Raw genomic sequence first — 71325 nt, 5'->3', positions numbered from 1 at the left:
ACCCCTAGCTAGCTGCCTTAGGCTACGAAGGAACAAGACCGGTGTCCCATCTAGATTACTTCGGTAACAGGTAATGATGGTTCCCCACGTGCGCCCATGACGTTGGTTGCTCTCAACCCCCTACGGAAGCAAGGAAACGTCAGCAGGATCCATGCCGCACCGCCAGCTATGCTTCTACAGGGCTCAAGCACTTCTCCAACGGCCATGTTAGCACACGTACAGTGCTCAAAGCACTTCTCCGCCAGCCATGTTAGCACATAGCTACACCCCCATTGTACAGCTAGGCCATCTCCTTGTATCTATAAAAGGGGATGTCTAGGGCCATCCTAAGGGGGATGCGAAAGACGGACAGGGCGAAGGCAGGCGAGCAGAGGCAGGCAGAGTAGGAGAGACGCGGTGGAGGCGAACTCAGACAGCTCACCTCAAGGCCAAACCCTCTCTCTCTCGCTCGCTCTCGCTCTCTCGCAACGCTTGTAACCCCTACTACGAGCACCCCGGTGCAAGATAATATAAGCCTCATCCTCCCGCTTGTGTTCCATCTTGCATCAACCCATCTGGGCAGGGACACGCAGCGACAAATTCACTGGTCGGTTGACGGTCCTCGCGGGTCCGAAACGCCGACAGTTGGCACGCCTGGTAGGGGCCTGCTGCGTGTTAACAAATACTTTCCCGTTGAGTTCCAGATGGGTAGCCTTCAGCAGCCTCTTTAGCCGGGGACGGTGCTCCGCTTCGGGAGTCTTGAGTTCATGTCCCGTGACGGCAGCTACGACATGGTACTCCTCCCCTCGCAGCACAACAACAACAGCGGTCGTCGGCTCGCCCGGCGGCGGCGAACTCGAAGACGGCATCTCCCCGCGGCAGAAGAGGAACACCCGGGTTTGCCCCGCCACCCTCCTCGCCGGAGGAGGGGGAGACGGGGCAACCGTGGCCAGGCATGAGGCGGCACCCCGCCGGCTGTCGGACCAGAGCGAGTCGACGACGCCGGCACCCCTGCGGGGGACATGTCGGGTGTTGTCCTCGCACCTGAGACAACGATGGGTGTCGCTTCCCAGCAATGTGCCAACCCCAAGCGGACTAATGATGCCAGCACCCTCGCGAAGGACTTGTTGGGCGTCAGCCTTGTACCTGAGATAACGGTGCATTCCGTCCCCGATGCGACTTCACCACCATCCATCAACCAAGAGGTACCATCCGTTTTCCACCCTGTTCCCTTTAGATTCAGCTTCGATCCACCAAGCGACCCCGCTTCGGTGAGCGCTTTCACGAGGGCATATCCTGACCTTCCAGGGTACCATATGTGGTCAACTTGGGACCGACTGACGGCCGTCTCAACCTCCGGACCCACGGGTTCCGAGGAAGAAGACGACACCGACTTTGGTTGGGATTTCTTTGGACTTCGTGATCCCAGTGCCATGCGAGACTTCATGTCCGCATGTGACTACTGCCTCTCCGGCTGCTCCGACGATGACCACAGCCTTGACGACGAGGGTTGTGGCCCAAGTCGCGAGTGTTTCCACATCGATCAGGGGGATCACGACGAAGACAACCACCTTGGCATGCCGGAGGATGACGACGCCCCTGTGCCTGCGTCTCGCGTTGAGATCCCGTGGGAGCTAGCTATGGTCCAAGTCCCTGTGGGGGGGTCAGGACACACAGCTCGAGCAACTCCGCGAGATGCAGGCCAAGCTCGACGAAGAAGCGGGGCGGCTTGTGCAGCTCCGACAAAACATCGAGCAGGAATGGGCAGGCCGGGCACTCGCCGGAGGAGCGCGTCATCGGGCCCGGGACGTCCAGCGCCGTATCGTTGACGATGCCAGGGCAGGGCTGCTCCTGGCCTTCAGCAGGGCCGGCCAGAACCTAGCTGCAGCGGCGATGCTACTTCGAACAATGCCGAAGCCATCCACCACCGAGGGGCGGCGTATCCAGGGCGAACTCAAGGATCTCCTGGAAGATGCCGCAGCCCGACGAACCGAGAGCTCTGCCGCCCGAAGGCGAGGGTGCCCCTCGGAGCATCGCGCAACGTCCTCCCGACGCATGCGGGAGGCCTCGGTCTGCACCGAGCGCACATGGGACGGGACGCCCGCAGCCCCAGATCGCCTCGGCGACGAGCAACCCCGCCGCGACCGTCGAGCCCGCCTCGAGGAGAGGGTGCGCCGAGGCTACCACCCCAGGCACGAAGGGCGCTACGACAGTGAGGAGGATCGGAGCCCCTCGCCTGAACCACCAGGTCCGCGAGTCTTCAGCCGGGCCATACGATGGGCGCCGTTCCCGACCCGGTTCTGAGCTCCGACTACTATCACCAAGTACTCAGGGAGACAGGGCCGGAGTTGTGGCTTGCGGATTACCAGCTGGCATGCCAGCTGGGAGGGACGGACGACGACAACCTCATCATCCGCAACCTCCCCCTTTTCCTCTCCGACGCTGCCCGGGCCTAGCTGGAGCATCTGCCTCCCGCACAGATCTTTGGCTGGGACGACCTAGTCAAGGCCTTCGCTGGAAACTTCCAAGGTACGTATGTGCGCCCTGGAAACTCATGGGATCTCTGAAGCTGCCGCCAGCAGCCAGGGGAATCCCTGCGAGAGTACATCCAGCGGTTTTCAAAGCAACGCACCGAGTTGCCCAACATCACCGACTCGGGCGTCATCTGGGCATTCCTCGCCGGCACCACTTGCCGAGACCTGGTGAGCAAACTGGGACGCAAGACTCCCACTAGGGTGAGCGAATTGATGGACATTACCACCAAGTTCGCCTCTGGTCAGGAGGCGGTTGAAGCCATCTTCCAGAAGGACAAGCAGCCTCAGGGAAGACAGAAGGAAGACGCCCCCGAGGCGTCCGTCCAGTGTGGCACGAAGAAAAAGGCCAAGAAGAAGGCGCAAGCAAAACGCGATGTCGTTGATGCGGATCTCATCGCTGCTGCCGAGCACAGGAACCCTCGGAAACCTCTCGGAGGGGCCAGCATGTTCGACAAGATGCTCAAGGAGTCGTGCCCCTATCACAGGGGTCTCGTCAAGCACACCCTTGAGGAGTGCGACATGCTCCGACGTTACTTCAATAAGGCTGGACCCTCGGCAGAAGGTGGCAAAGACCAAGGCAACAACAAGAAGGGGGGCGACAAGGAAGAAGAGTTCTTGGAGGTCCACAACTGCTTCATGGTCTACGGCGGACAGGTGGCGAATGCCTCGGCTCGGCACAACAAGCAGGAGCGCCGGGAGGTCTGCTCGGTGAAGGTAGCGGCGCCGGTCTACCTAGACTGGTCCGACAAGCCCATCACCTTCGACCAAGGCGACCACCCCGACTGCGTACCGAGCCCAGGAAGGTACCCGCTCGTCGTCGACCCTGTCATCGGCAACGCTAGGCTCACCAAGGTCCTCATGGGTGGAGGCAACAGCCTCAACATCATCTACGCCGAGACCCTAGGGCTCTTGGGGACCGATCTGTCCATGATCCGGGTCGGTGCAGCACCTTTTCACGGGATCGTCCCCGGTAAGCGCGTCCTGCCCCTTGGGCAAATTGATTTGTCCGTCTTCTTCGGAACTCCCTCCAACTTCCGAAAGGAAACCCTCACTTTTGAGGTGGTTGGGTTCCGAGGAACCTACCACGCGGTGCTGGGAAGACCGTGCTACGCCAAGTTCATGGCCGTCCCCAACTACACGTACCTCAAGCTCAAGATGCCAAGCCCCAAGGGAATCATCACCGTCGGATCCACGTACCGCCACGCTTACGAGTGTGACATGGAATGCGTGGAGTACGCTGAGGCCATCGTCGAGTCCGAAGCCCTCATCGTCGACCTGAATTACCTCTCCAAGGAGGCGCCTGATGCGAAGCGCCACGCCGGCAACTTTGAATCGGCCGAGGCGGTTAAGTCTGTCCCTCTTGACCCTAGCAACGACGCCGGCAAGAAAGTCAGGATCGGATCCGAGCTCGACCCCAAATAGGAAGCAGTGCTCGTCGACTATCTCCGCGCAAACGCCGAAATTTTTGCGTGGAGTCCCTCGGACATGCCCGGCATACCGAGGGATGTCGCCGAGCACTCACTGGACATCCGAGCCGGTGCCCGACCCGTGAAGCAGCCCATGCGCCGCTTTGATGAAGAAAAGCGCAGGGCCATAGGCGAGGAGGTCCACAATCTGATGGCTGCAGGGTTCATCAAAGAGGTATTCCATCCAGAATGGTTAGCTAACCCTGTGCTTGTAAAGAAAAAAGGCGGGAAATGGAGGATGTGCGTAGACTACACTAGTTTAAACAAAGCATGTCCAAAGGTTCCCTACCCTCTGCCTCGCATCGATCAAATTGTGGACTCCACTGCTGGGTGCAAAACCCTGTCTTTCCTCGATGCCTATTCAGGCTTTCACCAAATCAAGATGAAAGAATCTGACCAGCTCGCGACTTCTTTTATCACACCTTTTGGCATGTATTGTTATACTACTATGCCATTTGGCTTGAGGAATGCAGGTACAACCTACCAAAGGTGCATGAACCATGTGTTCGAAGAGCACATCGGCAGAACGGTCGAGGCTTACATCGATGACATCGTTGTCAAGACAAGGAAAGCCTCTGACCTCCTCTCTGACCTTGAGATAACATTCAGGTGTCTAAGAGCGAAGCGCGTAAAACTCAATCCCGAGAAGTGTGTCTTCGGAGTCCCCCGAGGCATGCTCCTAGGGTTCATCGTCTCCGAACGAGGCATCGAGGCCAACCCGGAGAAAATCTCAGCCATCACCAACATGGGACCCATCAAAGATTTAAAAGGAGTACAAAGGGTCATGGGATGCCTAGCGGCTCTGAGCCGCTTCATCTCACGCCTTGGCGAGAAAGGATTGCCCTTGTACCGCCTCTTAAGGAAGGCCGAGCGCTTCACTTGGATCCCCGAGGCCGAAGAAGCCCTCGGAAACTTAAAGGCACTCCTTACTAAGGCGCCCATCTTGGTGCCCCCCGCTGCGGGAGAAGTCCTCTTGATTTACGTAGTCGCAACCACTCAGGTGGTCAGCACCGCGATCGTAGTCGAGAGACGAGAAGAAGGGCATGCACTGCTCATCCAGAGGCTGGTCTACTTCATCAGTGAGGTGCTATCCGAGACCAAGATCCGCTACCCACAAATTTAGAAGCTACTGTACGCAGTAATTCTAACACGACGAAAGTTGCGACACTACTTCGAGTCTCATTCGGTGACTGTGGTGTCATCCTTCCCCCTGGGAGAGATCATCCAGTGCCGAGAGGCCTCGGGTAGGATAGCGAAATGGGCAGTGAAACTCATGGGCGAAACAATTTCATTTGCCCCTCGGAAGGCCATAAAATCCCAAGTCTTGACAGACTTCCTGGCTGAATGGGTCGACACCCAATTGCTGACAGCTCCAATCCAGCCCAAACTTTGGACCATGTACTTCGATGGGTCGCTTATGAAAACAGGAGCAGGTGCTGGCTTGCTCTTCATCTCACCCCTCGGGAAACATGTGCGCTACGTACTACGCCTCCATTTTCTGGCGTCAAACAACGTGGCCGAGTACGAGGCCTTGGTTAATGGACTGCGCATCGCCGTCGAGCTAGGGGTTCGGCGCCTCGATGCTCGTGGCAACTCGCAGCTTGTCATTGACCAGGTCATGAAGAACTCCCACTGCCGCGATCGAAAAATGGAGGTCTATTGCGACGAAGTTTGGTGCTTGGAAGATAAGTTCTACGGGCTGGAACTCAACCATGTTGCTCGACGGTACAACGAGACCGCGGATGAACTGTCTAAAATAGCCTCGGGACGAACGACGGTTCCCCCAGACGTCTTCTCCAGAGACATATATCAACCGTCCGTCAAAATCGACGACGCACCCGAACCCGAGGAGGCCTCGGCCCAGCCCGAGGTACCCTCGGCCGCCGAGGGTGAGGCCCTGCGTGTTGAGGGAGAGCAGAATGGGGTTACGCCAAACCTGAACTGGCAGACCTCGTACCTGGAATATCTCCTCCGAGGAGAGTTGCCCCTTGACAAGGCCGAAGCTCGGCGACTGGCTCGGCGCGCCAAGTCGTTCATTTTACTGGGTGACGAAAAGGAGTTATACCACCGCAGCCCCTCAGGCATTCTCCAACGATGTATATCCGTCGCCCAAGGACAAGAGCTGTTATAAGAAATACACTCAGGGGATTGCGGAAACCATGCAGCACCTCGGACCCTCGTGGGAAACGCTTTCCGACAAGGTTTCTACTGGCCGACCGCGGTGGCCGACGCCACTAGAATTGTACGCTCCTGCCGAGGGTGTCAATTCTACGCGAGACAGACGCACCTACCCGCTCAGACCCTGCAGGCAATACCCATCACTTGGTCGTTTGCCATATGGGGTCTGGACCTTGTCGGTCCCTTGCAGAAGGCACCCGGGGGCTTCACACACCTGCTAGTCGCCATCGACAAATTCTCCAAGTGGATCGAGGTCTGACCCTTAACCAGCATCGGGTCCGAGCAGGTGGTGGCGTTCTTCACAAATATCATCCATCGCTTTGGGGTCCCAAACTCCATCATCACCGACAATGGCATGCAGTTCACTGGAAAAAAGTTCCTGGACTTCTGCGAAGACCACCACATCCGTGTGGATTGGGCCGCCGTAGCTCACCCAATGACAAATGGGCAGGTGGAGCGCGCCAATGGTATGATTTTGCAGGGACTAAACCGAGGATCTACAACGACCTCAACAAGTTTGGCAAGCGGTGGATAAAAGAACTACCCTCGATGGTTTGGAGTCTGAGGACGACGCCGAGCTGGGCCACGGGTTTCTCGCCGTTCTTTCTAGTCTATGGGGCTGAGGCCGTCCTACCCACGGACTTAGAATACGGTTCCCCGAGGACAAAGGCTTACGACAACCAAAGCAACCAGACCAGCCGAGAGGATTCATTGGACCAGCTGGAAGAGGCTCGGGACGTGGCCTTACTACACTCGACGCGGTATCAGCAGTCTCTGCGACGCTACCACGCCCGAAGGGTTCGGCCCCGAGGCTTCCAAGTGGGAGACTTGGTACTTTGGCTGCGACAAGACGCCCGAGGGCGCCACAAGCTTACTCCTCCCTGGGAAGAGCCATTCATCATCGCCAAGATTTTGAAGCCCGGGACATACAAGCTGGCCAACGATCAAGGCGAGGTCTATAGCAACGCTTGGAACATTGAACAGCTATGTCGCTTTTATCCTTAAAATGTTTCAAGTCGTTCACGTATCTTGTTTTCTTTACATGCATAAATAAAGTCTAACCATCAAGGAAGGATCAGCCTTGCCTCGGCAAAGCCTAACCCTCCCTCGGGGCTAGAAGGGGGGAACCCCCTCTGCGTCAAAATTTTCCTCGGAAAAGTTTTCTACCAAAACGACTTTCGTGCTTTTCGACTATATCAATAACGGAATCCTAAAAACAATGAGAGAAACATGTAAACGGCAAGGCCGACCGACCCGAGGGACTCCTACGCCTCCGGGATACGGATACCTCACTCATCACCTTCCGCGAAAAGTAACTCGCGCTCGAATAAGCGATTCTGCTACCGATGAACAAGTCCTAATGCACAAAACAAGAGGAAAGAAAACACAGCTTTATAATCCGACAATAAAAATGTTTAGGACTCAGCGGCCGCAAAAAACATACACATACTTAAAACAAACTGTTCCTGCAGGCTCAGACATCGGCAGGGGGAGGAGCAGCACCCTCGGCGTCGTTTCCACCCTCGGCAGGATCTGGCCCGGCCTCAGTCGGCGACACGGGCGGAAGGATCTCCACCTCGAAGGAGGAAGCCAGCACCGCGCTTGGGCCCTTGATGGTCGCGTCAAGCCTCTGGACCTCGGCTAAGGCAGCCTCCTCTTCGTCGGGTAAGCAGTACCCCTCGCTGACCCGCTCCAGATACATGTCGTAGTGGGAAGCGAGCACTGCGAAGGCCTGCCTAACGCCGTGGTGCAGCGCCCCGCGGAGTCTGCTGCGCACATGGCCGCCCAAGGCCCGCAGATGACTCTGGGGGGAGCTACCCGGGGGGACGTCATCGAGGCCAAAGGCCCGGCAGAAAGCCGAGATGGCCTCATACATGGCCACGCGGTCGGCCTCCTTCTGCTCAGCCGCCTGGGCAAGCGCCTTGCAGTTCTTGACGGACTCGTTAAGAGCCATCTCGAACCCTGTAGGCAGCCGAACAAAATTCTTCAGACGCAAGGAGAAGAATGGAGACAAAAACAAAGTCACAAAGCGGGCCCACATGTCATATAACCGGCGCGTCGGTTACTACGTGCAAGGAAACCGCACCGCCACTTGCGCCAATGTCGTGTCTTCTCAACTGCAGAACCAGTGCAGCGACTCAAGGCAGCCCTGCGCGTGACCCAACAGTGCCAATTAAGTGCGACGATCACGGGTCACTCAGCTGCGGGGATAGGCACGAGTTGATATGACCAGAGGCGGGCCGGCGGTAATTGCAGCAGCAGAGGTGCGGAAGCAGCGGTCCAATCACCTACAGGCTCGCATCCTCTCCTGAAACGGCAGGGGAGCCCTCTCCCACAGCATAAAAGACGACGCACCCGTGTTCCGTTCCTCGAACGACTTGCGCACGCGCAACAGACGCCCCGCGAATCGCCCGTCCCGTCACATTAACTCCCTGGCAGAGCAAGCGACACCTCTGGCAGGCAAAACGGGCGATGTTTCACCTCCGTCATGATGACCACGTCAAAAAAGGTGCGCCACATTATTTAATTTAGTATCTGTTGGGGACTTGTTCTCAAATGCTATGAATTAAGAACAAGGCAACACAAAGTGTTAAATGTTGATGCCCTTCGTCCAACAAAGCATTATTCCCTTAAGGATTAATGAACTTTGGACGAAGGTTAAGGGCAATAAAATTACGAAGGTTAAATCTTCGTAATAGATTGAATGAAGTAATATAGAATATGAAGCGTCAAAGGTAAATAAATTACAAATGAATAACATTACTTTCATATTAAATTGATTTAATATATTTAAACATTGAATACAATTATACCTTTGCCTTGACAAAGATTGATTCTCGGATGATGCGATTGCAATTACAGGAATGCGTGAACAGTAAAGGAATATTGTTCACTATTTATAGGCATGGGACACAGCCTGTGAGGAATTACAATTATGTCCCTCATAAGGAATTACAACAGCAACTCAAACATTTATGGACTAAAAGGTCATTCTTCTCTTAAGTCGGTTTGTAATTCCGAAGCTTCATACAGAGGAACCTTCGGTCATCACATGCGGACAGCTTCAACCGAAGCTGTTTCTCCCTACAAGACCTTCGGCGACGAAGCATAGTTCCAACAGTATCTTTTTTCTTTTCCTCTCTCTCTCTTGCCACAGGGACCGGGAAAGGGGATATTTCGAAAAGGATCCTTCTCAGCGAAGGAAACGGGCCCCGAGCCCTCCTACTGATCAGGGGTTCGAAGGTTGCGCCCTGCGGGGTTCGGCAACCGCCCCAGAGCACTCGGGCTCCGAGCCCTTTACTGATCAGGGGTTCGAAGGCTGGCCCCTCGGAAGGGTTCGACAGCCGCCCAGAGCACGCAGAGTCAGGGATGACCTTAGGTACGTCCGTTACATGGCCGAGGCTCGGGCTATGCTCCCAAGGTACCCTAGGACATTTCCGAGACCAGCAGGAACGATTTGTAATGGAATCCCACCGGAGGGAGGCACCGAGCCCTCGGACCCTATCAAATGGGTCCGGGTCCAGCAAATCACCTGCAGGTACTTTTGGAGCGCGCCTCTGGGCCACTAGCTGACCCTTATCGAACGGGGCTCGGGCGTCCACTCGGATCACTCGCTAGCAACTCACTAGAAACACCATGTTCAGTGCCCTCCGAGAGTAACATGGCGCTTTCCCCCCTTCCTCCTTGCGGAGAGGTGATGAAGGGGCGTACAATAAAAGTCGAGACAGTCCTTGATCGTCCTCTCGCTCCGTGTAGAGGCTCGAGGGCTGCTTTCGCACCGGGCTCCGGCCAAATTGTTGACCACGTCAACAAACCAGCTTAAAAACTTGGAGCCTGATCGTGCACCCGGACTACGACCAGGCCGCATGAGGAAACAACAAGGCTGACCGAGGCATCACAAAAAGAATTAAGACCTCAGAGGAGTCAAACCACTCCTTCGAGGCCTCGGGGGCTACACCCGACGGGTGCGCTCGCGCGCACCCATCAAGACAAAATATAACCAAGAAAGGCTGGTCCCCTTGCAAGAAATCCGGTAGAACCTCCAAGCCAGTACCTACACTCCCTTCGAGGCTCGGGGGCTACTGTCGGGTACCGTAATTAGGGGTACCCCCAATGCTCCTTAACCTAGATGGAAAACATCTTCAGAACAAACCGCGAAGACTGATAAGCACGGTTCAAGTCAAGGACTCGTCTACCAAGGGACGCGACCTCGCCTCACCCGAGCCCGGCCTCGGGCGGGAACAGTAGTCCTGGACGAATTCACGCCTCGCCCGAGGGCCTCCTCAGGCAATGGGCGCACCCTCGGCTCGCCCGAAGCCCAGCTTGGGCAAACTTTGTCGTGCAGCGACCTCGGCCAAATTGCCTTACCAACCGACTGTATTGCATGCGCATTTAATGCGGGGATCGCCTGACACCTTATCCTGACATGTGCGCCTCAGTCGGCAAGGTCGAAGTGACCGCAGTCACTTTGCCCCTTTACTGACCGTTCTGACAGGAAAACAGCGCTATTCACCCCGTTCTGACTATTGTGCCAACCACCAGGGTAAAACTAACAACAGTAGGTCACGACCTCCCCCGAGTTCAGCCTCGGGCGCAACAGGGAGCTCCGCCTCGCCCGACCCTGGGCCTCGGCCTCAGCCTCGGCCTCTGGAGGAGTCACAACCTCGCTCGGCCTCAGCCTCGGCCTCGGGAGAAGTCTCCGCCTCGCCCGACCTCGGGCTTGGACTGACCGCGCCGCAGGGGATACATCATTATCCTACCCCTAGCTAGTCGCCTCATGCTACGAAGGAACAAGACCGGTGTCCCATCTGGATTACTCCGGTAACAGGTAATGATGGTTCCCCGCGTGCGCCCATGACGTCGGTTGCTCTCAACCCCCTACGGAAGCAAGGAAACGTCAGCAGGATCCATGCCGCACCGCCAACTATGCTTCTACAGGGCTCAAGCACTTCTCCGACGGCCACGTTAGCACACGTACAGGGCTCAAAGCACTTCTCCGCCAGCCACGTTAGCACATAGCTACACCCCCATTGTACAGTTGGGCCATCTCCTTGTATCTATAAAAGGGGATGTCCAGGGCCATCTCAAGGGGGACGCGAAAGACGGACAGGGCGAAGACAGGCGAGCAGAGGCAGGCAGAGTAGGAGAGACGCGGTGGAGGCGAACTCAGACAGCTCACCTCAAGGCCAAACCCTCTCTCTCTCTCGCTCTCTCGCAACGCTTGTAACCCTTATTACGAGCACCCCGGTGCAAGATAATATAAGTCTCATCCTCCCGCTTGTGTTTCATCTTGCATCAACCCATCTGGGCAGGGACACGCAGCGACAAATTCACTGGTCGGTTGACGGTCCTCGCGGGTCCGAAACGCCGACAACAACAAATTGAAATTGTCAGTTGTTTCTTAGAAGTTACACATCTAATGACAAAAAAATTGTCAGCTAGTGCTCGGACATAACACATTTATCTCTCACAAAGTTGTCATATTCACATGCATGGGTCCTCAGTAGTGTGAAATGTGGAGTCCACTACACATAAGTAACTTCCTATTTTGCAATTTCTAAAGTAGTAATTGTTGTGCATGCTAGATGAGGACGAGATCTAGTTAGATCATCTCCACCTCGCAAAACATCCATCTCTATCATCATAGGTGCTCCCTTTGACACCTTAGAAGGAGGTTAGTCAATGTGCTAGGCGTAGTAGAAGATGGTGCTGCATCATGTCGTGGCTACAAAACAAGACAGAAGGAAGGCTTATTGATCTTATTTTTCCAAGAATAATCTATGTTAGACTTTTGGTGATGCAAAAATGGAGCTAAAAATATTGTATTCTGAAATTTCATTTTGTAAATTTTGAGTTGAAACTCTTAGTTCTATTTTTTGTGAACCAGCTATAGTTCTAAGGAGAGGATGTTTAGATGGAACCACGAACATTGCCATGCGAAGAAGAAAGTGGAAAAGATGTCCAACTCTTGTTTGCACCTGGGTGTTGATTAGCCACCTCTCCAAATTTTGTGCCTTCATACTAAATAACGATAAGATTGTGGTGATCAAAAGAATTTTCTCTCAGTCCATAAAAGGTGATTCTAACAACTAATTTTATTGTGGCATTTAAATCTTACCCAAACATAGAAGAGCAAGAACATACTGAACCCAATACTATGGTTCATCTATTCTATCTAACATCTTTGGTTGATCATTGTAATTTACAAATAACACCTTTCACCACCACACCATGTCAGAGGGTGTTCTTAACAAAATATACCAAGCAACTAGATACATTAGATCTAAGATGAGTGGTGATGATTTAATATGTGAACTAAACTTTCATGTACCGCATCATTTGGCCAAGTGTTTGGTCCCTACCCTTCACTCCTTTGATTGTGCACACTTAATACTCTAGAGCAGTAAAAACATCCCATTTCATAGCATCGTCAATACAGTTTGCTTCACAGAGCTATGTTGGCATGTTTATCAGATATTTATTTGTGATATTTCATTGACTTGCATCCATAGGATTTAAATACGTAAATAATATCCTGGCACATATTTTTAGTCTACAGATACCTCACAAGATGGAGAGGGAATGTATCAACTTTTGAAAAAAAAAATTAAAATTTTGTTGGCCTACATCTTCATTTGGAAAGAAATCTTGAGGTAACTTAAACTCCATGCGCAAGAACCAATGCTAGACATAGAAAATAGAGTATGTATGTCGATTTTAGTGTTGGCTACTCTTAGCGTACTCCGAGTGAACTCATAAGAGCAACTCTTGTAGACATCTACTTGAACCTTCAAAATTAAAATTTAAGGCTTAAGATAAAAAAAAAACAAAATCTGTCAAAGTCTATACTAGAGCCCTTGAATTTTAGGAGACCACAAAACTTCCTCCGGCACTCATTCCTGATGGCTCCAAAGAGAAAGAAGGAAGAAAAAAAAAACTAGCTGGTCTCGGCTGATTGTTCCTATAGAAAGAAGGAAGAAAAAACTAGCGCGCTGATGCACCCTAAAATCTAACTGAAGGCATCTCCTGCTGATGGATCCTTACATAACTCCAACACTCCAGCAGCCCACTGTCCAACAGACCCAAAGCGGGGGTTCAGACCATCGCCTTTCCATCCATTCTCCCCTGTTTTCGTGAAAAAAGGCTGGCCCCTCTAGCCTCCAGCAACCATTCCTTAAACCCACGGAGGGTCCAGGTCCAGCCGTCCAGGCTCCAGAAAGAGGAGAGGAGAGAGAGAGAGAGAGAGGAGGACGAGGAGTTTGTTTGGACGCTGCTCCAAACTCCGAGAAAGGCAGGCACAGCCAGTGATAACTGTCAACAGTCAGTCTATTTACCGCGTCTGCTGCCTGCTGGCTGCTGCCTCGCCCCGCGTGAATCAATAATCATTGAATCCATTCTACCGCTGCTCCTCCTCCTTGCTCTGCCGAGAAGCCGGCGATGAGGGGCCGCAAGAGGCAGCAGGTGAGCGCCAGCTCGGCCGCCGCGCTGGTGAAGGGGAGGGAGAGCACCAAGCAGAAGGAGAAAGAAGCTAGGAAGGAGAAGGAGGCGAGGGAGGCCGGCAGGGAGCCGGCGGCGAAGGAGAGGCAGATGAGGCGCAAGGCCGGGAAGGAGAAGGAGACGGAGACGGGCGGAGAGGGGAAGGAGCCAGCCAAGGAGAAGGAGGTCAGGGAAGAGGGCAAGGAGAACGACAAGCACAAGGAGAAGGCGAAGACGAAGGCCAACGTCTGCCCGCAGTTCTTCAAGGTCTTCTTCCCCGAGCAGTCCACGGAGCGGCTGGTGCGCATCTTCACGCCCACCCATCCCCCCTGTTTTGGTTTAATTAATCCGCGAATCAATGCGTGGACTACTGTGATATCGCTTCCGGTAGCAGTTTATTTTCCCCCACAAACAAATAGTGTGTCTGGTTGTTAGAAATCTGGATCCTGTTTCTTGCGATTGTGATGCTCAGCAAAGAAAATGTGAATTTCAATCCCCCCCCCCCCCCCCCCCCCCTTTTCCTCCCCTGCCGAGTTACCTTTTGTTTTCCTACTAATGATCTATCCGCCGACTGCTTGTCATGTGCCGGTGTCTGATTTGGCAAGCACGCACCAAATGCCACATGGAATTGGACACTTGCGTGTAGCATTTTTTCACTATCGTTTCATCTCATGGCTTACTGGCTAAGATTTGCATACATTCCATACATCACTGCCTTTTTTTTATGAAATCTCATCACGCATGTAGCGCTCGCCTCATTGTCTGTCAGTTCATCTGTGCATTCTGGAGGCAAAGTAAACTATCAGCTTCAGAAATACGTTTGTTGATCCCTGCGCAGAGAATCCCACCCATGTTCAACCAGCACCTCAAGGAGCAGCAGCCAACCGGAGCAGTTTCCCTGAGAGGCCCGAGCGGCAACAGATGGCAGGCAGCGCTCGCTTCAGAGTCCGAGTCGGAGGCCGCGTGGTGCTTCGACCAGGGCTGGAAGGAGTTCGTCACGGACCACTCCCTCAGGCTAGGCCACTTCCTGGTCTTCACGCGCGACGGGCCCGCCCAGTTCTCCGTGGCGGTGTTCTCGTCGTCAGGCGTCATCGACCCGGCAGCCCTGGACGCGAGGCCTACTGCGAACGGCGGCGCGGCCGTCAAGCTCGAAGATGGCGAAGGCGTCGGCGTCCGAGGGGACGTGGACGCAGGCGGCGACACCAGCTCCGAGGTGTCGCTTCTGCCCGCGGAAGAGGGCGATGGAGGAGCGACAGGGAGGAGAACAGGAGCGACGAGTGGTGGCGCTGGCGGCGCCTCTGAGATGTCACTTGTTCTTAGAGAAGAGGGCCGTGGAGTGACAGGGAAGAGAGCGAGAGCGACGACGAGTGATCTCCCGGCAGATGCCAGTGCGCCAAAGAAGCACTCTGCCCTCGCGAAGAAAGCTGGTAAAAGGAGGCCTCAAGCTGCCACTTCAAAGGATGTGTCGATGATTGTTCACAGTAAGAATGATACAAGACAAGAGCCTTGATTTATTGAAAGAATGAAAAATAATCTGTTTTTTTTTTGTTTCTCGCTGTTTTGTTGGTTCACTGTTGAGTGTTGACATCTTTGCAAATGACTGATAGTTAATAGTGGAGTTATTCTATAGCGTGTTTCATTGACAAAATCTTAGCTCTTTGTCGGCTAAGATTTTGCCGACTCCTGTCATTTTTTTGGCATAAATAAAAATAACTGCTCTATTATGTTAGGAACACGATTGCAGTCCCAGCTGAGCACTCTTGAGAAACCAGCACTACTTTTTCTAGCTATGATTCATTCAGAAACCGTAACCATTACCGTCCATGTACTTTCTCATCAAGTCAACCTTTTGCATTCATGCCACAGATCCCACCTTCAGTTTGTTAGACGAATCCAAGACTTTCAACAAGACTCAGATCAGAGACAAGAACGTGCCTAGGAGCGGTAAATGTAAGTTTTTTTTTTTGCTTCGTCTTCACTGAACAATTCTATTGCAGTGAAACTGTCATCATTATCGTTAATCTCGACTCAGTTCCTTTGGATTGTATTGTATGACAACTGTGAATAAATTGGTGCTATTTCCAGTCCTTCTGAGGACCACCAAAGCACCAGTTGTAATATCCCAAAGGCGCCGAGTAACCGAAGAAGAGAAGTGCCTTGCTCTCAGAAAGGCAATGGAGTTCAAGTCGAAGCACCCTTTCACCATGCAGATAATGATCGAGTCTTATGTCTACGTGGGATTTTTCATGGTATAACAACGTCAACTATTTCCCACACTTCCATTCCATTGGCCTGCTCAACAAACACATCTCCTCCATTGCTTCTCTGGCCGCTACTGTGTTTCAGAACATCGCCTGCGAGTTCGTCAGGGAGTCGCTCCCCCGCACGAGCAAGAAGATGACGCTCTGGGACCCGATGGGGAAGCCGTGGGACGTCAGCTACGTCTACTACGGCGACCGCGCCGCCGGCTCCTTCGGTGGCGGCTGGGGTAGGTTCGCTCTGGGGAACAACCTGGAGAAGTCCGACGTCTGCGTCTTCGAGCTCTTCGAGGAGGACAACATGCGGGTGCACATATACAGGGTCGTCCCGGAAATTACCCCGCTCCTGCGCGCCAGCAACAAGGACTAGGCTTGCGGCTTTCCTGTCGATCTGCGGCTACTAGAGAATAACAAGAAGACCGGTTGGTCATTCACAATGCTGGAATGGAATTCGGTGCTCGTTCAAGAGAGAGAGATGCTAATAATTTCCCGGAATAAATAACTGACTATGAACAGAGGAGTCTATTAGTCTATGTTCGCTTAGATTTAATTCGTACCGGTTTCTACTGTTTATACAATGTTTATAAATTACAGTTGCAGCAGTCCAATTAGCTGGCTTTAATCGTGCCCATATTTTGGTTGGAAGTTGGAACCCTGGTGACTGGTGTGTTTGCTTAACTGATATCGCTGTGAACTTGCAGCCGTCGGCGTGATGATTCGCTACATGAACATTATTGTTGTCCCCATTGATTTTTTTTCTTCTTCTTCTTGCGGTTTATGGCAGAAACTTTACTTAGGGGTACAAAAACAGGAGAGCTGTCGCGATTTATCTGATCAGTTTCGCTTTTGCCTTGGCTGGTGGAGCGGTAGTTGCGAACATCTGGGTCTTGGGGTGAAACAGAAGCCTCGACCAAAAAGAAAACCTGGTTGCTTTATGAATGAAATTGTCTAGCCATCGCTTGGTTGCTTTCTGGCAACTGTTGCTAAACTGTTTCTATCGTGAGGCCATGCTTTTCTCAATCGCTGGTGTTTTCTTGTATCATCTGTGAGATAGCAGCCCAGGCATCCTAGAATCCTAAATAGCACAGCAGCAATAACACTGTTTCTATTAGAAATATGTCCCTATATTACTAGGATTTCTATATATTACATGAATAGATTTTATTTTAATAGGTGGGTGCCAGTGGAGCCAACAGCCAGAGTTCCAACCTCCACTCATGCGTAATGTTACTTTATTTCGTATAAAATGGGAAGAACAGAGGCGGGCCCATGGGGTTTTATAGGTATTCATTAAATACTCAAGTTTTAGGTAGTCTATAGTAATTTGTCAATAATGTATTACATAAAATAGTGTTAGAGCACTAATTTCTTTAATCTTTTGAATTTTTAATACCCAATATCAAATGGCTGGAACCGCTTATGAAGGACAAGGATGACGTTCGCCGACCGTGGAACCGTGATTTATATAATAGAGATTTGATTTCAGCGCAATATTTTTTTCATGTGAAATAAGATTTTTTTTGTTGGTTACAACAGCGAAGCTGACAGGCACAAAACATGCACAACCAGTTGCTGCTGTCGAGACCAACCTGCTCTCCATGTCGGTTGCTGCATCCATGTCAAATGCATGCTCTTGTCTTGGCCCTCCACTCCACCTCCGTGTTGCTTCACTCGTGTTGCTTCACTCTGTTTTCTGTTGGTCGATGGCTCGCTGCAGATGGGCACAAGAACAAGACCACGCGCTGAGGTCTCTCAGTCAGGCTCGGCAGCTCAGCTCCGCTGATGAGGCCTCCCTTTAATTCCTTTCTACTCAATTCATCACCCCCCCCCCCCCCCCCCCCCCCCTTTTGCAGTACGTACTGGCGATAAGTACGAGTGTGAGACACGAGCAACAGCTAAGCTGATCGTGTGGCATCTGATGAAGCTGGTTAGCTGGGATCTAATCCAATCATTGCCCAATGATTCAGTCTGCCGGTTAACAACATGAGAATGGCCTTTTGATGTTACCGTTAATAGAGTCATCTTATGGTTGTTCTTGGCGACCAAGCGTTTTTACGGTACGTAAAGAAATCAGCAAAGGTACTAGCACCAATTTTGCCAGAGTTGGTCAGGGTGTCTCCTCGTAGAAATGTAGAATCATTTACAAGCCAGTGCGGCGGATTCTAGCAGTACTTCCCAAGGACGAGGAAGAAGCTCCCTGTCAGTGTCACTGTCACCCGGAGAACCGACTTCAACAAAATTAAGGGGCAGAGAGGTGTACACTGTACTGCTCCTACAGCTGTTCATCGATCATGTGGGGGCGATTAGGCAAGCCGGATTAAGATTAATGATGGATGAGGCAGGGCATTTAGACCACTAATGGCCGGAGATATGGTACTCTCTACTCTGATCGCGGCTTCCTGTTGGTTGCGATGTGTCAGTGACACTGTTCGTTGATCATGGTGTGGTTAGGCGAGCCGGATTAAGATTAGTGATAGATGAGGTAGATCACTAATAATAATAATGCTGAGAGAGAGAGAGAGATGGTACTCTGATCGCGGCCTCTTGTCGGCTGCAATTTTTTTCAGCGTGCTGTTCTGTTCATGAGGCTGGGGGACTTGGATTGGCATCCCATTTTGCGCCACGGAGATGGTGTTGGTGCAACCACCAGAAAAGCTTTGGCCTCATTCTGCAGTTAATGGCCCCTTCATTTCGGTAGGTTCTTGATGGCAAAGGCACATATCTCGTTGCCAGCTGATTGGCATTGCACTCAAGGAATCGTACGGACAGAGCCATTTCGCCACGGCTGAGTTGAGCTCAGGATGGTATCCAGTGTATGTGGCATCCAATTCCTGGCAGTAACTGGAGTTGACCAGTATACATATCAAGTTCCAACAGTTCAAACTGACAAACGTTTCAGACTTCTTCCATGCAGAATTTGGTTCTGCATGCTCTTGTTGATGAACAATGCTGCTGCACTTGGATCATCAAAAGAACAACAAACAATGTATCGGTTTCAGACACAGGTAGTTAGGATAGTGTTATCGATAGCAAGAAAAACGCAACTTTGAAGAGGGACATCAAGTAAACTCTGACAGAGAAACATCAAGTGAACTTAAAACTTGTATAGAGCATTGTACGATCACACACACACACACACTACTATGTTTTGTGTCACTCATCTCATCCGCCACTGATTTCTTGGAACGATCAGATCAGATGAGATCAGATGGGCGCAGTCCTCGGGTTCCTGGACTTGTTGACGAGGAACAGCTTCTTGAGGAGCCTGAGCATCAGCATGAGGCTCCACTTCCGGCGCCGGACCACCCTGCCGTCCTGTGGGTGGTGGGGATGTTTGCCCTTGCAGTGCTTCTCCAGATCGACGACGACCATCTTGTCGTCGTCGTCGAGGTCGAGCCAGCTCATCGCCAACCGTTCCTTGTTGATCACAGGGCTCAGCGGGCACAGCGGCGGCACGCTGGCGAGCTCCTCGTTGAAGTCCTCCCACAGCATGTCCATCTTCTCCTCCTCCTCCTCCTCCTCTTCTTCCTCCTCCCCAGCAACGGTGGCGAGGAACCACCGCGAGGGGGAGCCGCCGAGGCCGAGCTGGTGCGGGGGGAACGCTGATGGAACGAGCTGGCCTCCTGCGTGAAGAGTGGGGAAAGTGAAGTCATCATCCATGCCTGATGCGAGCCTGCAAATGTTTCAGGTGTAGGAGCATGTGTGTGTGTGTGTGTGTGGTGTTGATGTATGTCTCTACTACCGCTACTCCTTTAGCCCCTTAGTATCTCTCTATATATGTGTGTAATTCTACATATGTGGAACACTTGGTCTGTACTGCTGCCATGGATGGTGCAACATCCTCATCTACCTACCTGGAATTGGCTTGTCCGTTGAATTGAAGACGTAGCTTCAGTCATGGAGTTCCAACTTTGAAGACATGGATGACAGAGCAATCACTGTTCTTGGATTAATGCACACTGTTGATCAGCGAAATGACAGGCACTCATGCTGCAAATGATTCACTTGTTCTGCAGGATTTATATGTGCACCCACAAGTTCAGGGGCATGCAGGAGGCTCTTGGGTCTGGCCAACCTAACAGAAGCTGTGAATAAAGGATGCTGCTGGTTGGACCAAACTGCCAGTACATTTTGAGGAAAAGGGTGACTGCTGTCCAATATGGATGGGGATGGGGTGATTGGAAAGCAAAGGGTGGCTGCCTGGAATCCATGAACATGTAGATCAGCAGTGTTTGAGTGGTTCTGGTCTTTTGGAGGGAGAGCAACAGCCCACATGGAATTGCATTCTGATGGCTTTCTGCTGAAGATGCGGTGTTGCTTGGGAGTTGGGAACAAGGGATCTGATCTGCCTGCTGCTCCCTGTCTGGTGTCTGTGTTCCCAAATAGAATGTGTGTTTGGACTATATTTTTTTACTAGATTTATAGAAAATATTGTGAATATTTATATGTCTGATTTCTGAATAAGTTTATCATAAAAATACATTTCATAATTCATCTCAAGATAGTTATTAAGCATTTAATACTTTATTTTATATATTTAATCAAATGTTGAGATCCATTTACTCTTTGAAAAACTAGAATCTTCGTTGCGCATAGAGAGTCATTGTATACTCACTCAGTCCTAATTTATATAATTTGTTTGACTTTCTGAACCAAATTTACTCGGCTCATCTTATTTATTTCTGTTGGAATACGAACCCATGCCCCTAACCAGGGATGGGGAGTAGTATTAATAGACTTAGTAACTGGGCCAGACCCATTACAGTGAGGGGTGAGACGGTAATTACACGGGAAATTCTAGAATCCTAGACGGGTAGTCTAACACCCCCCGCAGTCACAACTCTATCCTGTACAGATGTTGAGACTGGATCGAAAGTCTAAGAATACACTCGATGGTAGTCCCTTGGTGAAGATGTCGGCGAACTGCAGCGTGATGGGGACGCTGAGAACCCGAACGTCACCGGCAGCGACACGCTCGCGGACGAAGTGTAGGTCGATCTCTACGTGCTTCGTGCGCTGATGCTGCACGGGGTTGGTGGAGAGGTAGACCGCACTGACGTTGTCGCAGTAGACGAGAGTGGCGCGCTGAAGAGGACTGTGGAGCTCGTGGAGGAGCTGGCGCAGCCAGGAGGCCTCTGCCACACCGTTGGCCACGGCACGGTACTCGGCCTCAGCGCTGGAGCGAGAGACGACGGGCTGCCTCTTGACGGCCCAAGAGACGAGGTTGGCGCCCAGGAACACGGCGTAGCCGGAGGTGGACCGGCGCGTGTCGGGACAGTCAGCCCAGTCAGCGTCGGTGTAGACCACGAGCTCCGACGTCGGGGATGGGCGGAGTAGGAGGCCGTAGTCGAGGGAGCCGCGGAGGTAGCGCAGAATCCGCTTGAGCGCAGTGAGATGGGGCTCCCGCGGAGTGTGCATATGCAGGCACACCTGCTGGACGGCGTAAGCGATGTCGGGCCTGGAGAACGTGAGGTACTGGAGCGCGCCGGTGAGGCTCTGGTATGACGTCGCGTCGGCGACCGGAGGTCCGTCGTCCTCAGAGAGCTTCGCCTGAGTGTCGACAGGCGTGGAGCAGGGCTTGCAGTCAGACATGCCAGCCCGCTCCAGGATGTCGATGGCGTACTGGCGCTGGTGGAGGAAGAGACCCTGAGGCCGACATTCGGCGGTGATGCCGAGGAAGTGGTGTAGGGGCCCCAGGTCCTTCATCGCGAACTCCCACTGAAGGGCGACGATCGTGCGGTGTAGAAGGTCGTCGGTGGATGCCGTGAGCACAATGTCGTCGACGTAGAGCAGGAGGTAGACGGTGTCGTCGCCGCGCCGATAGATGAACAGGGACGTGTCCGACTTGGCCTCGACGAAGCCGATGGAGGCCAGGTTGGAGGCGAAGCGACTGTACCAAGCCCGTGGCGCCTGCTTGAGGCCGTACAGGGACCTATTCAGCCGGCAAACCAGATCCGGACGGTCAGCGTCGACGAAGCCGGTGGGCTGGCTGCAGTAGACAGTCTCCGTCAGAGTGTCATGGAGGAAGGCATTCTTGACATCGAGCTGATGGATCGCCCAGTCGCGGGAGAGGGCGAGGGAGAGGACGGTGCGAACAGTGGCGAACTTGACGACAGGGCTGAAGGTCTCGTCGTTGTCCACTCTAGGACGCTGGGTGAAGCCCCGAAGGACCCAACGGGCCTTGTAGCGGTCGAGGGAGCCGTCCGAGGTCAGCTTGTGGCGAAATAGCCACTTGCCGGTGACCACGTTGGTGCCTGGTGGACGCGGCACCAGGTCCCAGGTGTGGTTGGCCAAGAGGGCCGCGTACTCCTCCTCCATAGCACGACGCCAATGTGGGTCGGCGAGGGCAGTGCGAACGGAGGAGGGCACCGGGGAAGCGTCGGGTGGAGTGCTAGACGTAGCAGCTGCCAGGATTAGCCGGTCGATGGGGCGGAGAACGCCAGCAGCGCGCCGAGTCACCATCGGGTGGACGTGCCCGGGGTCGCGGTGGATGGCGACCGGGTGGTAAACGGACGACTCGGAGCGAACCGCCGGAACGTCGAGAGCGGCTGGTGGGGCCGGCTCGCGGCAGTGATAGACGACGGCGGGGTCGGCGAACCGGGTCGCGCTCGTCGACGGGACCGAGTAGGGGGGCGCCGAGGTAGTGGTGTGGCCGCGGCGATGGTAGACGAGTGCGGGGTTGGCGAAGCGAGCCGGAGTCGACGGGTCCGCGCGTGGCGCAGGCGGGGTCGACGGGGCCGCGCGTGGCGCGGAAGAGGTCGTAGTGGCCGCACGAGGAGCAGGTAACGGCGCAAGACGGGGAGCCGGAGGTGGGGGAGGAATCAGATCGGACTCGAGGAGGGAGTCAAGATCGGTGGGTGGGGTGGAGCCAGCAAGGGGAAACACATCTTCGTCGAAGATGATGTGACGAGAGATGATGATGCGGTGGGAGGTGAGGTCCAGACACCGGTACCCCTTGTGGTCAGGGGAGTAGCCAAGGAATAGACAACGGGTGGAGCGAGGAGAAAGCTTATGTGGAGCGGTAGCGGAAGTGTTAGGGTAGCAGGCACAACCGAACACGCGAAGGTGGTCATAGGAAGGGGTTGTGTCGTATAGGGCGAAGTGAGGGGTAGGGTGGCGCACCGCCTTCGAGGGAAGACGGTTGAGGAGGTGGGTGGCAGTGTGCAGGGCCTCTGCCCAGTAGCTGGCAGGGAGATACGCCTGGAAGAGGAGGCAACAGAGCATATTAGTGGTGGTGCGGATCATGCGTTCGGCTCGGCCGTTCTGTGCAGAGGTGTAGGGGCACGAGAGACGCAACTGGACGCCATGAGTGAGGAAGAAAGAGTGAGAGGCGTTGTTATCGAACTCGCGGCCATTATCACACTGCAGAGCACGGACCGGGCGACGAAACTGAGTGGATACCCAGGTGAAGAAGTGTGTGAGGGTGGTGAATGTGTCCGACTTCAACCGAAGCGGGAAGGTCCAGAGAAAATGGGAAAAATCATCCAAAATCACCAAATAGTATTTATAACCAGAAAGACTGAGTACAGGGGAGGTCCAAAGATCACAGTGAACCAGGTCAAAAGCCTGCTCAGCCCGAGAAGAAGAAGTAGTAAATGGGAGACGAGTATGTCGGCCTAACTGACAAGCATGACAGAGACCCTCAAAATGTCCCCTACTACATGAAGGATCTAGACTACTGGTAATCTTGGTCACGACGTCGGGTCCAGGATGGCCGAGACGACGATGTCATGTGGTGGAGGAGGTAGTGGAGACCAGGACAAGGGGGTGGAGACACGCGGGCGGTGGAGGGCTGGAGCGTGTAGAGCGGCCCCGAGCTGTCACAGCGGGGGAGAAGGGTCCTGGTGGCCAGATCCTTCACAGAAAAACCAGAGGGGTCAAACTCAATGGAACAGGAGTTGTCAGTGGTGAATCGATGAACAGAAAGAAGATTGTGAGTGATGTGGGGAGCTACGAGAACATCGTTGAGGTAAAACGGCCCAGGGAGAACCGAGGCACCTACTGAGGTGACTGGCAGAGTGGAACCGTTTCCAACGACGATCGAGGATGGGTGAGAGGGGAGGGGGGATGAGAGGGAGAGAGCGTGCCTGTCGTGGGAGTGGTGTGGTACGAGGCACCGGAGTCGATCACCCAGTCGGAGGGGGTGGGGTCATCGCCATGGTGCTGAAGGCAGCAGCGAGGGAGGCGTTGTCCCAACCACCGGCCGGCGGAGACCAAGGCGTCGAGGTGTGGGTCCCCGGGGGCAGGAGCGCGGGCGGAGCTTGGGGCACGACGGGTACACCGTAAGGAGGCGTGCCGTAGTGAGGTGCAGTCAGGAGGGCCAGCGCCGGAGGACGGGAGGCACTCGGTGCCTGGCCCGGCCACATGGCGATGGTCTCGGTCCAGGGGTTGTAGAATGACGGCCACGCGTGGCCGCCACCCCGGCCGGAGGGACCACCACGAGAGGAGCCGCCACCCCCACGGCCGCCCTTGCGGGAGCGACGACCCCCGTCGGTCGTGGAAGTCGGACGAGGGGCCGCCGGGACGGCGGGTGGAGGGCGGGTAGGAGCCCCGGTCGACGGAGGACGGGTGGCCTGGCCCCCTAAAGTCGGCAGACCACTAGTAGGAGCGCTGTAAAGAGCCGAGGCAGGAGTAGGTGCCTCATTCGCCATGGTGAGCTCCTCAAGGAGAAGCTCGTTCCGCACGGCGTGGAAGGTGGGGAAGGGCACGCTCCGCTTGATGAGAGCCTTCAGGTGGCTGTAGCGAGGGCTGAGGCCACGCAGGAGGTTCAGCACCAGGGTACGATCGACAACTGGCTCGCCGAGATCGCGGAGAGAGTCAGCCAGACCCTTCATCTGGCGGCAGTATTCTCCCACGGAGAGGTCCCCCTGAGAGAATAGGTGGAACTGCGCGTTGAGGTGGAGCGCCCGCGCATCCCGATTCCCGAGGAACTGGTCCTCGAGAGCGAGCCACGCCTGGCGCGCAGTGTCCGCCTGGTCGCGGATGATGTCCTGGAGGTCAACGGTGATGGTGCCGTGGAGCCACGAGAGGACAACGCTGTCCATGAGGCACCAGGAGCGAGGCGGCGAAGCGTCGTGGTCGATGAGGACGTGGTCGTCGAGGACGAACCTCCGCAGCGTGAGAAGGACCTGTCCTCGCCAACGGGGGTAGTGGGGAGACGTCGGATCCAACACCACGGACACGAGAGCCCGGATGTTGTGCAGACCTGCGGCTTGAGCATGGAGAGCAGCGATGAGGTCGACGTCGAGGTAAGAGGCGAGGGGGTCCTCCGGGGGTTCCACAGAGGCGACCGGCGGGCGGCCGAGGAGGCGCTGCGTGGTGGCCATCTGGGTGGTCAGAGCGGCACCCAGGGCACGCTCACGCTCCAGGGCGAGGGAGGCGGCGCGCTCGCGCTCCCGCGAGGCCGTCACAGCCGCCTGGATCGTAGCGAGGGTGTCGCCGAGTGTGGAGTCGGTACCGGGGGGGGTGCCGCGAGGGCAGGAAACCCCGGTGGAGAGCCTCGACGGAGGGCCGGGGAAGAGACGTCGCGGAGGGGCCTGAGGCCGACGATGTAGGGAGCCTCGGCATCTGCCAGGGAGCGGCCGGGGCCCATGGGGTGGGTCTGGCCGGCAGCAGGGAGGCCCAGGGAGGCGATGCCGGCGGCCAGGGAAGCGGGGGCCGCGCCCAGGCCCGTGGCCAGGGGCAGGTGCGCCAGGCCGGCGGTGTGCGCGTCCGGGGGAGGTCCGCCATGGGTCAGAGGGCGCGGCGGCGGGCAGCAGAGGGCTGCTGGCGACGGCGGCGAAGGGGGAGGAGGGCGCGGGCGCGCGTGCTGCGCGAGCACGACGCCAACAGGGCGCGCAGGCAGCAGGAGGCGCGGGCGGCGTGCCTGCGCAGAGGGAGAGGGAGGAGGCGCCGGCAGCTGGGCAGGGAGGGAGGGGGAGGAGGCGCCGGCGGCTGGGATGGAGGGAGAGAGAGGAGAGGCCGGCGGCGGGAGGAAGGCCGGCGGCTGGGGGCCGGCGGTGGCTGCAGGGCGAGGAGAAGTCCCTGGCGGCTGTAGCTGCTGTTGGACAAGACCTAAACCTAAATCTAATCTGATACCATGTTGGAATACGAAACCATGCCCCTAACCAGGGATGAGGAGTAGTATTAATAGACTTAGTAACTGGGCCAGACCCATTACAGTGAGGGGTGAGACGGTAATTACACGGGGAACACCCCAAACCCTAGAATCCTAGACGGGTAGTCTAACAATTTCTTTTGCAAAAAAACAAAAAAAAAATTAAAGGCACACTTAATTAAAATATGGTAAACGATATCACAGTAAATAATAATAATAAATTTTAATAAGACGGGCCGGTCAAATTTAAAGTTAAAAAGTTAAATGAATTATAAATTGGAACGGAAGGAGTATTCAATTTTGTCGGAGAAAGACACTATAGACTAACCAGTTATCATGTCCACCCCACTAGTAGAAAAGAGCTCAAAGCTTACGATGGGGTTTAATTTTTACAGACGGTTTTAGTTATCAAGCGTCGATGCTATTTTTATTGGTGGTTTTTTTTAAGAAGTAACCACTTGAAATCATTTTTATCCTTAATTGTTTGAGTTTTCCAAATGTCCTCTTATGAAAAAACCACTAACATAAAAGTTGTAGATCTCTAAAAGTAATGAAACTTTGTAGTTGACAAATTTTTTATTTAAAATCATTTTGGCTATAAAAAATTGCATCTAAATTTGTTAAATTTAAAATGTAAATTCTGCAAACGAACTCAGATGGAAAAGTACCAAAATTAAAGTTCTAGAACTTCAAAAGTTATAAAACTTTGTAGTTGAAAACTTTTTGTTTGAATTCATTTACAGCCTCAAATGGTCAATTTATACTTGAATTATTCTAATAAGTGAGCAACAAAACCGCAATATAGAATCGAAGTAAGTTATAGGCAAAGTGGTAGAGAGGGCTACGCATGAGCGTGACAGGTGTGGTGGGTTCGATTCCCAGGGACCGTGTAGCCACAAAAAATGCTGCGACGAGCGAGCGGGGCTTGGGTTGGGTTGAGGCCTCCCCTAACTTAAAATATTTTTTTGATATTTTTAAAACATATTTTTGTTTCCTAGAAAAGATTTTCGCTGACGGTTTTATTACCTCGCTCGCCAGCGGAAATCAATTTTCACTAGCGGTTCTCAATTAACCGCTTGTACAAATATTATTTTCTACTGACCCTAGTACTAGCGGTTCTGAAAAACTTCATTACAAATGGGTTCACAACCGTCTATATAGGGTTTCTCAGTATTAGTGGCCCCCGATACTCATAAGTAAAGATATTGTATGATAACTTTTTATAGGGTTAATTTGATCATTTACGAATAGCATTGGTATCCTCAAGTCCTAGAACAATTGTCATTGTGAAACGAAAAGAACGTGTCCTACACTCCTACTGCCTACGTCCTGCCAAACAATTGCACATCACGCTCGCAAGGCAGTGACGGCACGGATCGTTGACAACTAGGCTAAGCCCCCCTTGGAACGCAGGATTAGTAAAATGCAAGAGTAGAAAAAACATAGGAAAAAAGTTGCATGACAATCACAATTCTATAGAAATTAAACATATTGAAAATTACTAAATAGAGTGTTTGGAAGTAACATACGAAGAACACATGAATTAAAGGGAAGAGATAGACACAAAGGAAAGTTTCCAAGAGGTTGGACCTCTTGTTAGAAATTCTCCAAAATCTCGCTACAATGAGCAATTCTATAGGAATTATATAGGATTTGTAGTAACTCAATCATTTGTTCCAAAGAGCTACATAGAAAAATTTCCTATATGATTTCAATCCTCTAAAATTCCTCTATTTTTCCTTTGTTCCAGAGAGGGCCTAAATGTCTCGTCGTAGTTTGAGCCTTTGAGGCTTGTCTGCTAGAAGCCGACCAGTACGCCCGAATTTTTTGTATTTTGGTATTTTTTGAAAAAAATCATGTTTAGACCACCGGACGACTTAATTCTTTTTTGGACCCTTTACTCGACGCCAGGGCCAATGGCGCCGAGGTAAGACGTCTCAGCGTCACAGGCTCTAGCGTCGAGGTATGTGCCTTGCTGGCGGCGAGGGCTGACGCGAAGGCCGACGTGGCACCTAGCTCGATGCCATATATATTGGCGCCGAGCTAGTAAGTCCTATAAATCGACTGTTTTCTGGCTGAGAGCTACGCCCGGCCATTTGAATCCCTCATTTCAATCTACTTCCATACCAGTGAGAGGTGCTCCAATTTTCGTATTCGAGTTGGAAAACTTTGAATTGATCCTTATATCTTGAAGACAAAGGTATGGTGTCTCACTGATTTGTTTGTTACGTATATTGCATTGTATGGTTTCGATCAATTAGTTTTGATTGGTGCGCATATTGCTATTAGTTATGATTCCTAGGATATATGGTTCATATGATGACTGGTTTGTTAGATAGTTTGTGAAAGATGTATTTATAAGTTAAAATCATTTCTGCTATTTCTATATAGTTGTGTTAATATATAATTGTTTTCTTAGATGAAAGAAAAGTATTGGGAGTTGTTGTGGCAGAAGTGAGGTCGTCCTCGGGAGTTATATCAGGATGCATCTAGTAAGGATGCTCATGTTCCTCCTGATCTTCTTGTGCCTAATTGTGATTGTGGTAGACCGGCTTGGGTATGTCAATCCAAATATCCAGACACGGTTGCTCGCTGCTTCTATACTTGTCGCAGTTTTAACGTATATAGCTTATGACTTCTGTGTTATTGGTGTTTACTAGATGTGTACTAATGCTTCGTTCCATTCCTGTAGGATCACTTGGGGTGTTTTTCCGGTGGATCGACGGTCTTGATAAATTTGACCCTCGATATCTCCTTTTCGCTAATTGGTTGTGCGGAAGGAATACACATGAGCGTTTCAATCGTTAGGTGCCTCCTCCCCCGAACCTGCCATCGATGACGGGTGAGAAGAACTTAGCCACAGAAAGACAACTGGAGTCTCTGCCTCGGTGTGATTGTGGAGATCGTGATGTGATATGTGAGGACACTGCGAAGTACTTCGTGTGTCTCAACATTAATTATGTGAGTGCATAACAAATATCCAAAATTTTGTTATTTTTTGCACAAATTTACTAATTTATTCTCCTACAGTCATACGGTGGGTGTAAGTGTATTTTCAGAGAGTGATTGTATGGTCCTAAGTCCCATTGGCCTAATCCAGAGGCAAAGGAGAAGAAAAAGAATGAGTGGGTGGAAGAGTTGAAGTCCGATCCTGTACTCTGCAAATATGGTATTGAAGCTAAGAAAGGACTAGTTCCTTCCAAGTTTGGTGTGGGCTATTTTTGTGGACATATGGTAGATTACGATGAGGTTTGTATTTGTTTTTTATTGCATGAGCTGTAATATTGCATCTGTACTTACTTATTTTTTGTGTGTAGAATACAAGAAAATGCATTTGGGAGAGATATGTCGACAAAGAAGAAGTGATACATACAATAAAGTCGAAGAGACTCATGGGACAGAAGATGTGTTGTGGATCTCAGCTCGTCGATTCCTACATTAAAGATCGTAGACAGGAGATGTGTAGGTTCGCAAAATCAATGGGTTATCACAGCCCGATGCGTGTTGACCGGAGGAGATTGAAGACGGCAAACGAGAAGAGAGCACAGGAGGCAATGGAAATGGAGGCGGCTAGAGCCGAGAAACAGATGTTGAGGAATCTTGCTGGTCGTCTGAGTGCAAGTAAGTGCGAAAAGGACGTGTTGGTTTTGCTTGTACATTGTATTTATCTTGTCTTTTCTAACTTATTTGTCCCATTATATTTGCAGAGAATGGATGCGCTGGGAAATATATCGCAGACGAGGCTCGTGCAAGATACGTTCAGCAAAAAATAGCGATGATGGAGCTGATGGAGGAGAAGGATGACTCATCAAGGTTGAGTGAGCTCATCGTGCTCGCTAAGGCTGGATTAAATGGGGAAGAGGAGGACGACGCATCAAGGTTGAGTGAGCTCATCATGCTAGCTGAGGTAGGATTACATACACAAGAGGAGGAGGAGGAGTTTATGTCTCAGGTTGTCGAATAAGCAGAGGCTGCTTATTACAAGCAGAAGTGTGACGAAGCGGAGGCTGAGGCAAGCTATTCTCCTAGGATGCAGATGAAGTAGAAGCCACTCATTACAAGAGAAAGACAGAAGAGGGTGATGCAGGACAATCAAGCTAGTGGAACACGTTGCCATTGAGGATTACATGACGGACGACTCTGATGATGATTTACTTTTATATTCAAAATGTTTCATAACCATAATGTTTCAGATTCATAATGTTTCTACTCCATTGTCATGTTTTTTTCCAATTCAGAAAAAAATCGCAAGAGTTTCCCTTGTTTTATTAACAACCACTTTTGCAATAATCACATATATAATATATCGCCACATTTCACCACATAACACATCACAAAAGCATAGAATATCACAAAGTCCACAGAGTTTACATCACAATAAGTACATAGTCCATATCGTCCATGTCACAAATAGTCCAATACTAACAAATAGTCCATACGCAGTTCACATATTTCAGATCACAGTCCACACATAGCCAGACTCACTTCCTCCTAGTCTTACCCTTGCCCTTGGCCAGTGGTGGAGGATGAACTAAAATTAAGGTATTGTTAAAGTAATAATAAAAAAACATAACACAATCTAAAGCAGTTCATAACTATAAAATAAGTGATGAACAAGAGTCATGGCGATCATAATATATTTACATCCAAATGTTATATAGCGAATAAAATCTGGAAAAAGAGAAAATGAACTAATAATAATAAATTGAAATAAAAATTGTGAAACAAGTAAAACCTTCAGTTGAGTCTAATTCTAACCGGTGAAAAGTTGTTGTACACATCTACACTTGCACTTACACGGTTGGTGAGTAGCTGTTGTGGAAGAATGAGCTAAACACATTGTTCGGTTGCGCATCGCATTTCAGTTCTCAGCGTGTGAAACTAGCTAGGTGCTCCCAGATGGATGTTTCAGTTTTCAGGGTGGCTGTAACGGCATACCGATAGTGTACGATCTTGGCACCTAAATATGATAAATCAGAGCTAGAATTTCATCATAAAATTCATCTGGATCCAGTTTTGCACTTGCAGTTGCAAAGATCAAAAATTCAGGCAAGCAAGGCCACCAACATGGTCCCCCAAGCAAAATATTCTGAGAATCAATCGGGTTGGGTGTTCTAGAATGAACTAATAATCTCTCGGATGAACTAATAATACTAATTAATACTAATGATCTTTGGAGGTCGTAGATCTTTCGGTTGCTTCTTGCTGGTTTGCTCTGGGCGGCTAGCAGGATGGGCAGAGGAGAGTACTAGGCCCGGGCGGGGAGCGAGGGCGTATCTCGGCGCGGCGGCGGTCGCCGCTCGGTGCCTGGGCAGACGTTGGAACATGGCGCCGAGGAGGACCTGGCGGTGCTGGGCCGCTTGGGTGGCGAGGAGTAGAATATGCGGAGCTCGGCGTCAGAGGTCCTAAGCGAGGAGGAGCTCGGTGGTCCTAAGCGATGTCGATGACTCGGGGGAGGCCAGAGGCGGATGGGGCAACGCTGCGACGGAGCTGGTGAAGGCATTCTTGCGAGAGGAGTCTCGACGGCTGCGTTCTTGCTTGGGAGTGGGCCGAATGGTTGGAGTAGGAAGCTTTAGGGTTAGGACTCGATTTTTTCCTTGTGGTTAATTTCTTGGGCTAGGCTAAGGTATTGCCCAAGCAATACAAAAGCCATACTGGGCCCTCCGCCCTGCCCTTAGCCCCAAGAGTGTCGATGTCTAGAGTGTAGGGGTCATGTGGGCACCGTCTACGTGGGGTGAGCTATGACGGCTGAACCATGGGAGCGTCCTGCAGCTGGGACGGTCCAATGACGTTGTGACGTGTGGCCACGACGTTCTCGTCCCCCGAAGAATTGTTATTGGACGGTCCATACGTGACGGTCCAATGACGTTAAATGGAAAAAACACTGACCGGTTAGTTCCAACAAACCGAAGAATTGTTATATTTAAAAGGCAAAAACAAAGAATATTGGTATATTATTGGGCTTCCAACTCAGCTAGATGGTAAAACAATATTCTCTAATGAAACAGCACCAAGAAAAAACCAAAAGTTGAAGCAGAATTAGAGGAGAAACCAGCATAGCCACAGAAATTGCATAGGAATCCCCTGCCTTGGCCCGGCCACTGGCGGACGAGGTGCCCCGCTGTTGTCGTGGCGGCGAGACGAAGAGGGCTCGCCAGGGCCAGACTTGTGGCAAAGGCCGCCACCATAGCGCTAGAGCTTAGCCAGTGGCGCAACACGAACATGAAGCCTTGGGCAGTGGCAGCAATGAATGCATACACCAAGACGCACAACAACAAATGCAAAGCTGCAAAGATCTAAACATTGTAAGAATTGCAAAGGCGCATGCCATGATCTTACTCTTGTAGTCATTAAGGGTGTTGTAGGCGAAGAGCCAGAGCAAGTCCAATGACGATGCGTACTGTGTGCCAGTGAGCTGCACCGATAAACAAACAAAGTCGCGTTAGATCGAGCCGCACACCACCTAATCACCTAATCGACGCGAAAACAAATAAACCCGCGTTAGATCGAGCGGGCAAGGCGGGAGCGAGTGTCGGGGCACGCGGCTGTCTCGGGTGGCTTCCGTCGTGAGGACCATCCCGATCCACGCCATGGAGTGAGAAAGACAGCAGGTGCTGGAGGGAGGAAGTGAGGACAACGGTGGTTGAGGGGGCGACATCTTGGGCGCGGGCGAGAGTGCGGGCGTAGGCGCAGACCCGAATCGAGCCTTCCTTCGACGGCGCGGGCGCGAGATCTCGGGACAAAGAGACGCGGACTGGAGGCTTCGTCTTCCATCTACGTTCAGTCCGTGAATGGCAGCATGTGGGGCAAGGACTCTCGAGCGGAATCCAAGGATGGTCCTGGAATGGCGGCCGTGGCGTGAGGGGGTGGAGGCATGGTGAAGCCTGGTGTGGACGCCCATGTTACCTTTTTATAGAGTAATAGAGATTTAAAAATACATAAATGTGGAATATGATATCATAATTCAATATTATGAGTAATCTAAATTATGAAATATAATAAATTCTTCATCAAAAGCTAAGAAACGACCATACTATCCATAGAATCACTCAATATCCATTGTTATTTTATAGATTAATTAATTTGGCACAGCTCGCAAGTCGGCTTGGCCCAATATTCATTATTATTTTATAGATTAATTAATTTTGCACAGCTCGCGAGCCGGCTCGGCTCGCTCTTTCGACGAGCTCGAAAAACAGGCGAGGCGAGGCTCGTGAGCCAAGCCGCTCCGAGCTCGAGCTGGCTCGCGAGCCTCGAGCTTTTTTTCTTATGCTACGTCATACTGCCAAAACTGCACAAGAAAAATATTCTGCCAATTTACTTAGGCTATATTCAACAGCTTACTCATCCATCTCTTGTATTTCGATCTCTACCCTATAAACACTGCATTTTATGGTGAAAACATTTTTTGCACGCTATATGTACGTCTGGCAGTCGTACCCTTAAAACTGGAGTTGGAACAATAGATTGGCTCAAAGAAGCTAGTGGTGGTCGGGATCCAATCGCTAGTGGGCAAGCTTAGCCTTTTTTGCCTTTAGTTCCTGTTGGAATGGACATGGTGTTGATGATTAGCGTGCTTAAGATTCCTTCGTCTACTGTGCAATAAGACGTCATCTCATGATGTGAACCAAATATAAGGATGCACTCAAGAGACCAAAATCAAAGCAATATATCAGGGCCTACCCTGCCCATTGGATTGGATACGTCTTATTACTACTTTTATGGTAGTATGTCTAACAGAAAAGGATAGCATTTCATAAAGTGATGCACAGATTGTTCGTTGTCTCTAATTTTTAAGGTCTAAAGTAGGAGAAACACATTTCCTTTTTGAAAACAAAGAAAGTTTTATCTAAATTCATCTTTGCCAATCTATTGGCAATTTCTATTGAAGTATTTGAAATAATACACTAGTGCATCATCAGTAATATACATAACACGATTTGCTGAGTCCAAACCTAATTCCTTCGCCAATATAACAAACAGTTCCCCACATGCTCCACTAAAATGGACACTCGGAAGACTAAAGTCAACTTAAAAATCTTCACTAGACAAAAATATGCGTGGAAATAAATTCTTGAAATTCTTTCAATACCTAGCCACACATTTTCGCATGTCATTTGACCACCTCTATGGATAAAGAAACGAAACGAGATAAGATACCTTGGTATTTTGAAGTGAACTTGCATCCAAATTTTTTGCTCCCTTCTCCAACTTGTAGTTCCCTATCTCCCCGTGAGATCCAATGTCCTTTTCCCCATCCCCGGCGAGCTTGGGCCCATATTCTCCATCTCTTGCAATGTTTTGCTTTAGCGACGTTAGAGTTAGGATACTAGGGTGGTTTGGGGCATGGATTCAATGGAGGATAGATGGATACTCAAAGGAGGCGGCGATAGGCGGATGGAGAGGTGAGTCGGTAGTGACACCGGTGTTGATATATGGATTGTTATGTAGGGTTGAGGCGAGGGGGGGAGATCAACTGTCCAATGACGATTTATCGATTTGCTAGTGGTGACAAATCTAGCGCTTGGAGTTACTAGAGACCGACGTGGGATAGTAGGATGGAACGAGGGCAATGTCGTAGCAGATTAGGGTTTAAATTATAAGAGTGTTGTAGAGGTGAAGAACAAAGGGAAAAGAAAGTGGAGAAAAAGATTTAGTTCGAAAAAGAAAGTAGACCGCAAAATAAATTAAAATAGTCAAAATAGAAATGGATCCTTATTAGAGTTTAGATGTAAGGTGTGAAAGGGAAACAATAACGTTGTTGGGTAAAATAGGATGAGTCTAAAATAGAGTTGTAAGGCTTTTATTCCCCATCCTAGTTTCATCTAACCTCGGATGGGGATAGAAAATATTTAAAATAACTAAAATGGATCCTTGTTGGAGTTTAGATGTATGGCGTGAAAGGGAAACAAAAATCTTGCCAGATAAAATAGAATCAGTCTAAAATAGAGCTAATTATAAGGCTTTCATCCCCGATCGTGGTTTCATTTGACCTTCTATAGAGATAGAAAATATTTTTTAAAAAAAAACTAAAACTTCCTTGAAGTGGGGAAATCCCAACAACCCCAGTTGGCACAGGCAAGGGGGAATCCCGCCGCGAGTCCATGAGCTGCGCGAGTTTGTTGGAGATGATGATTCTGGACAGTGGGGGCCCCATGACATAGGCTGAAGTCCGATGCGTTCATGTGAGGATGGGTGGCTGACGCTAGGTGAAAGGGAATTAGGCTTACACCTAGTTCCTAAATAATTTTGGTGGTTGAATTGCCCAACACAAACAATTGGACTAACTAGTTTGCTCTAGTGTATAAGTTATACAGGTGTTAAAGGTTCACACTTAGCCATTAAAAAGACCAAGAGTTGGGTTCAACAAAAGAGCAAAGGGCCAACCGAAGGCACCTCTGGTCTGGCGCACCGGACTGTCCGGTGCACCACCGGACAGTGTCCGGTGCACCACCGGACATGTCCGGTGCACCAGAGGACTCCAATTCAAACTCTCCACCTTCGGGAATTTCCAGAGGCGTCTCCGCTATAATTCACCGGACTGTCCGGTGTACACCGGACAGTGTCCGGTGCGCCAAGGGGGAGCGGCCTCAGGAACTCGCCGGCTTCGGGAATCTCCAACGGCTAGTCCGCTATAATTCACCGGACATGTCCGGTGTGCACCGGACTGTCCGGTGCAACTCCGGAGCAACGGCTATTCGGCGCCAACGGCTACCTGCGGCGCATTAAATGCGCGCGCAGCGCGCGCAGAAGTCAGGCGTGCCCATACTGGCACACCGGACAGTAAACAGTACATGTCCGGTGTGCACCGGACACCCAGGCGGGCCCACAAGTCAGAAGCTTCAACGGTCAGAATCCAACGGCAGTGATGACGTGGCGAGGGCACCGGACATGTCCGGTGTGCACCGGACTGTCCGGTGCGCCATCGAACAGACAGCCTCCCAACGGCCACTTTTGGTGGTTGGGGCTATAAATACCCCAACCACCCCACCATTCATTGCATCCAAGTTTTCCACTTCCCAACTACTACAAGAGCTCTAGCATTCAATTCTAGACACACCAAAGAGATCAAATCCTCTCCAAATTCCACACAACGCCGTAGTGATTAGAGAGAGTGATTTGTCTGTGTCCTTTCGAGCTCTTGCGCTTGGATTGCTTTCTTCTTTCTTGATTCTCTCATTGCGATCAAACTCACTTGTAATTGAGGCAAGAGACACCAAACTTGTGGTGGTCCTTGTGGGAACTTTGTGTTCCAAGAGATTGAGAAGAGAAAGCTCACTCGATCCGTGGGATCGTTTGAGAGAGGGAAGGGTTGAAAGAGACCCGGCCTTTGTGGCCTCCTCAACGGGGAGTAGGTTTGCAAGAACCGAACCTCGGTAAAACAAATCCGCGGGTCACTCTTTATTTGCTTGCGATTTGTTTTGCGCCCTCTCTCGCGGACTCGATTATATTTCTAACGCTAACCCGGCTTGTAGTTGTGTTTATATTTGTAAATTTCAGTTTCGCCCTATTCACCCCCCCCCCCCTCTAGGCGACTTTCAATTGGTATCAGAACCCGGTGCTTCATTAGAGCCTAACCGCTCGAAGTGATGTCGGGAGATCACGCCAAGAAAGAGATGGAGACCGGCGAAAAGCCCACTACAAGCCATGGGAGCACTTCATCGGAAGAGTCCCGCACCAAGAGGCGGGAAAAGAAGAAGAGCTCCTCCAACAAAGGGAAGGAGAAGAAATCTTCTTCTCACCACAAAGAGAAGAAGGAAAAATCTTCCTCCCACAAGCCGCATCGGAATGGGGACAAGCAAAAGAGGATGAGGAAAGTGGTCTACTACGAGACCGACACTTCATCAACATCGACCTCCGGCTCCGATGCGCCCTCCGTAACTTCTAAACGCCAAGAGCGTAAGAAGTTTAGTAAGATCCCCCTACACTACTCTCGCATTTCTAAACATGCACCTCTACTTTCCGTCCCATTAGGCAAACCACCAACTTTTGATGGTGAAGATTATGCTAGGTGGAGTGATTTAATGCGATTTCATCTAACCTCACTCCACAAAAGTATATGGGATGTTGTTGAGTTTGGTGCACAGGTACCATCCATAGGGGATAAGGATTATGATGAGGATGAGGTGGCCCAAATCGAGCACTTCAACTCTCAAGCGACAACGATACTCCTCGCCTCTTTAAGTAGAGAGGAGTATAACAAAGTGCAAGGGTTGAAGAGCGCCAAGGAGGTTTGGGATGTGCTCAAAACCGCGCACGAGGGAGATGAGCTCACCAAGATCACCAAGCGGGAAACGATCGAGGGGGAGCTCGGTCGGTTCCGGCTTCGCAAAGGGGAGGAGCCACAACACATGTACAACCGGCTCAAGACCTTGGTAAACCAAGTGCGCAACCTCGGGAGCGTAAAGTGGGATGACCATGAAGTGGTTAAGGTTATTCTAAGATCTCTTATTTTCCTTAACCCCACTCAAGTTCAATTAATTCGTGGTAATCCAAGATATACTAAAATGACCCCCGAGGAAGTAATCGGGCATTTTGTAAGTTTTGAGTGCATGATCGAAGGCTCGAGGAAGATCAACGAGCTTGATGATCCATCTACATCCGAAGCTCAACCCGTCGCATTCAAGGCGACGGAAGAAAAGAAGGAGGAGTCTACACCAAGTAGACAACCAATTGACGCCTCCAAGCTTGACAATGAGGAGATGGCGCTCGTCATCAAGAGCTTCCGCCAAATCCTCAAACAAAGGAGGGGGAAAGACTACAAGTCCCGCTCCAAGAAGGTTTGCTACAAGTGTGGTAAGCCTGGTCACTTTATAGCTAAATGTCCATTATCAAGTGATAGTGACAGGGGCGACGACAAGAAGGGGAGAAGGAAGGAAAAGAAGAGGTACTACAAAAAGAAGGGCGGCGATGCCCATGTTTGTCGGGAGTGGGACTCCGACGAAAGCTCTAGCGACTCCTCCGACGACGAGGACGCCGCCAACATCGCTGTCACCAAGGGACTTCTCTTCCCCAACGTCGGCCACAAGTGCCTCATGGCAAAGGACGGCAAACGGAAGAAGGTTAAATCTAACTCCTCCACTAAATATGAGTCTTCTAGTGATGATAATGCTAGTGATGAGGAGGATAATTTGCGTACTCTTTTTGCCAACCTCAACATGCAACAAAAGGAAAAACTTAATGAATTGATTAGTGCCATCCATGAAAAGGATGATCTCTTGGACACCCAAGAGGACTTCCTTATTAAAGAAAATAATAAGCATGTTAAGGTTAAAAATGCTTATGCTCTAGAAGTAGAAAAATGTGAAAAATTATCTAGTGAGCTAAGCACTTGCCGTGAGATGATTGACAACCTTAGGAATGAAAATGCTAGTTTAAATGCTAAGGTTGATTCACATGTTTGCATTGTTTCAACTACCAATCCTAGAGATAATAATGATGATTTGCTTGCTAGGATTGAAGAATTGAACATTTCTCTTGCTAACCTTAGAGTAGAAAATGAAAATTTAATTGCTAAGGCTAAAGATTTTGATGTTTGCAAAGTTACAATTTCCGATCTTAGAGATAAAAATGATATTCTTCATGCTAAGATTGTTGAACTTAATTCTTGCAAACCATCTACATCTACCATTGAGCATGTCACTATTTGTACTAGATGTAGAGACGTTGATGTTAATGCTATTCATGATCATATGGCTTTAATTAAACAACAAAATGATCATATAGCAAAACTAGATGCTAAAATTGCCGAGCACAACTTAGAAAATGAGAAATTTAAATTTGCTCGTAGCATGCTTTATAATGGGAGACGCCCGGGCATCAAGGATGGCATTGGCTTCCAAAGGGGAGACAATGTCAAACTTAGTGCCCCTCCTAAAAGATTGTCTAACTTTGTTAAGGGCAAGACTCCCATGCCTCAGGATAACGAGGGTTACATTTTATACCCTGCCGGTTATCCCGAGAGCAAAATTAGGAGAATTCATTCTAGAAAGTCTCACTCTGGCCCTAATCATGCTTTCATGTATAAGGGTAAGACATCTAGCTCTAGGCAACCAACCCGTGCTAAGTTGCTTAGAAAGAAAACTCCTAGTGCATCAAATGATCATGACATTTCATTCAAAACTTTTGATGCATCTTATGTGTTGACTAACAAATCCGGCAAAGTAGTTGCCAAATATGTTGGGGGCAAGCACAAGGGCTCCAAGACTTGTGTTTGGGTACCCAAAGTTCTTGTGTCTAATGCCAAAGGACCCAAAACCATTTGGGTACCTAAAGTCAAGAACTAAACTTGTCTTGTAGGTTTATGCATCCGGGGGATCAAGTTGGATACTCGACAGTGGGTGCACAAACCACATGACAGGGGAGAAAAAGATGTTCTCCTCATATGAGAAAACCAAGATCCCCAAAGAGCGATCACATTCGGGGATGGAAATCAAGGTTTGGTCAAAGGTCTTGGTAAAATTGCTATTTCACCTGACCATTCCATTTCAAATGTTTTTCTTGTTGATTCATTAGATTACAATTTGCTTTCCGTATCTCAATTATGTCAAATGGGCTACAACTGTCTATTCACTGATGTAGGTGTCACTGTCTTTAGAAGAAGTGATGATTCAATAGCATTTAAGGGAGTGTTAGAGGGTCAGCTATACTTGGTAGATTTTGATAAAGCTGAACTCGACACTTGCTTAATTGCTAAGACTAACATGGGTTGGCTCTGGCATCGCCGACTAGCCCATGTTGGGATGAAGAATCTTCATAAGCTTCTAAAGGGAGAACACATTTTAGGATTAACAAATGTTCATTTTGAGAAAGACAGGATTTGTAGCGCATGCCAGGCAGGGAAGCAAGTTGGCACCCATCATCCACACAAGAACATCATGACGACTGACAGGCCACTGGAGCTCCTACACATGGATCTATTCGGCCCGATCGCTTACATAAGCATCGGCGGGAGTAAGTACTGTCTAGTTATTGTGGATGATTATTCTTGCTTCACTTGGGTATTCTTTTTACAGGAAAAATCTCAAACCCAAGAGACCTTAAAGGGATTCTTGAGACGAGCTCAAAATGAGTTCGACTTAAGGATCAAGAAAATAAGAAGCGACAACGGGACGGAGTTCAAGAACTCTCAAATTGAAGGCTTCCTTGAGGAGGAGGGCATCAAGCATGAGTTCTCTTCTCCCTACACCCCTCAACAAAATGGTGTAGTGGAGAGGAAGAATCGAACTCTATTGGACATGGCTAGAACCATGCTTGATGAGTACAAGACCTCGGATCGGTTTTGGGCAGAGGCGGTCAACACCGCTTGCTACGCAATCAACCGGTTATATCTTCACCGAATCCTCAAGAAGACATCGTATGAACTCCTAACCGGTAAAAAGCCCAACATTTCATATTTTAGAGTCTTTGGTAGCAAATGCTTTATTCTTGTTAAAAGAGGTAGAAAATCTAAATTTGCTCCTAAGACTGTAGAAGGCTTTTTACTAGGGTATGATTCAAACACAAGGGCATATAGAGTCTTTAACAAGTCCTCCGGACAAGTTGAAGTTTCTTGTGACATTGTGTTTGATGAGACTAACGGCTCTCAAGTAGAGCAAGTTGATCTTGATGAGATAGGTGATGAAGAGGCTCCATGCATCGCGCTAAGGAACATGTCCATTGGGGATGTGTGTCCTAAGGAATCCAAAGAGCCTCCAAATACACAAGATCAACCGTCCTCCTCCACGCAAGCATCTCCACCGACTCAAAATGAGGATGAAGCTCAAGTTGATGAAGAAGAAGATCAATCAAATGAGCCACCTCAAGATGACGGCATAAATCAAGGGGGAGATGCAAATGATCAAGACAAGGAGGATGAAGAACAAAGACCGCCACACCCAAGAGTCCACCAAGCAATCCAACGAGATCACCCCGTCGACACCATCCTCGGCGACATTCATAAGGGGGTAACTACTAGATCTCGTGTTGCACATTTTTGTGAACATTACTCGTTTGTTTCCTCTATTGAGCCACACAAGGTAGAGGAAGCACTTCAAGATTCGGATTGGGTGATGGCGATGCAAGAGGAGCTCAACAACTTCACTAGGAATGAGGTATGGCATTTAGTTCCACGTCCTAACCAAAATGTTGTAGGAACCAAATGGGTCTTCCGCAACAAGCAAGATGAGCATGGTGTGGTGACAAGGAACAAAGCTCGACTTGTGGCCAAGGGATACTCCCAAGTCGAAGGTTTGGATTTCGGTGAAACCTATGCACCCGTAGCTAGGCTTGAATCAATTCGCATATTATTGGCCTATGCTACTTACCATGGCTTTAAGCTTTATCAAATGGACATGAAAAGTGCCTTCCTCAATGGACCAATCAAGGAAGAGGTCTATGTTGAGCAACCTCCCGGCTTTGAAGACAGTGAGTACCCTAACCATGTCTATAAGCTCTCTAAGGCGCTTTATGGGCTCAAGCAAGCCCCAAGAGCATGGTATGAATGCCTTAGAGATTTTCTTATTGCAAATGGATTCAAAGTCGGAAAGGCCGATCCTACGCTCTTTACCAAAACTCTTGAAAATGATTTGTTCGTATGCCAAATTTATGTTGATGATATCATATTTGGGTCTACTAACGAATCTACATGTGAAGAGTTTAGTAGGATCATGACACAAAAGTTCGAGATGTCTATGATGGGGGAGTTGAAGTATTTCTTAGGATTTCAAGTGAAGCAACTCCAAGAAGGCACCTTCCTAAGCCAAACGAAGTACACTCAAGATATTCTAAACAAGTTTGGGATGAAGGATGCCAAACCCATCAAGACACCCATGGGAACTAATGGGCATCTCGACCTCGACACGGGAGGTAAGTCCGTGGATCAAAAGGTATACCGGTCGATGATTGGTTCATTACTCTATCTATGTGCATCTCGACCGGACATTATGCTTTTTGTTTGCATGTGTGCAAGATTCCAATCCGACCCTAAGGAATCCCACCTTACGGCCGTAAAACGAATCTTGAGATATTTGGCTTATACTCCTAAGTTTGGGCTTTGGTACCCTCGGGGATCCACATTTGATTTGATTGGTTATTCGGATTCCGATTGGGCGGGGTGCAAAATCAATAGGAAGAGCACATCGGGGACTTGCCAGTTCTTGGGAAGATCCTTGGTGTCTTGGGCTTCAAAGAAGCAAAATTCAGTCGCTCTTTCCACCGCCGAAGCTGAGTACATTGTCGCAGGACATTGTTGCGCGCAATTGCTTTGGATGAGGCAAACCCTGCGGGACTACGGTTACAAATTAACCAAAGTCCCTTTGCTATGTGATAATGAGAGTGCAATCAAAATGGCCGACAATCCCGTCGAGCATAGCCGCACTAAGCACATAGCCATTCGGTATCATTTTCTTAGGGATCACCAACAAAAGGGAGATATCGAGATTTCATACATTAATACTAAAGATCAATTAGACGATATCTTTACCAAGCCACTTGATGAACAAACTTTTACCAAACTTAGGCATGAGCTCAATATTCTTGATTCACGTAATTTCTTTTGCTAGATTGCACACATAGCTCATTTATATACCTTTGATCATGTCTCTTTCATATGCTATGACTAATGTGTTTTCAAGTCTATCTCAAACCAAGTCATAGGTATATTGAAAGGAAATTGGAGTCTTCGGCGAAGACAAAGGCTTCCACTTCGTAACTCATCCTTCGCCGCCACTCCGCGCTTCTCTCCATCTTTAGGGGGAGAATTAAAAGCAAAAGGACTTCGTCTTTGGGGGAGAGAGTAAGCCCAAAGCAAAAGGACTTCGTCTTTGGTATAATCTTAACTCATTTATTTATGACCAAAGGGGAAGAAAGTACTTCGAGGGCTCTAATGATTCCATTTTTGGCGATTCATGCCAAAGGGGGAGAAAGTAAGAGCCCAAAGCAAAAGGACCGCACCACCACCAATTTCAAAAACTTTGTGTTTTCAAAGAATTTTATCATTTGGTATCCCATTATGTTCAAAAGGGGGAGAAAGTAGTATTTCAAAAAAAAGACATATCAAAACCCTCTTGAATACTAAGAGGAGGATCTCATTTAGGGGGAGTTTTGTTTAGTCAAAGGAAAAGCATTTGAAACAGGGGGAGAAAACTTCAAATCTTGAAAACGCTTCTCAAAATTTTATTCATTTGCCTTTGACTATTTGCAAAAGAACTTTGAAAAGGATTTACAAAAGAGTTTGCAAAAACAAAACATGTGGTGCAAGCGTGGTCCAAAATGTTATATAAGAAAGAAACAATCCATGCATATCTTGTAAGTATTTATATTGGCTCAATTCCAAGCAACCTTTGCACTTACATTATGCAAACTAGTTCAATTATGCACTTCTATATTTGCTTTGGTTTGTGTTGGCATCAATCACCAAAAAGGGGGAGATTGAAAGGGAATTAGGCTTACACCTAGTTCCTAAATAATTTTGGTGGTTGAATTGCCCAACACAAACAATTGGACTAACTAGTTTGCTCTAGTGTATAAGTTATACAGGTGTTAAAGGTTCACACTTAGCCATTAAAAAGACCAAGAGTTGGGTTCAACAAAAGAGCAAAGGGCCAACCGAAGGCACCTCTGGTCTGGCGCACCGGACTGTCCGGTGCACCACCGGACAGTGTCCGGTGCACCACTGGACATGTCCGGTGCACCAGAGGACTCCAATTCAAACTCGCCACCTTCGGGAATTTCCAGAGGCGTCTCCGCTATAATTCACCGGACTGTCCGGTGTACACCGGACAGTGTCCGGTGCGCCAAGGGGGAGCGGCCTCAGGAACTCGCCGGCTTCGGGAATCTCCAACGGCTAGTCCGCTATAATTCACCGGACATGTCCGGTGTGCACCGGACTGTCCGGTGCAACTCCGGAGCAACGGCTATTCGGCGCCAACGGCTACCTGCGGCGCATTAAATGCGCGCGCAGCGCGCGCAGAAGTCAGGCGTGCCCATACTGGCACACCGGACAGTAAACAGTACATGTCCGGTGTGCACCGGACACCCAGGCGGGCCCACAAGTCAGAAGCTTCAACGGTCAGAATCCAACGGCAGTGATGACGTGGCAGGGGCACCGGACATGTCCGGTGCGCCATCGAACAGACAGCCTCCCAACGGCCACTTTTGGTGGTTGGGGCTATAAATACCCCAACCACCCCACCATTCATTGCATCCAAGTTTTCCACTTCCCAACTACTACAAGAGCTCTAGCATTCAATTCTAGACACACCAAAGAGATCAAATCCTCTCCAAATTCCACACAACGCCGTAGTGATTAGAGAGAGTGATTTGCCTGTGTCCTTTCGAGCTCTTGCGCTTGGATTGCTTTCTTCTTTCTTGATTCTCTCATTGCGATCAAACTCACTTGTAATTGAGGCAAGAGACACCAAACTTGTGGTGGTCCTTGTGGGAACTTTGTGTTCCAAGAGATTGAGAAGAGAAAGCTCACTCGATCCGTGGGATCGTTTGAGAGAGGGAAGGGTTGAAAGAGACCCGGCCTTTGTGGCCTCCTCAACGGGGAGTAGGTTTGCAAGAACCGAACCTCGGTAAAACAAATCCGCGTGTCACTCTTTATTTGCTTGCGATTTGTTTTGCGCCCTCTCTCGCGGACTCGATTATATTTCTAACGCTAACCCGGCTTGTAGTTGTGTTTATATTTGTAAATTTCAGTTTCGCCCTATTCACCCCCCCTCTAGGCGACTTTCACTAGGGCCCCCACCGGTCGGTGTCTGGGTTCTCACCGGCGTATGCGAAGAGTCTCTGACGAGGCGGGACCACCCGTCAGCGAATATTATTAAGCGAAAGGGAGGCGGGCCAAGCGGCCGTCTGGGCCCGTGCGGCTGGTGGCTTTAAACTAGGCCGAGGTATGAGGAAACCGACCCAGGCACAGTTTGTTCTTTTCTATTTTCTTTTTCTAGTTTCCGTTTCAATTTCAACCATTCAACTCAAGTTCTAATTCCTATTTTGAATTTCAGATTCCAAAAATCAAACATAATCCTAATGGGGATATAACTCCTACAAATTTTAATATTACCTTCCTTTATTTATTTATTGGTTACTTAACTAATTTAGTGCCATTAAATGATTATGAAAAGAAAATGTCCAACTAAATTTCAAAGGTTTCAAAAATTCTAGAACCACTATCATAGATATTTTTATTCCTTTATTTTGTTATTTTATGATATATTGTTTTTTTTTCTAATTTTAGGCCTTATAGAAACAAAAACGTTGTTGGGTAAAATAGGATGAGTCTAACATAGAGTTGTAAGGTTTTTATCCCCCATCCTAGTTTCATCTGACCTCGGATGGGGATAGAAAATATTTAAAATAACTAAAATGGATCCTAGTTGGAGTTTAGATGTATGGTGTGAAAGGGAAACAAAAATCTTGCCGGACAAAATAGGATTAGTCTAAAATAGAGCTAATTATAAGGCTTTTTGTCCCCGATCCTGGTTTCATTTGGCCTTCTGTAGAGATAGAAAATATTTTAAAGAATAACTAAATTTTCCTTTTTTTTTAGAATAAGGAGGCTGCAGTTCCATACTTGAGTACTTTTTAGAGCTTGTTTGTGTAAGCCAACGTATATGCAATTCATGCTCTCCAAGCTTATATATTCCTATATAATCTGCCCTGGACCATTTTGTTTCAACATTTATCTTACACATGTAAGGGTAAACAAGTGTGGCTTCAGTGGAGTGGACGCGCGCGCGGGATACACACGACTTGCATTTCTCTTTCCCAGATGTGTGGGTGTGGCAGGCCAAGAACCAGCTAGCACCGGTCCAGGGGTCGGATCTTCTCTGTGAATCCGGCGAGAGAGACGGCACAGTTTGACACACACACACACACACACTCGTGTGTGTGACTACTGACTACAGCACAGCACAGGTCAACGTACACGACATGAGTTCAACATCATTTAGTGCCAAGCCGGATCTACGGCATGCAGCGCATGCATGCATGGTCCTCGAATACGAAAATGAAAGCGAAGTTTGGTTGGGGCACACACTGTTTCTGGTCAGACCTAACCGAACTGTGGCCCATTTTCAACAACTAGCCCCTTGTGCCTGTACTAAAAATAAACACAGCAGGTGTCGTGCGTGCCAAATCATCAAGGACCAAATGTCTGTTTGAAACCCAAGGGATTACATCGGTGTTAGTTGTGCCAAATATCCTTACAGTTTCATGGTTGTGTAGTACGCTAGCTGTGCAGCCCACAACAGCAATGGAAATCGAAAAAGACCAGTGGCGGAGACATCACAAGCTAGCGAGGTGGGTTTATTTTTCTCTCCTCCTCCTCTTCTTCCTGCTCCTCCTCTCCGGATCTTCTCTACCCTCAACCTCTATCAACAATGGAGTTTCCCTCGACCTCTATCAACAATGGAGTTTCATGGATGTAGATGGAGCCCCTAGCCCCTTTGGATCCGCCACAGATCATATCATCATATGCACTGTACTTTTGCAGGTGCACCTATGTGGGTGGGGGCAGCACCTGCTCATCAGTGCTCACTGCATATATGCACACAGACAGTCGTTGGCCTCTACAAATGAAATGAATATCTGCTTATTTATTTATGAGTGCTATGTAAAAGAGGCGGGGCGCAATCACACGTGTGCAAGTGATGTACTAGAGTGCAGTGCTGTTTGATGAGACGCGACCCGTGCTCTGCGTGAAACCACAAGCATGGCTACGATCGAGCCTTTATCTTGCAAAGCACATAAGGTGGCCGTCCATTATTGAAGCAACGAAAGGGACCATTTTGACTTGCCGGTTGGGCCCGTGTTCTTAAAAACTGTATGCGACCAAACAAATATAATTCATAGCCACAAAAAAGGGGAAACTTATGGACAAGAAAATAAAAAGGGAAAAACGGCCGATTGCCATAAATGATATTCTACTTACCTACGTAGAATCTCTACTACCAATTAAGCCGATAGTGTAGACTATCTCCGTGCCCCAGCATGCCCCCGCATCCCCCCTCCACCCAGTGCACCCGCGCCCGTCGTCGAGAAAGACGCCGCCACGCCCCTCCCCCTTCCTCTCCAGGCACTGCCCCTCCCGACGCCCCCCGCCTCACTGTCCTCCCACCCGTGAGATGCGCCCCTCCCCAAACCGTCGCCCCGCTCGCAAGATGCGCCCCTTCCTTTCCCCCACACCAATTCTTCTCGACCAATTGTGACCCTCGCCCTCGCCTCCCCCACACCACTGAAATTGCCTCCGCATCATCGGGTCCGCCCCGCCCCTCGGCACCGTCGGCGGCGTCTTCGACGGCCATGGCAGCCTTGACGTCCTCACCCCGACAAACACCGTGCCCGCCTCTGCTCGCGTGACCGACACCCCCTCAACCCCCGACTCCCCTCCCCACCGTGACCCCTTCCCCAGCCCCGGATGAGAGATTAGACCACGACTGGCGATGGAGAGACCCACAAAGGTGGAGGTCGATGTGGAGCTGGTGATGGAGACAGTCGCACGTCGCGCGGACGGATCCCGTAGGGGGGCAGCTCGAAGTTGAACCCTAGATTGATGCACCCGCAACACATATGCCGCGATGGTGGCGCCCCTGACCGTGGAGCGCGCGTCCCTCCCCTCTGCGACAGTGAGGAGCCCTCCGACGACCTCAATGCCTACTGTTAAGACCACGACCGCTGCGTCGGGAAGAAAGGTTACATTTGCTTGCGTCAGCCTGCGTTTGTTGTGCATCATCCCTGAGGCGTTGCAGACAATGACCCATGTGGCGCTGCAGACCACGACCGTTGCCTTCTATGACTGTCGAGGATGACTATGAGGTGTGTTGCATTCTTTACTCTCTTCCTAGCTCTTGCTCTATTTCCCCACTTACTATTGCGATTAAATTGTACTAGGTTAGACACGTGCAGATTTACGACCTTATTGAGAAACCGGGAATTGCTAGGTGGTGGATGAAAGTAGGACAATATATTTAAGTAATAAAGTAGAATTGGAGTATCTTTTGATGTTGGATGGGTTTACCTTTAGTTTTTACTGGGTAGATCTCTATTGATGACTTCATGTATACAAATTCCAGGGATACAATTGTTCTGAGAAAGTTTAGTAGCTTTGTATTGTTTTTGGGTGTGATTAGATTGAATGGAAACAAAAAATTCAATTGTCAACACAAATGTGTGATAGTGCAAGCTTTAATGCCTAGGGCGTTCTCTCAGCTACTGTCGTGTGGATCCCACCGCCCGCGCAACCAGCTACTATGTCTGTCTAGCACCTGACCCGCCAGCGAGCACTCGAATCCACACCCTCTGCTCCAAAAATTTAGAGCTAACCACCAGATTACATGTAGCTTAGTGTTTAGAAATAAACAATAATTATATAACAAATGTAGCAAAGCACGAGCAACTGGCTAGTTAATGATGATGTTCTATCCAAATCATTCTCTGGCTTTCCGTCCTTCAACATGGCAAGGGTAAATACCCCATTTTATCCAAAAAGCTTATTTGTCAAGGTACTGTTACTAGATCAAGAGCAAGTGAATTGTCCAGGCTTCCAGGGATGGGATATCAAGGTACGACTTTGTCAGTTGTCGTGGACTCGTGGTTTTTAAATTTTACATTCTTCCGCGTGCCCCTGATCTGTTTGATGGAATGCAGCCTAGACGCTCTATTTTTTTTCCCAAAGTTAACACTCTGTTTTATCACGTTGTAAATGTTTGTTTGCTTTTGATTATAAACTGCGATGATGGCTTTACCCCCTGCGGGTAGATTTATTAAGCTTTGCGAATATTCCTTCCTCACCTGCTGGTTTCCAGCTTGTAATCTTCGGCGATGATTATCTTTTTCTAGGTTCGTCATTGACAATGTGTGTTTTGCTCTCTGGAAAGTAATTTTTTTGGGAGCATACAAACCTCAATGGTCAATGCAAACGTGCTATAGCATTTAGCAACATAGGTTCATCATAAATACCTACTAGAATCAGGTTGCGCCCTATCGGGCGCTATAAAAATTCCTTGATGCAATATCAGTGCCATTCAGATTATGTATCTACAACAGCTTGGAGTGACAGGAGAAACCAATTATATATCTGTATCTGATAGTATAACTGAAATGCTCGAGCGTTGCCACACATTCCTACACTAACGGGTTGCTGTGCAACAACCTAGGATAACACATCTTTGTTGGAAGGTATATCAGAGTAACCATCAATTGTCACAACTCGCTTTTTCAGCTGTAATATAAGCATACACATCACATAACATGGCATGGTGCATTAAACAGTATGTGAAGCTACTTTTCTATAACCCCATGTTACCTTATTCTTGTCGCATGTCCCATCTACTTCACGCTAGGATTAGTGCTCCTCTATGTCAATTTCCAGCATTTTTAATCACAAACTTATAAGCGTAATCCATGAGGCTACCACCATAGTCGCCACTATTATGAGATCTGTCAGTCATTTAGTTCATGTTCAGGAAGACCGACCAGGAACAATGAGAAATCTGTGATGTTTTTTTTCTATAAGCAAGCACAATACATACCCATGTATATGTAGATATGATGTATCAATCAACTGCTCCTTCTCATACAGTTGGACGCAAATTTCATTGTTGCGCTTGCAAACGTGTCAAGCCCGCATGTGGGAAATTACTGCCTTGAACAACAATCCAAAAGGAAAACGATTACAATAAGCGCAGTGACGAAGATGTGAACAAGATGACTAAATTGGTTTCCCGAACAACACAATTTCATCTGTAAGCAGCACATGGCAGAAGAAATGCTAGAATCCTAGTTTTTTTAACAAAACAGCTAGGAGGACGAATCCTAGTTTATCACATTACGACGAAGGCAACAGATAAAGAACCACGACCTCGACCTTACAGGCTAAAAGCCACCCAAAATTATGAATACAATCGGCACTACCCACGACATCAGAAGGGGGAGAGTTTGTCAAGAGTCACCTCAGTGGAGAAGAAGTTGTCGCAGACGGCGACACATGATTTGGACGCCCGCCTTCGGGTGTTGGGGAGCGTGAGCATCGCGTGCCCCGCATTGCCCACGGGTGGCGCGTTCGCCATCGCGCTGCAGGGATTCGGCATCGTGTCTCGCGGGGAGGGAATTCGGCGTTCAGTGTACACTTTGGGAGAAGGAGATATTTTGAGGGAGGAATGCTGGACATGGATGGTGGGGAAAGGGTGACGGGTGGAAAAGAAATGGGTTGGGACGGGGAGGGCCGCAGGCCTAATGGCAACATTACCGTGTCGGTGATGACGGGTGTGTGTCACTCCTAGAACCGAGCAAGGAGAGGTCGCTGTGGCAGAGGCGTCTCATCCATGGCGGCAGCGGACTACGCCACACAGGGGAATGTGACAAGAGGGGCCTAGCCTCGGGAGGTGCGGTGCCACGACCGGGGTCACCTTGCTCCGTCTTTGCCTGCGATGGGAACGACAAACCCTAGTGAGGCAATACGAGGTGAGTGAGTGGCACGAACAAGAGCAAGTCGCGGACGCTAGGGCTTGGACTCAGAGAGGCTGCCACGCTGGCAAATCTCGGCGACATGGAGGAGGGCGAGGAGGCGGAGCACGAAGAGAAGGTCCTAAAAGCAGATGCGCGAGGCAAGGCCGAGACGGCGGAGGCGGAAGAGAAGAGGTGTGAATGGCAGGTTAATTTCCTAAGAGTTCGAGGGCTTTTTTGCAAAACACATCCGCCAAACGCGGGCGTGCGAGTAAACCTTGTTAGGTTTTAATAACTTTGATTTGATAGGTACTAGGTACAAATCAGCCGGGTAGGAATGAAAACCGAACGGATACAACCAGATGCAGGTCATCCCGTATGCTACCCTAATATATTTTTCTCGGATACGAGACCGGATATGGATAGTTAAGATTCGGGACGAATACAGAACATGACCGGGTAATAATCCGGGCGGGTAAGAAACGGATAACGGATACTACTCGGGTAGATGCTAGATAATTATCGGGTAGTTCGTCTGATGATATTAATTGTCCAATCATCCAACAAACACATAAATTAAGAAATACATAATCATGTATATGATAGATCAAATGTAAGAAAGGAAACCAATAAAATTGACATCATATAGTTCAAAGTTACTAATCACAAGGACATGTAAAAACCAACACCGCAATATTTAAAATTCATAAAATATTCTAGTTTTACTCAAAAATTGCAAATAAGTTACAAAAACTAATAAACATTTTATACGAAGATAACTCAAGTCCTCATATGAAAATGATAAAGTAAAGTATTGATTATATTAAAATTTGGATTACTCACAGTGATGTAACTCATACAATTAAGTGAAAGTGAAATGGAAAAAACGTGGGCATCTTATAGATCTTATGATCCAAACATTTTTATGGTTATATATGGACATATGTTGTGCCTCCGTAAAATTTCACGATTTTTGAGGCTATTTATGTATTATTAATTTCTTGTCCTAGAAAATCATCAAAATACAATTAAATCCTTAAAATATTGTAGCATCGACCGAAAAATACAAAATAAGTTATAAATACTAATAAATAGGCTATAAAAAATAACCTTAAGTTCTCACGTGGAGATAACTTTAAGCCCCACATAAAAATGATAAAGTATATTAATTTGATATAAATTTGAACATTGTTTCAATGATTTTGTCCTAAAGGTATGTTTAAAAAAATTGATGTACTACAAAGTTATAGATCTCTTCAAGCTCTACAATTTTCATATAAACTTTATCTTCATTCAATTTTATATGTAAAATTATGATTTTATAACTATATTATGCAGAAAAAGAAAAAAAAACGGGTACCCGTATCCGACCCGAATATCCGGGTATTTATCGGGTAGTTCTCGTTCCGTATCCGACCCGAATATGAAGCTACAGTATCCGGATATTACCCGTATCCGTCCCGAATATAAAATTACCCGAATTCGTATCTGGGTATTTGCACTATCCATATCCGGTACCCGACGGGTATATTTGACCCGTTTTCACCCCTACAGCTGGGTTTTCTCTGCTAAAAGTTTACCTTTTATTTGCACATTGGCCATGTCCGTTTCATATGTATAACCTGGAAGCAAATGGTCATTTCTTCCGAATTTGTTCAATAATTTGTCTTATCCTTGCAGATGCAGTCAATGGAAAAGTATAGAGGAAACAGCGAGGATTCTCTATGACATATTGACATGAAATAGAAGCGCTCAAAAAGTTTGATTACATGTCCGTTGCATAGAAATACACAAAAATACGTTGCTTATATGAGATAAAAATGTAGCATATGATGAATTATGGGCATGTTATTAGGCCCTGTTTCAATCTCGCGAGATAAACTTTAGCAGCTTTTTTTTAGCTACTTTTAGCCATTTATAATCTAAACAGGAGAGCTAATGGTGGTAATTGAAGCTAAACTTTAGCACTTCAATTCATATAGCTAAAGTTTAGCAGGAAGCTAAAGTTTATCCCGTGAGATTGAAACGGGGCCTTAATAGAATGCACTAGTCATATATATTAATGAGTATCTGTTTGAATTGTAAGACCTTGAAATATTTCCTGAAGATTTGTATAAGTTTGTAATTTATTGTAATAGTCTTAGCATTTAGATGATGCAATTAACATGACATTATCAAAATTATATATAAAGTCTGCATGATACTGATGGTTGCAATGTAGAGGTGAAATAACTAGATTAAAATAACAAAATTTATGTATGGATATGATCACAAATGAATTACGAAACTTTTCCTTGTAATAGTTTTTTTAACGCAATGGTAGGAGCTCTGCCTCTTAATTAAGAAGAATAGAATTGGTTCAAATTTAAGGAAAATCGGGTCCAACACCTACACAGAGCGCACAACAGAGAAACACAATGAATTAACAAAGTATAAGACACATTTGTACATAAGTTACAGTAAAATACATTTATTCACTTCGAAGCTATTCATTTTTGTCATTTTCAATAACGAATCCTGTGAAGGTGTTTTCGAACCTTCGGCACAGGGCCTTCCAGTTATGTTTCGCGGCCTAAGCTCGTTATGAAAATGACCTTATCCCGCGAGTGGCTACTGTTGGTAGAGGCCTTTATCGCCGAAGGTCTTCGAAACAACATCTTCACTCTTCAGTCAAGCAAGCGTCGAGTACTTATATCAAGTAATAAGAATCACCTTCATCCGAGCCAACGTTTGAGGAGGAGACGAAGCCAATAAACTTCAGCTCTAAAGAAGCGTTGCGTCAAACAAGGATGAAGGAGAGAGGTTTGGTTGATAGATGGCGAACTACGAAGCAAGGAGAAGGTAAAGAAGCTAGAGGACTCGATCAGTAGGACGAGTGAAATGAAAATGACGACATTACCCTCACAATATTTGTACTTGACATGTATATGGCCCATGAATATGTTTGTAACTTCATAAGAAGTTGTACTTCGCGACTAAAAATAGAGGAACTGAGAGCACTTAGATGGGGTGAATAGGTGATCTTGATAAAATTAACTTAAAATGCCACAAACTTGGTTTATGAAATGTTAGTGAAATCAAACCAAGGTGTTATGACACGAGAGAGAGGTGACTTCTTCACTTAATTGCTCTTCACAAAGTGAGTATTAAACATAGAGCAATTATCAAGTGAGTAGAAGATCGCATAAGAATAGCAACAAGTGACACAACGATTTTTATCCCGTGGTTCGACCAAGTAGAACAATTGCCTACTTCCACGTTGTGGCGTCACAATGGATGAGGGTTGCACTCAACCCCTTTCAAGCGATCCAATGATCCACTTGAATACCACGACTTTTTTCCTTAGCAGATGTTTCCCTTTGCGATGAATCTCCACAAGTTGGAGTCTCTCACCCTTACGATATTGATCTCAATGAAAACCACAAGAGTAAGGGAGGGAAAGAAACACACGCAAGAGCTAGAGTCGAAGCAATAACACACACACAAGTCAAGACACGAGTACACAAAACATAGCGTAACGAGTCTACAACTCAACGAGTGCTCAAATCTTAGTCACAGTGATCCGAATGCGTGCTTGTGGTGTCTAGGCGTCTTAGGATGTTCAATGGAGGCTTGGTGTACTGCTCCATGCGCCTAGGGGTCCCTTTTATAGCCTCAAGGCAGATATGAGTCCTTGGATCTCCATTTGGTAGGCAATTATTGCCTTTTGTCGGTTGGCGCACCGGACAGTCCGGTGCGCCACCGGATATGAACGGAGCCCAATTTCTTTCAATTCTCTGGCGAAGCCGACCGTTGAGCCTTCGGTCCCCTTGGCACACCGGACACTGTCCGGTGCGGTCTTGTGACCGTTGGCTCTAGCCACGCGTCGCCCGCTAATCGCGCTGCCGACCGTTGGCGCGGGCACTGTTGGCTCACCGGATAGTCCGGTGCACACCAGACAGTCCGGTGAATTTTAGCCGCAGCGCCCTCGGCGATTTCCCGAGAGCAGCAAGTTCGCTGCTGGACCATCCTGTGCACTGGACAGTCCGGTGCACCGTAGGCTAGTGCCAAACTTCTCCAATCCAATCTCATTTGACTTGACAAGGTTCCTATCACTTAGAGGAATATATTAGTACCAAAAATAATTCATTAAGGCTAGAGTCATACCTTGATTCTTGATTTGCATCTCTTTAGCACTTAACACATATTAACCAAAATAATATGTGTTGGGCATTTAATCACCAAAACATTTATAGACATGGCCCAAGAGCACATTTCCCTTTCAGGAACAGTGTCATTTATTGACGACACTTTTTTGGCCAAAGTGAACTGTATGACTCCGCCTACAAAGCTTCCTTTTTCTTTACCTTTACATTGTTGCCACTGAAGTCGAATGTATATTTGTAATGGTTTACTGTATTATGAGACATGAAGCGAACTAACAACATAATACGATGAGTAAACTATTTTTGTCTCATAAATGTTATAATTTAATCTTGTTGTTACCTTTGAATGCTACCGATTTTCTCTCTTTAATTAATCTTCAAAGAATAATTAATTAAAGAGAAAAGCTTGTAATCCATTCACTTGTGTTGCCTTTTAGGAGTCAAAAACCGAGTGACCAATAGTGGCGGAGGGAGAAGACGATGCGACAATTCTCACTACAAGGAAGAAAGAACATGTACAGTGTACAGACGTTGAAGGGAGGTCGAAGGAGGAAGAATAAGGTTGAGGTGCCTAATATGACCATTTCTTTATCTACTAGGGCATCTACATAGAAAATCTTTTTCTATATGTATAAAACTATCCTATTAAAGGTATCTATACTTCTTTGTTCCAATAGTCCTTTAATATCTATGTTTTTTGTTTGTGGTTACTAATATTTTTGGTACACTTTTTAATAAAAGGGGAATTGGAATTGTATGTCACCCAATAACATAGGGTCACTCTAACGGTTGCTTTTGGGCTATCTTCCCCTATACACTTTAGGGGCCACCTTTTCAAATATGATGAAAGATATATCATATACTAGTTAAATCTCTTTTAATATATTCATAAAAACAATACTAGGGTGCCGTTTGGTTCACATGTTGGTAACGTAATCGGTAACAGATAACGTTAAATCGTGTTTGTTTAAGTCGAACCGTAATCAAATACCACACTAGAAATTGATACCGACCTATTTAAACTTGTTACCGCTGGTAATAGATTGTAAATCATTACCATTACCATTTACGTTACAAAATGTGAACCAAACACCACCTAGGTTGCTTGAATACCTATATATTGGGTGATAGGTTATTAGAAGACCGTTGTAGATTCTTTGAATGGTTTTGTAGGGGTGAACCAGACCATATACCCTTACTTAGTAGATGTATCCATGTATTTTTAAGAACGGGTGTAAAAACCTTTCCATGGTCATGCGAATGATTTGTGTGCTGTCGTCGATCGCACAAAGCGGTGGATTTAACTTATATGAGTATGAGACATGAATCTAGATCAAATAAAAATCAAGGCTGATACAAAAACTCTTTAAAAAGTAAAAAGAACTATCACTTTTTCTCTTTATTTAGTATAAAAAGCATAAACTTAGATATAAATATAGATATCGACTTTTTAGAAATGAAAACTGATAGATTTATTTATACCCGCTTGGATGTATAGATATTGGAGCATATAATTAGAGATTAGAATCAACTTTCAAAAATTATGTTATTTGGTTGCGCATAGAATTGAGATTTGGAATTAGAGACCCAATTATTTAAAATTGGACTAAACTAGAAACCCAACTTTCCGATACAGAGCATCATCCATCGATATTGCATGAAATTAGACCAAACAATTCTAAACTCTAATTCAATGATATCCAAACGATAGAATTGAAATTGTATTTTATTTCAATAAAATAGCTAATTTGATATTAAACCTAATTTAATTCCTTGCCATCCAAATGGAACATTAGAGTTTTTTTGTTCCTAAACTCGCATACAAATATGAGATTCTCCAAGGGCTACGAAGCATATAAAGGTCCGGGCCCCTTAAAATTCCCACTTATTTGTCTTCCCTCTTTTTTTCCTCCCGCTTCCGACCACTCCTCGTCTCCTCCGCTCACACTCCACATGCCGACGGTGGTGGTGGCGGCAGCGGCGGCGGAGTCGTAGGCGCCCGAGTAAGCGGTCTTGTAGTGACGCCGGAACCGGGGGCGTGCGGGGGGACACGATGGCGGCGCCGGCTTCCGCGGCGGCCGGGCGCGCCGGGGGCATGTCGTCGGACAACGTCAAGGGCCTGGTCCTCGCGGTGTCGTCGAGCGCCTTCATCGGGGCCAGCTTCATCGTCAAGAAGATGGGGCTCAGGAGGGCCGCCGATTCCGGCGTCCGCGCGGGTGAGTGAGACCTCTGTTCGCCGCGTCCGTCGGTGGATGCCCGCACTGGTCTGTGGATCTTCCCCCATACCGGTGGGTGTGTGCGCTGGATTGGTTGGTTCGCGCGACGGCGAGGCGGGTCGAGTTGTTGGGCTGTGTGCCAGCCATGTGGTTGCTTAGCTGGCTACTGGAATCGGGTTGAAGCTTCGAAATTGATTTCTTGTTTTTTTTTTTTTGGGTTCCCCTTGCAACGCGGTTTCGGGTGGCTGTTGTTTGTTTGGTTGTTGAGAGGGATCTCCCGCGGTAGAAAAAAATGTGGTGGGCTGTTCTTCTCGTTGTATACTGGAAGTCCACTCTTGTCCAAGAAATTACTTCCATGGTTGAAATTTGGGGATCCTGATCAGAATTTTTCTTTCCTGAAGCTTTTCTTTTATTGATTTAGTTTGTGTGAGCAACACAGACACGGGTGAATTGTCAGAGAATCCAAGTTGACTCCGGAGAAAAGGTTAATTTCTTTGGACTAGGTAGATTTGGTCACGGCAGAAACTGACGACCATGAGAGCGAAGTTCGATTGAGTCAGCCAGGCCAGTAGATTTAGTCAAAGATGCTTCCTGATTCTTCCTATTGCCACTGGTGGATTGATTGATTCTCTTTGCTTGGTGGAGAAAAAGGTTGCAATCATTGACGGCCAAGCATATTTTACCTTGGGACTTGGGGTCTATGTTGATGCAAAAAAGTTTGCTTGCATAAGTAGTCCAATCGAGTCAAGGGTGTTTGTTTGTGCTTTTTAGTTGCAACTTGCAAGGGAGGCTCAACTAATAAAAAACGAAAACGTTTGTCTGTCACTTGTGTTTTACATCTGGTGGCTTTTATTAGAAACAAGGTGAGTGAATCTTTGTTTTTTGTTAACAGTATCTGCATTGCATGACTGATGACGAGTCTGGCAAATATGCTGATATTATTCATCTGTATTTCAGAATTTATGCCCTTTTGCTTTCCTTTAGTCAAGTGTGAAGCATAATTAGATGTTTTCATGTACATGGACCAGGATATGGAGGGTTTTCTTACTTAGTGGAGCCTCTTTGGTGGATAGGCATGGTTTCTAGTAAGTCTTATATCCATACTTTTTAAATAATATTATTGACCTTTTAGATTACTAAATTCCTTGGGTTCCTTTGTCTCTTACTCCCTCCGTCTCAAAAGGAATACAATTCTCATTTTTGGAGTAGTCAAACGTTTTTAGTTTGAGCATTTATAAAAAAAAATACTAACATTTCCTATAAACTTAGTGAAAACTTAGAAAAGTTTAACTTACCCAGAACCTAAAATCGCATTGTTTTTTTGGATGGAAGGAGTATGTATGCAATCCTTTTCCACATTGGCTTTATTGGTGTTTTCCTTCCAATCTAAAGCATATCCTGTTCCATTTGAATATTTTCCCTATTATTATTCTTGCTTGGCCTACCAACACTAGTGACTTTAGTTGGTTCTCACCCTGCTTTGCTAACACTGCCTATGTTGATATTCCTTATAGAAAAAACACACAAAAAAAATCATGCTGAGAATTTGAGATACATATGGCCGATTTATATTACGGAGAGTAAGAATTCATTCAAGAAAGCAGCTTTTGATAGTTTCGTAGGTGCATGTAGATATAGATATTAGTAAGATAGTTGGTAATGGGCCTGTACTGGCCCATGAAAAATGTTAGTACAATTGAGATCCTATCATCTGAATGAAACACTTCATTGTTAACAATAGAGATGGCAATGGGTCGGGTTTGGGTCGGGTGGAGCAAAACCCCGCCCGCGACCGCACCCGTGAAGTCTACCTAAACCCGCCCTCGATCACACCCGCGGGTGCAATTCCAAATCCGCACTCGAACCCGTCGGGTTTCGGGTCACCCGCGGTTTTTTACTTTACGTACATTTTTAAACAATAATTCAGCTATAAGCAATTTAGCACCGATAATAATTGAGTTATATCTACGAATTTTAAGCTTTCTCATGTTGAGCAACAACAAAACATTTTATGAATCATTAACCAAGTTACTTATTCAAAATAATTACTATTATATCTTAAATATTTTCATGCAAACTAAAGAATGAACAAAATTTCGGGTCGGATGCGGGTCACCCGTTGGTTGAAATAGAAATCCGCGCCCACACCCGCGAAACTTCGGGTCGGGTGCAGCGGGTCAAAACCTTCACCCATACCCGCACCCATCGAGTCGGGTACCTGTCGGATTTCGGGTTTACGGGTTAAATTGCCATCCCTAGTTAACAATGCATGTGGCTGTTTGATCTTCCAGGGCATTCTCTGCAAATTTTTTGGTGAACTTAATAGGAAGTGGACAGAATGAGAATATGTAGTGTACTAAATTTGCTAATTGTTTTCTGTAGGCACAAAACTGCTGCTACTATCTTTTCTAGGAGTACCTGTTACTCAAGCTTTCTGAATGAGAGAAACTTGAAATGTGTTCACTTACATGTCTTTTGTGCACAGTGATTGTAGGTGAAATTGCTAATTTTGCTGCTTATGCATTCGCTCCAGCTATTCTTGTCACTCCTCTTGGTGCACTAAGTATAATCATAAGGTACATGTTTATGTCAAACTTAATAGCATTGTGCTTTACCTAGCTAGTTATTAAATTGAAATGATAATTATTTGTAAATTTCTGCAGCGCTGCACTCGCACATGCCATTCTACAGGAGAAACTGCACACATTTGGTATACTCGGTTGTGTTCTCTGTGTTGTCGGATCCATCACAATTGTGCTCCATGCTCCACAAGAGCGTGACATTGATTCTGTAAAGGAAGTTTGGGATCTTGCCACTGAACCAGGTATTTTTTTTTGGAAACAGGTATCTAGTATACTGAATATTACCAAGATTGGTTAACATCATTACGACTTTGTTACAATTCCAAAGAACCAGATTTATTAATTATTTAACTATTCCTTGTATTTGCAGCTTTCCTTTGCTATGCGGCTATAGTAGTTGCGTCAGCCTTAGTGCTTATATATTTTGTTGTCCCTCATCATGGACAAACAAACATAATGGTGTACATTGGAGTTTGTTCTCTTCTAGGATCACTTACGGTATGTTTTTTTTCAAGTATATATGGATCAAACATGATATTTTTTATGTTTTTCAACTGGAATTTCACACAGTACCATTTTTCTATCTGATAGCTAGAAGTTTTGTAGGTTATGAGTGTAAGAGCTCTTGGAATTGCCTTGAAGCTAACATTCTCAGGAACAAATCAATTATTCTATCCTCAGACTTGGGCCTTTGCAGTAATTGTAGCTACCTGTGTGAGCACCCAAATTAACTATCTGAATAAGGTAATTGTTCTGTTTCGTTACTCTTTTTTTTTAAGATTTAAAAAGTAAACAATTTTTCTGAAACATGCAAGTTTCACCACCATGATAAGCATATGAGCTCACCAATTTTTTTTTTTTTCGAAAACGCAGGAGAGCTGCGTATCATTATATTAAGAGGAAAAAGGTGAGGATAAGAAACCTCATACAAGCCAAACTAACCCACACACCCACACACACTCAAGGATAGCTAGAAGTACAATGAAAATATGACCAACTGCCCTCATGACCAAGAAAGAAGGACGCCGATTAGTGCGTTGGAGCAGAAAGGATGCTATCTAATCCACTGGCTCCAGCCCTACACCAATTGTGAGACTCCTCCTTGACCCATTTGATGACCATGGTAGAACAAGGCTGCTCCCCATTGAAGACACAACGGTTGCGGTGATTCCAAATGGCCCAAGCCCCAAGAATGATCAAAGAATTGAGGCCCTTTAACAGCCCCTTATATGTTGGATCACCCGGGACCGTGACAATTCCTTCCCACCAATCCTCAAAGGAAGAGGTCGCGAGGTTAGGAGCAAGATGCTGCAACCGGACAATCTTCAAAATCTGAAACCAAACATCACGTGAGAAGACGCAGGAAACTAGTAGATGGTTTAGGGTCTCCTCCTCCTGATCACACAACGGGCAGAGTTGAGGGTGAGGCAGCCCCTTTCTTGCCAGACGGTCAGCTGTCCAGCAGCGACCATGAGCCACAAGCCACATGAAGAACTTGCATTTACCAGGCGCCCAAGCCTTCCAAATCCTCTCCCAGGGGTTAAAGGTTGTTGATCCAAAAAAGAAACCAGTGTATGCCGAATTGGTGGAATAAAGACCTGAGCTAGAGAGAAGCCATATGTGCTTATCTTCATGATCCTGATGTAACTCCCAGTGAGCGGTGAGATCCCACACTTTGAAGAAATCAGCTAGAACATTAAGGGTGATAGCACCTCGAATGTCCTGCACCCATCCCCTTGTTGTGAGAGCATTGTGCACACTCCTCTTTTTAGCCCTAGAAGAGACCGTCTTGACCAGTGAGCTCACCAAATTCACTGAAGAGATTATTACCTTAGTTATTTTTGTCCTTTGTAAGCATTAACAAGTTGCATACCTGGGTGGCTTAGCAGCATTTTAAGCTTCCATGTTACTTTATTCGAGACCTCATTCGGTTAGTGCATAATAGATACTAAACCTAATAACCTATTAGCATTTGAAGGGATTCCTTAATACATGATTAAGTTTTGATATGAAATATGAATCTGGACTTTTGGATTAGCAAGGGTTCTTTAAGCAGCTTGTCTAATTTGTTACTTGTTTCATTATCTGCCTTATGAAGGATATATATTTGGTTTTGATAAGGGAAGGGGGGGGGGTGTTATTACCTATGCTGTTCTGCAAACAAAAGGAAGCGAACACAGCTTATTTTATAATCTGTGCTATGTTTTTGAACTGTAGCTTGCAATTCTTACTGTATCAAGCTGATCTTCTAATACTTTAAAATATGGTTAAGAATTACTTGCAAGCTAAGTTGATGAGTTTTCCTCTTTAAATTGCAGGCACTGGATACATTTAATACAGCAGTAGTCTCACCAATATATTACGTGATGTTTACATCACTAACAATTATAGCTAGTGTGATAATGTTCAAGGTAACCCATTTTATTACTTTCATGAGCAACTATTATCATTTATTGTTAAGTGAATGCTTTTTGTTGAAAAAAGCTAAGAAATTCACTTGCTTGGTGTTTGATTATATTCTTGACTTGATCTAACTATATATTATTCCTATAAGTGGTATTTTACGGGGTGGTTTATAGAAACTAGATCTCACAATGATAGGCATTTCATTTTTAGTATATTAACTAACACATGTTCACATATTAGTGATGTCATTGCGTAATGACACCAGGGTATGGTAGGTACCCGAGAGAGCAGAGTTGAATGATAGAGCTGATCCTAGGTGCTGCTTAGGCAGCTTAGCTACATGTGATGGTGAGAATGAACTTTCATCGTTGAGGTTCTTTCTTTGTGTCCTCGACTTATACAGTCTTCAGGTCGGGCATCTTACCTTGAACTCCATTCTCGTCCTCTCGACCTTTGTCTATTTGTGTGAAGTGTTTGTGGGGGTGAGGCCTTGCGTTGATCTCTTCCTCCACTTCTTCGTCCTCCGTGCGTCGAGCAGCCGGAACTTCTTTGACAAGGTGTACTTTCAGCTACGCTTTGCGCTTCATTTTTTGATGTCATATGTCACGATGGTCCTCTTCGGCAAATGGGAGAACTAGCGTGGGCCTTGGATCTACGTCACCGTCAAACCGCAGGCACGCATGGACAGGGCCGTGCCAGTAAAATCCGAGGCCCTGTTCGAAAAACATAGCAATATAAAACTTTTAATTTATTACATAGGTATCTAGCAATAAAAAATATCAGAAACCATATGTATTTAACCTTAATTTTTACTTGAACAACATATTCTTCTAGTGGTTCTTAAAATTAATTTTTTTTACTAATATATTCATATTAATCTTCTCCTTCTCTGACATTTCCACATTTAGCTAATACTGAAGGAAAGAAATTATCAATTCACAATATAAACTATAGAAGTCGAAGGAATATATAAATAAATTAAAAAAATAAAAATACCTTGCATGGACGTGCACTCGTGCAGCAGCTATGGGATCATTTGCAGTTTGTGTGTTGTACCGTAGTTTACTATTTTACTTTTTCAACTGTTTAGTCACAATGCACAGCAGTAGATGTAGCGATGTACGTATACGACCATATAGGGTACAGAGTTGCGGCACCCGCAGCCGCAACCCGCAGTGCGGCACCTGCACCGTCACTGTTGTGGCTGCGTCGAGCTGTGGCATGGTATACTGAGTACTATACAGTAATACATAAGGATAGTGCCTATACATGCTTTAAACTGGCTCACTGAATTAAGGAGTGACACAATTTTAGAGGCCCTGTCAGAATTGGGGGCCCTGTTCCGTCGAACAGTTTGCACCCCCTCTCGCACGGGCCTGCGCATGGAGATGCCGACAGAGGAGCTGATGGTTGACAGGGCCCGGTGGGAAGATCATGGATGCGGTGTGGGAGCCGATCTTGAGGAGAACCGAGGAGCTTGTCAGTGTGGAGATATCGACGTCAATGTTGCTTACGCATCTGGGTGTCCTGCTCTGGGTACCTATTGGGAGGCATCTTCGATCGAGGGCTTCATCTTTTGGGTCTGCTTCGCCCTAGAGGCATCTTGGAGGATGGCCAGGAGGTCTAGTTATAAACAAGTCTTTCTAGGCCTCCCCGCCTTGGTTGAGCAGGTCGGTTAGCTCTTGGCCTATAGCGTCCTAGGAGTGCCCCATACATCTAGAGGGATCAGGGATCTGGTCCCCCCGATGTATAGCGCACTGAAAGCCAGGAGAGCCCCACCGGTTGAGAGGGCCTCGGACCCTTTCGGGGGGGGGGGGGTGAGTTAGAGCCAGGCATGGCCCTAGGACACGAGCTCTGGGGATATGTGGCTGGCATCAGCCTTCAGATGGATACTTAGGAAGACATATTGTTAGTATCCGGGGATATGGCCTTTCCTAGTCGCTGACAAGTGGCTTGCCAAATACGCCCTTTGTAACTGGATCATAAAGCCATACACATTAGTCTCTTCTATTCTTTATATTTACGTAATTCTCTTTTTCTATGTATATATGCATGGTGATCAGCCTTCTATGTAAATTTCGTACTGCATCAAATGTGTATCTTCTCAGTTTATCAGCGCTTTGTTTCTTGATGTGCAGGATTGGGACCATCAAAATCCAACACAAATTGTTACAGAGATGTGTGGCTTCATGACTATCCTATCTGGGACGTTTCTTCTTCACAAGACAAAAGATATGACTGAGAGTATGCCATGGTTCATGAATTTTTACACGCCCCTTGAGATGTTTGGTTTGTCTTTTGAGATTTTCTTTTCAAACAGGTCCTGGACAATGTTTGTCCACACGGCGGTCAAAGCATGCTAGTCAGAATGCGTTTGCAATTGAAGTCGTGCCACTAAAATGTCAAGATTCTATAGATGATGAGACCTTGACTTTGTCACTTCCCCAGGTTGAAAATGGTTACCTAAAGGAAGAGCATCTTCTTAGATACAAGGACTCGAGTATTGTCTGATAGATAATTCTCCGCCAACATTTGGCAGGAAGCTCTTGGGGACCATTTTGCTCTCAGACATGATTGATTGATGTAGAACTGGAGTTCACAGTTTTACATCAACCTGGCCTGGGATAGATTGATATTGCAGATTATAAGTTGTCAACTGTGGTTTGCCTGTATCTAGGTGATGATTTTGACAAAGAAGCAAACCATAAGGATGCCACATTCAGGCCAATTAAGTGCTAGTCATCCAAGAATACTGGTTCTGGAAAAGGAAAAGCGTTCGAAGTGTACTTAGTAGATGGTGGTGTTGCCAACTATACTACCCCCCCCCCTTCATTTGAGGACGTCATGTGGTAGCTGCAATGCAATCTTATCTGGTTTCTATCAGGACGACGCCAAATAGAAAATCAGTCTTCATTTTTACCTGTAATTACCTCAAATTGCTGCCCAGGTGTCATTGTGTATATTTGGTCTGTGTAAGTACTTAAGGGACCCTTTCATATAAACTGTTAATCATTCTAATTCATGTCTGACATTGACTGTTTTTAAGTCGTCCGATTAGTCGCGATTAATCGTCCAAGTCGGTTTGGACCAATCGCGATTAATTGCTCAAGTCGTCCGACTAATCATGATTAATCGCCCAAGTCGGTCAGCTAGAACGACCAACAAGTCATACGACATGAAAACAATGTTCCTGAGTATGTGCCCCATTGATAACCATTATTTTTCATTCTTAATATTGTTTAGTGTTCAAAAATGCATCTCTGGGACTGGGATCATAAGTGCGATTAAAGCAGGAAAGTTTGCTTAGTTATCACAAGTATACAGCCAATTCTTTAAATTTGTATTAGTTGCCATACTTTGTAATTTTGCAGGACACCTGGATGCAGAAAGAAACGAAAGTGATTTTTTAAGGGAGGACCAAATAGTTTCTCTAACATGTTCTTCTACTTAGTCATCACTTTGAGGTAAAGAAGGCTTTCTTGTATGAACTATTTTTGTCTTTTTTTTGTTGCTTCCTGTTGTTACTATTTGCTAAAACCTTTTTATGATTACTCCTTCGTACTGTCCTTGCTTAGAAAATCTGCTGAACTTGTTTTGAAAGAGTTATGTGCAACAGTTCCTTGTGAAAAATTTACCTCAACTTGGTTTGTGGATAATGTATTGTGGTGCATATGATTAGAAAAAAGAAACTGTTCTAAGCTTAAACCCAATATGTTGCAGATACATCTAAAATAGGACTGTGTGATTGTGGTGTATATGCAGGTACTTTAACGTTGAGTTGTAGTGTTGTACTATGCTCATTGTGTGCATGATTCAATGTATCTTAACCGATGTGTTGTATGATACGATTATTTACATCAAGCATAATCCTAGATAATGAATTGATCACATGAATTTAGTTTCTCTTGTTGTTTCTAAGGAACATCAATTTTGTTGTTTAGGGTTTGATGTCATCATATTTTTGTTTCAATTACCAAATGTCACGTGTTACATGTGACTTTTCAAGAAGTTATTCCACATGCATTCATACAGGAGTAACAGGACCCACTTCAACAGAATTATATCTTACCATGGATCAGTTACATCATGTCTGTTAACTACTAACAAGAACTTACGACCAAGTTTTGAATTCCTATTGTGATGGTTATCCCGGTACAATATAAATATTGCCACCTTGGACATGAATTGTTTCTATTATCATGATGAACAGCTACATGCATCAGAGGGTTGAACTGAATCAGATGACTGCTAGTGTGACAATTACAGTGGTTTACCCAGTGACAATGACAGATCTGTGTTTGCCAACTGCAACAACTCGGATCTTGAGATTGTTACGTTGGGATAGGAGCCACATAAAAGGAGATTGCACCCCCCCACCCCACACAACTACAGAAGAAACTGCTGCAACCCACATAGCTGATCTGAAGTCATCTTCAGTGTGTGCCATATTGTCTGGAGTCTTGCTATCTTCTATACCTTTTTTGAGGCCTGGATTTCCAGTCACATTAAGCATCACCCTTCTAGCCTTCTAGGCAAGTCAGGCAACGACCTTGAGGGCTATATTTTGGGAGCGAGAAAACCGGAGGGATTGTAGGGGTTAAAATCCCCTTATTCAGTTTTGAATAAGGATGAGATTTTAAGTTCTTCAATCCTCTCCGGTTATGTGGCCCCCAAACTAGTCCTGAGAGTCCGTTGTGACCTTAACCTGTAAGAAAGGAAACGTGTCAACATTTGCAGGCTTGCAAGTGAGGACGGTACCTGACCTGATAATTTTTTGTTTGAAAGATAAAAGAAACTGCAGAACATTCCAAATTTTCGATGCTTGAAGGAATATACCCATCAAGATAGTTATGATCTAGTTCAATGGAACTCAATTCGGTTATCATCATGGGGATGGTTCTTGTTAGCTCATTGATCCCGAGTTCAAGAGTCTTTGGAAATTACTGTGAGCTGATTGAAGATGGAGTTTTCACGTGGAGCTTGTTTGCCATGCAAGTTTATATTGGACTGTGAAGTATTGATGTATTGCATAGAGAAGGGGGTATATATAGAGAGAGACTTAACCTTAACTCTAATGGGCCGACAGCCCAATAGTGGTGTCAGCCTATACACACAGTTCACACAATCTAACACCCCTCGCGGTCGCAACGGGGGGCACCACACATGATGAGATTGGACTAGAAGCCAAAGGTAGAAGCCGACGGATTGAAATCTCTTGCAGTCGCAACGTCGTGAGTGTGCGAATGTTGCGGCTGGAGTGGAGACTTGTGTGCACCCCAAGAAGACGATAACCCCTGGATGCTGAGGTGGAGACTTGTGTGCACTCCAAGAAGACGATAACCCCTGGATGCCGAGGTGGAGACTTGTGTGCACTCCAAGAAGACGATAACCCCTGGATGCCGAAGTAATCGAAGTCGAGGTGACCATGGTCGGGAGAGACGCAGCAGTGGCCTCGTTCTTCAGAGGGGTCGACGTTCAACGGTCGGTGGGGCGACACAAAAGGACAATAGCAGGGCGGAGACCTTGCTTTGTCTCTCGTCCGGTCATCGAGGAGCCCGCCAGGGAGGCTGGCAGCAGCGCACACGGCTACGCCGGTCAAGGTGGCCGCGCCCTCGGTAGAATAGCAAGGGTAGCGGAGGATCTGGCCGAGAAGGCCATTGCAGCGACGGATCTAGCCATAAAGATGGCGATCCGGCCAAAGAGACGGCAGAATGAGCCGGGAAGGTCGTGACAGCGATGAATCCGGCCGGCAAGGCTGCGACAGCGACAGATCCAACGAAGGCGATGAAGGGGAGGTCGACGGGGTAGGTCTAGTCGGGCGGGGGCCTACGCTGGGCCTGGCAGGGGTGTTGACGTCGACGACGGGAGAAGCTCTAAGGGGGAGGCGCTGCTGGGGCGTCGGTGTGGGAAGTTAGGAGAGCCTGACCGCGTAGGGGCCACGCCGGTGGAGGAAAGGTCGGCAGCGGTTGGGGAAGGGAGCACCTGTGAAGCCATGGCGGCTGCTGCTTGCACGCCTGCGGCAGCTGCCAGCACGCGTGCCGGCAAGAGGAGGGACGTCGGCCACCGATGAGCAGGACGTCGGCGGGAAAGGCCTAGGTAGGGTCGGGCCGGGGTGGATCTGAGCCGCTGGTGGAGGTGGTCGCCCTCGTCCTCGCCACGAACGGTGCCGAGGCGAGCTGCTGCGCCGAGCGCGCATGTTGGATAAGAAGTCGCCATGGAGATGAGATGGGTGAAAGGGAAATAGGCTTACACCTTTTCCTAAATGATTTTGGTGGTTGAATTGCCCAACACAAATAATTAGACTAACTAGTTTGCTCTAGAATTATAAGTTCTACAGGTGCCAAAGGTTCAACACAAACAAATAAAAAGTCCAAGAAAGGGTTCAAATAAAAAGGAGCAAAGAAAACCGAAGGCTGCCCTGGTCTGACGCACCGGACTGTTCGGTGTGCCACCGGACAGTGTCCGGTGCACCAGGGAGAATTCCCTCCAACTGCTAAGCTTCGGGTTTCAGAAAATGGCTCTCCGCTATAATTCACCGGACTGTCCGGTGTAGCACCGGACTGTCCGGTGTAGCACCGGACTATCCGGTGTGCCAGCGGAGCAACAGCTAAATGCGCCAACGGTCGTCTGCAAAAATCTACAGTGAATAGTGAACAGTGCGACTGCCCGTGCAGAAGTCAGAGCAGGCGCAAATGGCGCACCGGACAGTGAACAAGACCTGTCTGGTGCACCATCGGACAGTCCGGTGGCTCACATGTCAGAAGCTCCAACGGTCGAACCCTAACGGTTGGGTGACGTGGCTGGCGCACCGGACAGTGTCCGGTGGCGCACTGGACTGTCCGGTGCGCCCTTCGACAGTAGAGTTCCCCAACGACTGTTTTGGTGGTTGGGGCTATAAATACCCCCCAACCACCACTCTTCAAGGCATCTAAGCATTCACTACTCCTCATTCAATACAAGAGCAATACACAACACTCCAAGACATAAATCAAAGCCTCCGATCAAATCAACGTCCACAATTCAACTCTAGTTTTTAGGACTTGTGAGAAGATCGGCTTGTGTTCTTTTGTTGTTCTTGTTGCTTGGTTGGCTTTCTTCTTTCTCCTATTCTTACTCTCAAAGCCTTGTAAGCAAAGCAAGAGACACCAATTGTGTGGTGGTCCTTGCGGGGTCTAAGTGACCCGGAAAATCAAGTAAGGAAGCTCACTCGGTCTAAGTGACCGTTTGAGAGAGGGAGGGGATTGAAAGAGATCCGGTCTTTGTGACCACCTCAACGGGGAGTAGGTTTGCAAGAACCGAACCTCGGTAAAATAAATCACCGTGTCATCCGCTTTTATTCGCTTGTGATTTGTTTTCGCCCTCTCTTTCGGACTCGACTTTATTTCTAACGCTAACCCCGGCTTGTAGTTGTGTTTAAACTTTATAAATTTCAGATTTGTCTATTCACCCTCCCTCTAGGCGACTTTCAATTGGTATCAGAGCCCGGTACTTCATTAAGAGTCTAACCGCTCGAAGTGATGTTGGGAGCTCACGCCAAGGAGATGTTGACCGACGAGAAGCCTGCCACAAGCCACGGGAAGGCTCCATCGGGGGAGTCCGGCAACAAGAAGAGGGAGGAATCACCTCCTCGCGTCAAATCGCACCGGAGTGGCGACAATAAGAAGAAAATGAAGAAAGTGGTCTACTACGAGACCGATTCTTCGTCGCCTTCCACCTCCGGCTCCGACACGCCATCCATCACTTCTAAGCGCCATGAGCGCAAGAAGTTTAGCAAGATCCCCTTACGATATCCTCGCATTTCCAAACGCACTCCTTTACTTTCTGTCCCACAAGGCAAACCACCAGTTTTTGACGGTGAAGATTATTATATGTGGAGTGATAAAATGAGACACCATGTAACCTCACTCCACGCTAGTATTTGGGACATTGTTGAGTTTGGTGCGCAGGAACCATCCGTGGGGGATGAAGGCTATGACTCGGACGAGATAGCCCAAATTCGACACTTCAACTCCCAAGCCACTACTATACTCCTCGCCTCTCTAAGTCGAGAGGAGTATAATAAGGTGTAAGGGTTGAAAAGTGCCAAAGAGATTTGGGACGTGCTAAAGACCGCGCACGAAGTAGACGAGGTGACCAAAATCACCAAGTGGGAGACGATCGAGGGGGAGCTCGGTCGATTCATGCTTCACCAAGGGGAGGAGCCACAAGCCATGTACAACCGGCTCAAGACCTTGGTGAACCAAGTGCGCAACCTCGGGAGCACCAAATGGGATGACCATGAAATAGTCAAGGTTATTCTAAGATCACTTGTATTTCTTAATCCTACTCAAGTTCAATTAATTCGTGGTGATCCTAGATATAAACTAATGTCTCCCGAGGAAGTTATAGTAAATTTTGTGAGCTTTGAATTGATGATCAAAGGCTCCAAGAAAATCATCGAGCAAGGTGCCTCCACACCCGAGATGCAACCCAACGCATTCAAGGCGACGGAGAAGAAGAAAGAAGAGTCTACATCAAGTAGACTCCCCATCGACGCCTCCAAGTTCGACAATGCGGAGATGGCTTTAATCATCAAAAGCTTTCGCCAAATCCTCAAGCAAAGGAGGGAGAAGGACTACAAGCCCCGCTCCAAGAAAGTTTGCTACAAGTGTGGTAAGCCCGTTCATTTCATTGCTAAATGTCCATTATCAAGTGATAGTGACAGGGGTGACAACAAGAAGGGAAGAAGGAAGGAGAAGAAGTATTACAAGAAGAAGGGCGGCGATACCCATGTATGTCGCGAGTGGGACTCCGACGAGGACGCCGCCAACATCGCCGTCAACAAGGGCCTCCTCTTCCCAAACGTCGGCCACAAGTGCCTCATGACAAAGGATTGCAAAAAGAAGAAGGTAAAATCTAGAGCTTCCACTTAATATGCAACATCTAGTGATGAAGCTAGCTCTAGTGATGATGAGGATGATTTGCTCACCCTTTTTGCCAACTTAAACATGCAACAAAAGGAAAAATTGAATGAATTGATTAGTGCTATTCATGAGAAGGATGAACTCTTGGATAGCCAAGAGGACTTCCTAATTAAAGAAGATAAGAAGCATGTTAAAGTTAAAAATGCTTATGCTCAGGAGATAGAAAAATGTGAGAAATTAACTAGTGAGTTAAGCACTTGTCATGACACTATTTCCAACCTTAGATGTGATAATGCTAAATTGATTGCTAAGGTTGAGAAATTAGATATTTGTGATGATTCAATTGTTAGTCTTAGAAATAATAATGCTAGTTTAATTACTAAGATTGACAAGTTGAATGCATCACTCTCTAGCCTTAAAATTGAGAATGAAAAATTAATTGCTAAGGCAAAAGATTTAAATGTTTGCAATGTTTCTATTTCCAATATTAAGAATGAAAATGCTATTTTACATGCTAAGATTGATGAATTAAATGCATGCAATCCCTCTACATCTAGTGTTGATCATGTTACTATTTGTACTAGATGTAGAGACATTAACGTTGATGCTATTCATGATCACCTATCCTTAATTAAACAACAAAATGATCATATAGTTCAA

At 47.5% G+C, this 71325-nt stretch overlaps 3 protein-coding genes across 4 annotated transcripts; 2 read left to right on the top strand and 1 right to left on the bottom strand.

The window, feature by feature from the left end:
- The first annotated feature begins 13489 nt into the window (after positions 1 to 13489).
- Positions 13490 to 16405, top strand: LOC100192062 (B3 domain-containing protein REM16). Its single transcript, NM_001137485.1, has 5 exons — positions 13490 to 13933; positions 14472 to 15114; positions 15500 to 15583; positions 15719 to 15882; positions 15980 to 16405. The coding sequence occupies exons 1-5, from the start codon at positions 13595 to 13597 to the stop codon at positions 16259 to 16261; spliced, it is 1512 nt and encodes a 503-aa protein (NP_001130957.1). The 5' UTR covers positions 13490 to 13594; the 3' UTR covers positions 16262 to 16405.
- A 2534-nt stretch (positions 16406 to 18939) lies between these two features.
- LOC100382485 (uncharacterized) lies at positions 18940 to 19625 on the bottom strand. The gene has a single exon (NM_001175224.1). The coding sequence runs from the start codon at positions 19549 to 19551 to the stop codon at positions 19096 to 19098; it is 456 nt and encodes a 151-aa protein (NP_001168695.1). The 5' UTR covers positions 19552 to 19625; the 3' UTR covers positions 18940 to 19095.
- A 36804-nt stretch (positions 19626 to 56429) lies between these two features.
- LOC100382015 (putative magnesium transporter NIPA4) lies at positions 56430 to 64807 on the top strand. Of its 2 annotated transcripts, none has more exons than NM_001174781.1 (9): positions 56430 to 56774; positions 57803 to 57859; positions 59260 to 59350; positions 59438 to 59598; positions 59727 to 59854; positions 59963 to 60100; positions 61675 to 61767; positions 63901 to 64006; positions 64083 to 64792. In NM_001174781.1, exons 1-9 carry the CDS (start codon positions 56612 to 56614, stop codon positions 64271 to 64273), a joined length of 1128 nt encoding a protein of 375 aa, NP_001168252.1. In that variant the 5' UTR covers positions 56430 to 56611; the 3' UTR covers positions 64274 to 64792. The 2 variants fall into 2 exon arrangements, with proteins under 2 accessions (NP_001168252.1, XP_008677540.1); XM_008679318.3 differs by lacking the exon at positions 56430 to 56774 and adding an exon at positions 56819 to 57637 and having other exon boundaries at positions 64083 to 64807.
- Positions 64808 to 71325: the final 6518 nt, after the last annotated feature.

This window comes from Zea mays, chromosome 4 (genome assembly GCF_902167145.1).
Source record: "Zea mays cultivar B73 chromosome 4, Zm-B73-REFERENCE-NAM-5.0, whole genome shotgun sequence".
NCBI lineage: Eukaryota > Viridiplantae > Streptophyta > Magnoliopsida > Poales > Poaceae > Zea > Zea mays.
The sequence above is the reverse complement of the archived record's forward strand: the minus strand, read 5'-3'. Positions and strand labels throughout refer to the sequence as shown.

Bases quoted from the DNA above. Each gene is read 5' to 3' on its own strand.
- LOC100192062 (NM_001137485.1), top strand. From the start codon at position 13,595: ATGAGGGGCCGCAAGAGGCAGCAGGTGAGCGCCAGCTCGGCCGCCGCG. The intron at 15,115-15,499 runs GTAAGAATGATA...TTCATGCCACAG, and splicing joins TGTGTCGATGATTGTTCACA to ATCCCACCTTCAGTTTGTTA. The intron at 15,584-15,718 runs GTAAGTTTTTTT...TGCTATTTCCAG, and splicing joins CGTGCCTAGGAGCGGTAAAT to TCCTTCTGAGGACCACCAAA.
- LOC100382485 (NM_001175224.1), bottom strand. From the start codon at position 19,551: ATGGATGATGACTTCACTTTCCCCACTCTTCACGCAGGAGGCCAGCTC.
- LOC100382015 (NM_001174781.1), top strand. From the start codon at position 56,612: ATGGCGGCGCCGGCTTCCGCGGCGGCCGGGCGCGCCGGGGGCATGTCG. The intron at 59,599-59,726 runs GTATTTTTTTTT...TTGTATTTGCAG, and splicing joins GGATCTTGCCACTGAACCAG to CTTTCCTTTGCTATGCGGCT. The intron at 59,855-59,962 runs GTATGTTTTTTT...GAAGTTTTGTAG, and splicing joins CTCTTCTAGGATCACTTACG to GTTATGAGTGTAAGAGCTCT.